This window comes from Pinus tabuliformis, chromosome 7, assembly GCF_031772625.1.
Source record: "Pinus tabuliformis cultivar Carrire ecotype Pingquan chromosome 7, CPIR1, whole genome shotgun sequence".
NCBI lineage: Eukaryota > Viridiplantae > Streptophyta > Pinopsida > Pinales > Pinaceae > Pinus > Pinus tabuliformis.
Window position 1 is genome coordinate 534059664 of NC_142293.1, and position 72089 is coordinate 534131752.

Consider the following 72089-nt stretch of genomic DNA (forward strand, 5'->3'; position numbering starts at 1 on the left):
AAAGTAGCCTTTAGGGGGTTCGAACACGAGAGTTATTTCTAATCAACGCATCACTCTACCAACGTGTTGTTAGTGGGACTTAACCATTATAGTACTCAATTGTTATTTGAAGTTTCGGCATTGATCCATTGGGGAATGGAGTTGGGGCTAAGCCCCTAGCCCCCGGTCACCTCGTACCCAAGGAACTGCAAGCGGAGGAGTCGAGGGCTCGGAGCTTAGTCCCAGCCCGAGGTCATAAAACAGAGCAAATAACCACGATGGAGGCGAATATTAGTGCTGACATCAAGGGGCTTAGGGTAAGGCCGTAGGATGAGGTCCCATGGTATACCACAGTACCACCGCCATCGGAACAGAGTCAGATGCAGAGGGGGGCTTAGGGTTAGCCCTAGCCCAGGTCTTATGTGTAGCATAAGAACCATGGGCAGTGCTAAATCATTAGGTGTGAGATTCAGGGGCCATCCCTAGGTTTTGTGACATCAATGGAACCATGGACCAAGATTCAGGGGCTAAGCCGATGAGGGTAGGCAGTTAGCCCCAACCCCCAAGTGCATGGCCCCGTGTGGCCCATTTTTTCGCCATAGGGATCATTGCGTATTTAAACGGATCACAAATTTGCACCCAAAATGGTGGGAATCTTGTCTGCACTAGGTGAAAATGCTCCTCAGATGTTCCTGGAAAGGAAAAATTCATAGAACAATTAGCAGGGGAGTCCAGTTTGTAGATTAGTTAGCAACAAAACGTCCCTAGAGCATAACTTTCTTAGTTTTTTGTGAAACTGAGCCCAACAAGAGCATATATTGGGGTTTTTGGGTGTTCTCGAGCCATTGTAGACATTTTTTTACATTTTGAGTATTTTAAATCCATTAAATAACATATTAGAGCACTTAATGAAAGAGGCCCAACATTGGAGGTTGGACTAGGAGATGTAGCCAAGGAGGGGTGAAATCCTTTATCATTTTGTTGTCTTGTGTTGCTATGTATGGTATATTTGTCTCTGCTTTTATGCTGCAAACTCAGTTTAAAAACCATTCATTTATGTACTTTTGAAAATGGATCCATTGCCTAAAAGACTTCAAAATTTCCTTGCAAATTTTCTATAAACCTTCAAATTTGTAATTTAGATCAGTTTGGTATCCGAGCTCAAGGTTATTTTGAAGGTTTGATTTTGTTTGTAAGTGTTTTCTAATGCTTACAAGGTTGAAGCTAAAAATAGGAGAATGAGTGTTTGTATAGCCAAATCCTCAACTGGGTTCAAGGAAGACACACATACCTCAAACTTCACTAGTCATGGCACATGAAGAAGGTCATGAGGGAATGTCTGAGGATGAGAGAAATTTTAGAAAAGCTTTCTTTGAAATTTTTGAAATGGTGAAAGTTGTATTTCAAGATAGAAACACAAGGTTGCAAGGAGAGATCTCAAATCCTCCAAAAGGTAATGGAGGAAATGGTGACAAACCTCCACCTCCACCATTTTCTTCACCTCCATCTTCACCCTCATCTTCTTCTACTTCAACCCCTTCATACACTCCTCCAAGAACTCCAAAGGGACATGGTAAAACTTATTTGTTAAACCTTCATGTAAAATTTCAATTTCCTTTTTACAATGGGGAAGTAGATTCTAAGAAATTGGATAATTAGGTTCGTCAACTTGAAGTTTATTGCAGGATTCAACAAATTGATGATGATTCAAATAAAATTAAGCTTTCTTCTCTAAGGTTGGAAAGTGCGGAAATCATTTGATGGGAGGTCAATACTCAAGAGGATCTCAATAAAAGTGGTAAAATTATTTCCTCTTGGAATGATTTTGTAGCCGCATTAAGAGGACAATTTTATCCATTAGCATACATGCATAAAGCAATAATGGAGTTGAAAATATTTAGACAAGAAAAAGGTATGAGTTTTCAATGTTATACAGAAGAGTGTAGAAGAAAAGCGTTCATTTTGGGTGTAGATTTACCCTCTCAAGACACTCTCCTTAAATACATAGGTGGTTTACATAGTTACTTGAGGCATATAATTCTTATGTTTAATCCTACAAAGCTAGATGAAGTTTGTGTACAGGAAACTCATTTAGAAGCAAGAGGGGAAATGTTCCTCAAGAGACTAGCTAGAAGCCATTTAAGTTTGGAGAGAAAGGAAAGGGGAAGGTCAAAGGCAAGGATAAAAAGAATGCTTCAACCAAGAAAGAGGGAGAAAAACTCACATGTAAACAATGTTCAAAGGAAGGCCATGATGAATACCATTGTTGGAAACTTCATCCTAAGTTGAGACCTAAAAAGTTTAACAACAAGGAGAAAGAAGAGACTGCAGCAACAACTCAACAAGATATAGGATCTCATTTCGGAGATACCAAAATCACAACCATGGGATTGAAAGGTAAGGATTCTATTGCAAGTACTAGTTCTTCTAGCAAGCCCATTGAAACTAAAAATCAAAAAGAAAGAATTGAACTTTTCTATATTAGATTCATCTCAAAACATAACAAAGTAGATACTTTGTTTGATAGTGGATCCCAAGCCAACCTTATTTTAAAGCCATCATCAAGAAACTAAACTTGGAAACCATTCCTCATCCTAAACCTTATCCTTTGGGTTGGATATGTGACAATTCCAAATTGCAAGTGACATTAAAATGCATACTTAAGTTCGCCATCACTGCAATTTTTTTTGATGAGGTAGAACTTGATGTAGTACCACTTGACATATGCGGGATTTGTTTTGGAAGCCCATACTTATATGATAGGAAAGACATCTTTCATTGCCATGAGAACAAGTATCATTTGTTTAAATACGGGATTGAGTATATTGTTAGAGCACATCGTAAGAAGTTGAATTTGTCTCTTGTGAATGATGGACAAATGAAGAGGCTTGTAAATGCTAGTCATAATTTTGCATTGTTAATGATCAAACACAAAGATGTTGAGGAATCTGAAGCTTTCCAAGGATGTGATATAAAACTAAAACATGATTTAGTTGTGGTTGTTAACACATGTGATAAGATGTTTTAGGAGTCTTATGTATTGCCTCCTAAAAGAGGAAAATAACATGAAATTCAATTTTAGCCAGATGCGTCACTTTTGAACATTGGTATGAACAAGATGTTAGTGTTAGAGAATGCAGGGATCAAGAAGTAGATGCAAAATCTACTTTACAAAGGGATCATTAGGTCTAGTACATCTCCTTCTGGGTCTCCTAATGTTTTAGCTTTGAAGAAGGATGGTACATGGCGATGGAGATCACGGTGTGTGGATTTTGGAGCTTTGAACAAAATCACGATAAAGAATCATTATCCTCTTCCTCGCATTGATGTTTTGTTAAATCAATTGAAGGATGTTGTTTATTTCACTAGGTTGAACTTGCGAATTGGTTACCATCAAATAATACTTATTGAAGGTGATACATGGAAAACCGCTTTCAAGACAAAGTTAGCTTCATTGCATACTTTGACAAGGGTGAAACAAGTCTCTCAATGGGGAGGAAAGCAATTGAAATCTTTTAATGCATTAAAAGGTAAAATCAATACAACATCAATTTTTGCATCACATATTAATTATCCATTATAGATTCAATTGGTGAATCAGATGGTACAAGAACATTTGGTGAAGATTCAAGCCAAGTACATGGCTAGACATGATAAGCATCGTGTTGACCATAGTTTTCAGATTGGAGATGAAGTAGGGATTTGCATCAGTAAAGAAAAGCTTCAACGTAGAGAGAACTTGAAATTGTATGAGCCTCCTTTGATTTAAGATCAAGGAGAGAATGTTCATATTCCTTCAATAGAAGATTTCTCTCTTGAATATATTGAAGAATTGTAGCAAGATACTGTCCTTGACAGGAGAACAAGAACTTCAAAATGAGGGAACGTGGAGTACATTCGTGTGGGAATCAAAGGTACTAATCCAAGAAAATCCAAATGGACTAGTATTAGAAGGGTGAGGGAACGTTACCCTCATCTATTTATTGACTAAAAAATAGTCTTTTGATGGTCCAAAAGCTTCCCGTGGGGAGGAGTGATCCAAGGGGTCAGTAAAGCGCTAAAAAATGAAATTGCTCTAAATTTCTCGAAACCAGTGCCAAAACGTATATATCGCCACGTTGGATCCAATGCAACTTGAATCACTCAAAATCAATATCGTATGATCCAGATATCACGTTCTGATCGTTTTCCTAAATAGCTAAAAATTTTACATGTTGAAGTATAGGAAATATGACTGGGCAGTTTGTACGATGACTCAACAGGCTGACTGTGTAGGTTAACTATGTACTTTGGGCCAATGGAAGGCTTCCAAATGGTTATATGTGATTGGTTGAGAATTGTTGAAATTTGATTGGGTGTGGTATATTTTGGACCTATGAAAGGGTGCCACATGGCCCAATCATGGGCTGCCACGTGGCACCCTAGGATTGACTAAAATTTTTTTAAAGGTTGAACTAGCCTCCATGAGGTTTGAACATGAGACCTCTTTCCAATCAACGCAACACTCTACCAGTTTTCTACCAGTGGGACTTAGCCACTATAGTCCTCAATTTCTATTTAAAGTTTCGGTGTTGATCCATTGAGGAATGGGGTTGGGGCTAAGCCCCTGGCCCCTGTTCACATCACACCCATGAAACCATAGGTGGAGGAGCTGAGGGCTAGGGGCTTAGTCTTGGACCAAGTTCATAACACCAAGCACATAACCACGACAGAGGTGGATATTAGCACTCACAGCAAGGGGATTTGGGTAAGGCCCCAAGACGAGGTCCCATGGTATACCAAAGGACCACCACCATCGGAACGGAGCCAGATGTAGAGAGGGGCTAGGGTTAGTGATGGGGTGCGAAATTGGGGTACACAAATTTTTCCTCCAATTACAATAATTCGATCCTGGGACCTATGGGTTATGGGCCTACTTCATTATCAGAAGCGTTAAATGATGTGTTTACCTTAAAAACCTGGGACTTCAACACTATTGGAATGCACTGGAAATACATGGAAAACCCACAGTCGAAAGCATGAGGTTAGATCTCAAATATTATACACCCACCACTATAACTCTGTCGGGTCTACTCTTTAATCGCTCCAATCCTTTCCCCCGACCTTTCCGATCTTCGATCTCTGATTATCGGTTATCACTATATCGGAGTTTCGGCATATCGTATAATCACATATCGGCATATCCACTGTCCTTCGCTTGACCTATGCGATTAGCGATCAGCGATTAGATCATGACTGTCGATCCCAATTCTAATTTGATGGTCCTCTTTCAATCGCTAAATCACTATCGCATCATCCCTTCAGCCCGTTCCGATATCGTTCCAATGGGTTCGCCGATGCAATATTTCGGCGATTTCTCATCGCATAGTCTTAAGGCCTAAGATTCCTTCTTATAACAATTTGCCGATGTGATAATAATAGATCTCTGCTCCTCTATGATTCCATCTGGGCCGTTGATCTTACAGATCTAATGGTCCCTGTGCATTCTCCGTTTGTTTCCTCTATTGATGGATCTTTGTATTAAAACACGATCCCTCTGCCATTTCTCTGTTTATGCACGAATACTCATATATAATAATATTTCGTTAGTCCATGGATCGCCATCGATCCTCATAGTGATCGATGGTCGATCAAACCTGCAACACTGGAAACATTTAGACTATCAATGAAATATACATACAGACACACAATTCAACACTGAAACACACTCTTTATATTATACATGACATAGTTACATATCTAAAGCATTTCAGCCTTAGGAACAAATTCCCCTTCAACTACATTTTTCTCACTCGGCTTACAACTTTACTCTATTCTCACTCCATCCCCTTTGAACACGCAGGTTCATATATATAAGAAATATTTCATCGGATCACTGGAAGGATCCGATCAAATCCACTCCTTGGTTTCCTGTCACAAATATCTTAACAAGCCTTAAATCTCTATACAACTCGCTATATGGATACATATGAATACATGGAAGATTACATTAATATTTAATTAAGTCCATCAAATTACTCTATTTTAACAGATTTGTCCCTTGTGTTGCTCCAGTGGTCCACGTCCTCCACTTCTATGCTCAAAATTTGCAATTTTGATTAAGGGGCCAAATGCCCCTGCATCAGACTCTCGAGGCACAAAAATTTATGACCTCCTGGTCATATTCTTCTCCTTATCCCCTATCAATTCTACCCACTTCTTAGTGGAACTGCCTTCATGATCTTCTGTGAGCTACATCCAACCTCTACAGTAACAGTCTTCTCTGCTACATGATACCTCACCAAGCTTTCTCCTAGGAGCTTAGTCTTTCAGCATCCTATTGAGCATTCCTCGCTCTAGGTTTGTTGTAATCTTCTCATCTTCAGCTGTTGTTATCTGCATGACAGTAAGACCATAACTCTGCATATTTATCAACTATACCTATTTTACTTCTTCCTTCTCACAGGAAAGCTTTCTTCCCTTTCCTTGCGCTGATACCAAATGATGGGGTGTGAAATTGGTGTACAAAATTCAATCCTGGGACCTATGGGTTATGGGCCCACTTCATTATCAGAAGCATTAACTGATGTGTTTACCTTAAAAACCCGGGACTTCAACACTATCGGAATGCATTGAAAATACATGGAAAACCCATAGTCGAAATCATGAGGTTGGATCTCAAATATTATACACCCGCCACTATAACTCCATCGATTCCGCTCTTTAATCACTCCAATCCTTTCCCCCGACCTTTCCGATCTCCGATTATCGACTATCGCTATATCAAAGTTTCGGAATATCACATAATCACATATCGACATATCCACTGTCCTTCGCTTGACCTCTGTGATTAGCAATCAATAATTAGATTGTGACCATCGATCCTGATTTCGATCTGACGGTCCTCGTTCAATCGCTAAATCGCTATCGCATCATCGCTTTAGCCCGTTCTGATATCGTTCCAATGGTTTCGCCGATGTGATATTTCGGTGATCACTCATCGCATAGTCTTAAGGCCTAAGGTTCCTTCTTATAACAATCCGTCGCTGAAATAATAATAGATCTCTGCTCCTCTGTGATTCCATCTGGGTTGTTGATCTTACAGATCTAACGGTCCCTGTGCATTCTCCGTTTGTTTTCGCTATTGATGGATCTCTGTATTAAAACACGATCCCTTTGCCATTTCTCTGTTTATGCATGAACACTCATATATAACAATATTTTGTTAGTCCATGGATCGCCATCGATCCTCGTAGTGATCAATGGTCGATCAAACCTGCAACACTAGAAACATTTAGACTATCTATGAAATATACATACAGATGCACAATTCAACACTAAAACACAAACTTTATATTATACATGGCATAGTTACAGATCTAAGGCATTTCAGCCTTAGGAACAAGTTCCCCTTTAACTACATTTTTCTCACTCTGTTTACAAATTTACTTTGTTCTCTCTGTCCCCATTGAACACGTAGGTTCATATATATAAGAAATATTGGATCGGATCACTAGAAGGATCCGATCAAATCCACTCCTTGATTTCCTCTCACAAATATCTCAACAAGCCTTAAATCTCTCTACAGCTCGCTATATGGATACATATGAATACATGGCAGATTACATTAATATTTAATTAAGTCCATCAAATTACTCTGTTTTAACAGATTTTGTCCCTTGTGTTGCTCTGATGGTCCACGTCCTCCTCTTCTCTGCTCAAAATTTGCAATTTCGATTAAGGGGTCGGATGCCCCTGCATCAGTTAGCCCTAGCCCAGGTCTTATCGGTAGCGTCGGAACCATGGGCAGTGCTAAATCTTCGAGCACAGTATTCAAGGGCCAGCACCAGGTTTTGTGATAGAAATGGGGCTATGGACCAGGATTCGGGGGCTATGCTGACGGGGGTGGGCGGTTATCCCCAACCCATGGGTGCATGGCCCCATGTGGCCTAGTTTTTCTGCCATATGGGTCATTGTGCATTTAAACAGATTGACAAAATTCACCTGAAACCACAAGAATATGATCGACACCAGGCGAAAATGTCGCTCGACTGATCCTGGAAAGGTGGAATTCTTAGAACAGTTAGCAAGGGAGTCCAGTTTGTAGAGCAGTTAGGAGCAAAACTTCTCTGGAGCATAAATTTCTTAGCTTTTGGCTAATTGAGCCCAAGTTTGGGTTTCTTGGTGTTTTAGAGCCATTGGAGACATTATTTTTACATCATAAGCGTTGTAAATATATGAAATCATTTTCAGCACTTAATGAAAGAGACACAACATTGGAAGCTAGACTAGGAGATGTAACCCAAGAGGGGTGAACTCCTTTATCATTTTGCTATCTTTTTTTGTTGTGTATGGTATATTTCTCTCTGTTTTTATGCTAAAAAAGGAGTTTAAAAACCATTAACTTTTGTACTTTTGCAAATTGATCCATTGCCTAAAAGACATAAAAAATTACTTGCAAATTTTCTATAAACATTCAAGTTTGTAATTGACATCATCTTAACCTCCCCTTATCTCTACATATAATTACATAATATCTAATCCACTCATAAAGACTTCATAAATGAAAAATATGTTCAATTTATTAGAAATCCCTTCTTACCTAGTGTTGTTCTTCCATATAAAAATAAATTTTAAAGATTAACAAAATCAACCTTTCTCTATTTTCTCTTTGAAAAAAAATTCTTCTACCTAAAAATTAATCACGTAAATCAAAAACTTGTCTAATCTCTTATATACCCATTCCTCCTTAATGTTGTTATTCTTCCACATAAATATAAATCTTATAACCTTTAGATGAACAAAATCAACGTCCTTTATTTTGTATATGAGTAAATTTTCCACCTTATTGGTTTAATAGAAATTATGATTCTATTGTTATCAATTAAAATCTAAAAACTATAAATTAAATTATGAATCATATTTTCTAGAAATTATGAATCATATTTTCCAGAAATTATGACTCATATTTTATATTTTATATATAATTAAATAGATAAATTCTAAATATACAATCTTTTTATCATTTAATAATAAAGTAATTAGAGGGATCAAATTCTAAATATATAGTTTTTTTATTATTTAATTTCATGCAATGAATTAATTTTTTTATATCAATAATTGTTGACACCGAATCATCAGGATTGGGTGAATAAGTGTAACTGATGTAAATAAATAATAGAAAATATGAAGAGTCATCGGGAGATGAAATGAACTGTTTCTCCCTCATGTATATAATAAAGACCAACCTGAATGAATATAACGAATTGTTTTGAGGAGTTACCTCCTAGTCTGACATGGTATCAGAGCCAGCTCCAAAAATTAGCTTTTGTGTAACTCCTGGTGTCAGTTTCCTGCCTATGTTCTACCTATTTTGTAGAACTCACACCTCTGCCATGCTCCTAAGGCCTAAACCCACTATCATATACGTTTTATATTCCCTCTGAACAGTCGGCTCGCTCGGTGGTATCTCATTGAATACTGCTCGGTGGTATTGTTGGAATCGTAGTGGAAGCGTAGTGGAAACTCGTGCATCTGGTGACAGCTGTGGGATATGAACGCACACCTTTTGGACCAGAATCTTAATCTGACGCTTTAGACCAACTCGAGCATCTAGTGTAGTTCCGTTGTAGTGGTATCGACCTCAGTGGTTCCGTTCTGTTGTAGTGGTATCGACCTCAGCCCCTCATCCTCTCCCCTTAACCTCTTTCCTGTACGCAGTCTGGTGGAGATGTAGTGAGCATGGAGTCCTCGCTCCCATATGTGGTATCATAGCAGTAATAAAATCAAATTCTCATGTGTAAATGGATGCATCCAACTACTTTGTAGATGGCCTTTTGTTTTAAATTCTCAAGTGATCGACTCTCACTATTTTTGCAATGTGTTTTTAGTTTTGTGACTATTAATACATATTAGAAAGTTTGTTTGTGTGTAATTCTATGCGGTAAAGAACCAAAAAAAACATTACCGCTCCCATTTACAGCCACTCCGTACTGTGTTACCGCATCCTGTGTGTAACAATTAAAGGTGCCTTTTGCTGGAACGAAAGAAACTAGTGGCGCCAAACATTGAATTGCTAATCTGTGCACCAAATGGAATTCAGTTAATGGTAGAGGGTAATCAAAACGTTGATAGTATGAAGGGTCATATATTTTTTATAGCACATTCTCCTGTCTTTGATCTTGAATTATCTGAAGTGTCGTATTAAATTATGTGCGCTACCCATGGTTGAAAAGGAAGATATGTGTTGACTGCATTTTGATATATGGTGTGAATATTTCAAAGGTTGTGATCCATGTCGTGTTCCCAAAAGGCCTCAGGATAAATGGATTAGTATTTGTTGCAGTGTTGGTCTGCCTAAATGTTGGTTGTGCTCCAAATGGATTGGAACTTGGTTGTCTGATATTACTTATTATTTTCCAAAATAAGCCTTAGAAACTCCTATCTGTGCAGCTTGTTTCTTGGTTTTCATAAGAATTCAGAATATTGCTAGTACAGTGCAATTTTTTACATAAAAACACATTTTTTTTTGCCAGCAGAAGCATTTTTACAGCACTAAGATTTTACAATGCATTCAATCATATCTATTGTGGGAATAGTTATCATTGGCAAGGAGAACTATCCTGAGTGGTCCCGGATGATAAAACACACCCTCATTTTCAATGAGTTGTGGAAAGGAGTGTGTGTTGGAGACGAAGACAAAGAGCCTGAACAACCTACCTTGGACAAAGAGTTTGCCATTTGGAAAAATAATAATAGCAAAGCCTATGGATTAATTGCAACATCTGTAAGTGAAGAGATAAGTCACCATATTTTTCCATTCTCAACTGCTTTCGAAGCCTTACAAAAGCTGAAAGAACTCTATGACTCACACTCTGCACTTGAAGTTGTTCAACTCATGATTAAACTCTTCACTCTTGAATTATAAAATAATGATCCTCTTGCTCTTGCATCTAAAGTAAAATCTATAATGCATGATATCAAAGCCACTAAGGTTGAATTGTATATTCTTTTTATAGCTTTTCTCAAGGCACTTTATCCTACTTACTCCAATTATCATGAGTCATTGCAAGCAAATGGAAATCTCAAAGAGATTACCTTTGACTCTCTTGTGAAAAAATTTGTTGAAAGAGAGAAAGCTTTTGGAAAGAAGACAACCCCTAAATATTCTAAAGAGGTTGTGTGCCTTGCTCATAAAGAAAAGAATCTTGCCCAAGATTCTTCCAGAGGAAGAGGTGGTCGAAGAGGAAGAGGAAGATATTTAAGAGGTAGGGGGGCCAGACACTCTCAAGGAGAAAACTCAGATTTGCACTGCATATGCTACAAAAGAAATGGATCACATGATGCCTCTACATGAAAGCTACCTTGGGACAAAATTAAGCAGCAAAGAAACCAACCCAAAGGTAAAACTAATGACATAGACAAAGGTAAAGCACCTGAATCCACTCATTATGTTGTGGCACAATGTAATATCGGAGTAAATGAAGTTTTATTTAATGCTTCACTTGCTTCTTGTAAAAATGATTGGTTGCTTGATTCAGGAGTAACTTGCCACATGAATCATAGAAAAGATTTTTTGAAGAATTTAACAATGTTAATGGAGCAGTATACTTTGCAGACCAATCAAAACTCAAGCCATCAAGGCTTGGCACAATTAGGCTTAAATTGCCCGGTCTTCCAAACTTCCTTCTGCATCATGTTCTATATCTCCCACAACTAAAGAGAAACTTATTGTCCATGGTCCACATCCGCCAGCAAGGTCACTCCATTCATATGTTTGATGGCAAGCTTGAGGTGAGAAAATCATCTGACCACTCACTTGTCATGAGGGGGATAGAAGAAGAAAGGCTTCTCGAGCTGCAAGGTACCTCTACTCGTGCAGAACATTTCTCGTACAATTCTCACTATGAAGAAGGTACACTTACATCAAGTTTATTATGGCATGCTAGATCTGGACATTTGAACTATGACAACCTCTGCTTGTTGAAGAAAAATGGTGTTACTAGTTTTCTTGTTGAAAAGTGTGCAACAAGAAATGCTTGTTGAGAATGCAACAAGATGATGGAGCTTAGTGGAAAGGAATCGCCTTCACTAAGTGGGCCTGTAGGCAAAATATGGCGCAAAGTCTATTTTTGGATCACAGCAGGAGTGATCACAGCAGGAGTGATCACAGCAGGAGCGATCACAGCAGGAGTGATCACAGCAGGAGTGATCACAGCAGGAGTGATCATAGCAGGAGTGATCAGAGTCTATTTTTAGACTGCTAGTCAAAAATAGAAAAGTCAAATATTATTGTCTCATAATAATATTTAGACTATAAACTTTATCTTATCCTCTTGGAGCACTTCAGTTTGAGCTACAGATGTGGCACATGCGGCTGTCAGAAGGAAATACATTTTCTTATGAGTCAGTTGAGCTATTGCATGCATGACATCAGTTAGAACTCATGTGGTTGAGTTCTATGGAGTTAGATGAGCAGTTAATGGAGTTGTGTTCAGTTTGACTTAGTTGAACTAGTTGTATTTAGTCTAACTGATCAATAGACTAAGTGATGAGTTGTGTGAATTAGTTATTAATTAATTCACTAATTATTAACTCATAATGCAACTGAAGAATACATCAGTTAACTCAGTGCATGTACAGCTCAGTGGAGACAGGTGATAGAGGTTGAGATTGCTATCAGTTGTGCATGAGATTGTGCACATGCATGGGATTAAGTTATGCCAATGATATCTGCGTAGTGTGGGCCAATACGAAGTGAAATATAGCTTGTGCTCACGTGATTTACAGTGCGGGTGATTTTCACAAGGTAAATAGGAGTTTGGATCAGCCATTCTTATTCATTCTCTTACAGGATTGTGCAGTGGAGGCAGGCAAGCAGCAGGGGAGATTTGGAGATCAAATCTGAGATGTATTGTGTGTAACATGTGGAGATAGTACTGAGTACTTGTGAGGAGTATTGTACTATGTAATGTTACATGTTACATGTTACACGTTCTCAATCATTAATATACAGATAGTGTGGGGTTTTCAGCTGTATGCTTTCCCTGGGTTACATACTGTGTTAATGTGTGCATGCTGTTGATGTTTCATTGTTTTTTATGCTGCTAAATTGATGATCAACGTAGAGGAGGTTATGTATTATGCATGTCTTCCACAATAGTGTATAATCGAGATAATCTCTGTTGAATATGTGTTTATTATTCAAAAATTTTACATGGTATCAAAGCGAGCTGATTTGTAGAAGAAGTTCTACATGATATCAGTGTTGTATTGATCATCAGATCTATTATTCAGAAAGTGTTTACATTTTATTTCTTCAGGCAGAGTCTGTAATCGGGCCAAGTAGCCTCTGGATTCATCCTTCTTTTGGAAGGTGAGATATCCGGTGAATGCCCATACAGTGGATCTTTGTACAAGAAATACTTTGTTCTCATGAATTTTAGATCAGAAGCGGTTGAGTTTTTGAGCTGTGGAATGGCGCTCAAGGATAAAACTAGGAAACGTTAAGTGTGAGAATGGAGACAGTATGCCCCAGTATCTCACAAAGTTCACCCAATGCCGGGATGAGCTGGGAAGTGTGGGGGTAACTGTTGATGATGAGGATATGGTGAGTCTAGCACTCCTTGGCCTTCCTAAGAGTTGGCATAGTTACCAGGACTCGGTGAATGGAAGGGAGAAATTGCCAAGATGGGAGAGACTTTCATAGGATCTTATGCAAGAGGAGATTAGACGGTGCACTAGAGACAGTTCTTCATCTATGCATGATGAGGAGAATTGTGCCTTAGCGAGTAAGGTGAAGAAGGGGAAGGGGAAGGTTTCTCTTTCCGAATCCAGTTCTTCCAATGATGGGAATAAGGTTGACAAGTTGAAGGTGCAATGCTTTCATTGTCATGAGTTGGGCCATTATGCTACTAATTTCCCAAATAAGAAGTCCAAGAAGGGATCCGGGGAAGGATCTGAAAGTGAGGCACTTGCTTCACAGTTTGAGTTGGATTTCACACTCTTCGTATGCATGGTTTCATCCATGGTGGGAAGTGGTTGGTTTCTTGACAGTGGAGCTTCTTTCCACATGACCGGTGACAAGAGTTTGTTCAGTACTTTGGAGGAGAAAGATCTCCAGATACTCATAGGGATGGGTAATGATGAGAAGTATAGCGTCTCAGGTGTAGGCATGGTTATTTTTCAGAGGGAGCATGGAGCTCGCCTTACCTTGACCAATGTCAAGTTTGTACCAGGACTGAAGAGAAACTTGGTGTCGATTGCGATGCTGGAAGACAGAGGCTATGATGTAGTATTCAGTAAGGCAAATGTTTTCCTTAGACACATCATCACTAGACAGGTGAAGCAGATTGGTTCACGGGTCAAGAACATGTATGCTCTTAAGGTTCAAGATGCATGCAAAGCCTTGAGCAGCAAGGCAACTGATGGAGACTTGGTGGTTGAGAGGGAGTGTATATTACCTCTTAACATACAGAGCTAGAAGAAGTCTCAAACGATTGTGGAGGAGCCACGATTGGTGCAGCAACTTCAGGAGGTTGTGGAGCAGCCACAACAAGGGAAGCTGAGAGGAGATTGAGTAGAGACATCTACTCATGCAGAGACCTCCAGTAGGGGGAAACTTCGATCTAGGTGGGCTGAGGGACCGCATGCAGCCATACCTCCAGGTAGGAGGTGGGGTGATGTGGATTGATCGTCCCAAGGAGGAGGGGAAGTATCCTTGAGGTACCCAACCTCTTGGATGAGACCCTGCTATGAGAGCCCCGAGAGCATTGGATGAGACCTTGCTTTGGATGAGACCTTGGTGCAAGAAGTCGTAAGTGTATCTTCTTGGGGTATTCAAACACCTCCAAAGCACACCGTCTCTATGATGAAGTCAATAAAAAGTTTGTTGTATCTAGAGATGTAATCTTTCTTGAAACATCCAAAATCGACAATGTTGTTGAGCAGCAACTTGATCGCTTGGATAGATTCGCAAATGCAAAATCATTTCAAGAATTTGATAATCAAATTCCACATCTTGAAGGGGGGATTCCTATACTATATCAACTTGTGGAATCTTCTTCTGAACCACTCTCTCCCCTACATGAAACTCCAACAACGGCTGATACTTTAAGTGATGTGATTGATAGAATTGGGAGACTCAATCTTGATTCAGTCCCAACTCAACCAACGGAGCAGCCTGGACCATCTAAGAAAGGTCCCCCAAAGTGGCTGACAAAGACACTTGAAAGTGTTCATCCTAGTGAGGTTGGAAAGACAGGAACTAGAAATTCAAACCGGAAAAATGGAGGTGATGTATATGACTCTGATTCACCTGTTGATATGGATGTTTCTTATGATTGTGAATTGAATTTGTCTACAGGTTTCGAACCAACTTGCTTAAAATAAGCTACTTCTCATGATGAATGGAAAGAAGCGATGCAAAAGGAGTATTATGCCCCCATAAATAATGGCACTTGGAAGCTGGTTGATCCTCCATTAGGAACCAAAACAATTGGCTGCAAGTGGGTCTACAAGAACAAGTATAAATTTGATGGCTCACTTGACAAGCACAAAGCTAGGCTTGTGGAAAAGGGTTTTGCACAGAAGGAAGGGGTTGATTATGAGGATACTTTTCCCCCCACAGCAAAATGGGCTACCATCCGGACACTCTTTGCCCTAGCAGCTCAGAACGGTTGGAAAGTCCATCAAATGGATGTAAAAACTGCTTTCTTGAATGGAGATCTAAAAGAAAATGTTTTTATGTCCCAACCTGAAGGATTTGTTGTGAAAGGACATGAACATAAAGTATGCAAACTTGTGAAATCCTTGTATGGCCTTAAACAAGAACTGCAAGCCTGGTATGAAAAACTAACTGAGCATCTTCTGAAACTCAATTTCAAAAATTATGATCTTGATGATGCAACTTTATTTGTCAAGAAATTTGGCAAAAGAGTTGTATATCTTGTGGTATATGTAGATGATCTTTTGATGACAGGGAACAATGAAAGCTACATTGCATCCATAAAGACGGAATTGAGGAAAGGTTTTGAAATGACTAATTTGGGTTATGTTCATTACTATCTTGGTATTGAAGTAACTCAACATCCGAAGTCCATATTCCTTTCTCAAAAGAAGTACATTGGAGATCTGTTGAATAGGTTTGGCATGACAGAATGCAATCCTCTTACTACTCCAACGGAACAAAACTTAAAGCTCACATCCATTGAAGGAAAAGAATTTTAGGATGCAACAAAGTATAGACAGCTTGTAGGAAGTCTCACCTACCTAACTACTACCAGACTAAACATTTCGTTTGTTGTTGGAATCCTCTCCAGGTTTATGCAAAAGCCTTGTGAGGGACATTGGTCTGTTGCAAAAAGAGTTCTAAGGTACTTGAAGGGAACTCAAGACTTTGGAATCAAGTATACACAGGTTGACGACTTTAGCTTGATTGGATACATTGATTCAGACTTCGATGGAGACAAAGAAACTGGGGTATATACTTCAGGCTATGCTATGAGTCTTGGATCAGGATCTGTCTCTTGGAGATCATGCAAACAATCAGTTCTAGTAGATTCCACAACAAAGGCAGAATATGTGGCAGCAGCTGAGGCAACAAAATAAATTGTGTGGCTTAGGGAAATTCTTGAAGATTTGCAAGTAAAACAAGTACAATCAACTCCACTCATGATTGAAAATACCTCAACAATAAAGTTGGCCAAGAACCCAAAGTTCCATGATCGAACGAAACAAATCAATACTAAATATCATCCGATTCAACATCATGTTGAGGCCAAAACAATCCATCTCCGCCATTGTTCCACTAATGAGCAAATTGTAGACATCTTCACCAAAGCACTTGGAAGAGAAAAGCTTGAAAGATTCAGAACGATGCTTGGACTCACCAACATCCCTTTAGATTAAGGTGGGGAATGTTGATACCTAATCATCAGGATTGGGTGAATAAGTGTAACTGATGTAAATAAATAATAGAAAATATGAAGAGTCACCGGGAGATGAAATGAACAGTATCTCCCTCATGTATATAATAAAGACCAACCTGAATGAATATAACGAATTGTTTTGAGGAGTTACCTCCTGGTCTGACAATAATGATGATAATTAATGTCAACTAAGACCAATTTGGTTTATCAGACCTTAAGAAAGTAAGAAAATTATTTGTGACTCTTTAATATGTTATTTTTTTGATCAAAAAGAAGAGAAAGAAGTAATACACATTGTGACTACTTTATCTCCCAATGGTTGAGTCAATACTAAGCGTCCTTATGCCAGCCTCGCTTGAGTGAGAGGTGGAAGTTTTGGATGGAGTTAGAAGTAATACACATTAAGAAATTTTGATCCTTCATGTATGCTTAAAATGAATTTATTTCTAGATTTTACCACATATATATATGTACCTGTGTAATTATTATTTTTTATTGTTTAATATAATTTTATGTTATGTTATTATTACACATTACTACTTAACAATATCTCCCCATACTCATATCTAGAGCACATCCCCATGAAATCATTGTTAAGAAATTCAAAATTAAAATAAAACTAACATATATCCATTTTAACTCTAGATGTGAAGAGAATAATCAAATCTGTTGTGCAAACCTCTTCTTTTATCGCAAAATTGATCCTCTCAATGAGGATTAAGATGGATCTAGGCTAGTTTAATTATTAATAATTAATTTTATTTTTTTATTTATTTTTATGTAATTTGAAATATTCAAAATATTTTAATTAATAATTATAATTAATAATTTTTTAATTTGTGCGTAATTTTAAGGAGTCAAAATGTTTAGATAACATAACATGACATTACAACATCTCTTTCATACTAGGCTCAATATCCCAATAAAAAACAAACACACATTTGAAGCTCACATCAATTATTATGTCCACTTTATAGTTTTTGATATTTTAATTCCATAATAAATACCATTCACAAGTTTGAAAGGTGAAATATTCATAATCGAAGTGTCCCAAGCTAGGAGACTGGCTCCTATAACTATGTAGTGCGTAGTTGGCACATTGCACAGTCTTAGTGACCAAGCTAGGAGACTAGATCCTATAACTAGCATTTGCACCAAATGTTGCAAAGGAAACGCCATAAGGCATAAACTGAATTACGCAAATACAACAAAAAAATACTTTGATAAAGAATATAAATATATTGAATGCTCACATCAATGCCCCATTAACTAGAACCACGTAGTAGACATATCTATCAACATTAGGATTACACACAATGATCAAGAAATTTCCCATATACAAACAACACCTTCCACAACAACCTTTCTCACATCCACATTTTAAAGTAGACATATCTATCAACATTAGGATTACACACCATGATCAGGAAATTTCCCATATACAAACAACACCTTCCACCTATCAACATTAAGATTACACACCATGATCAAGAAATTTCCCGTATAAAAACAACACCTTCCACAACAACCTTTTCTCACATCCACATTTTAAAAAATGCCTCGAAACGTGATTGGAATATCCCATATTTCCTTTTTCATTATGTAGATAAATCTTTCGATATTATTATTTTCATCATGAATATTGTTAGTTCATTGTTGTAAAGTGTTAGTGTGTTAAATTCAATACTACAAGTTCAACGAGTGAAAAACGTTCCTTAATTAGCATAATATGCATTTTTCTCTCACCATGTATTTTTCAATCATTCATTACAAAACTTCCATCAAAGAACACATTTCATTCATTCATTACAAAACTTCCATCAAAGAACACAAGTAACAGATTAACATGTATACTACAAGTTCAACAAGTGAAAAACGTTCCTTGATTAGCATAATATGCATTTTTCTCTCACCATGTATTTTTCAATCATTCATTACAAAACTTCCATCAAAGAACACATTTCATTCATTCATTACAAAACTTCCATCAAAGAACACAAGTAACAGATTAACATGTATTTTGTCGTCATTATTTTCATGTATTTTGTCTTCACTATTTTCATCATGGAGCCAAGAAACACTAAATCCTAGAGTGGATGTGCGTTATATCCGAATTGTTGCAATGGATGTGACCTGCCATCAAAAAGAGCATTCCCATCCTCATATGAACCCCATTCTTCTTCAATTGACCACTTGATTTTATTCAATTCCCATCATTTTTGCTCCATTCATTTGCCCCATCTTGTTGTCTATCAAAGCACTTCCCTTGTCCTTTGAAGCATTACCACTAGTAACAAGGAGATCATCAAAAAACACACTTTACAACTTTGAATAGGGCTAAGACATATCACATAAAAGAGTCTTCAAGCTGCAATATTTTGTTCAAATAATGCATGCTAAGATCATTTTTCTTAAATTTCAATTTTTAATAAGTCATTGTAATATTTAAAATAATTATTTTTAAAATATGTCGTAAACTAACAAAAAAAGTATGCAATAATGTGCCAAATTATATAGAGTATGCAATAATGTGCCAAATTATATAGAGTAAGTTATGTGGGTACTATGAAATATTCTCATAACTTTAGAAATTATAATAATTGTTATTTTATTTTTTAATTATTAATAATTATAATACATTTAATATAGATGAAATATTATTAATTAAACAGAAATCTAAATAAACAACTTCTAAAAATACCATTTTGCACTTTCAATTATATTTTAAATTATCCCACATGAATGTCAACGATATGTCATGTACTTGGTCACTATTTTTTTATTGATATCATTAATAAACAACTTTTAAAAACACCATTTAGCACTTTCAATTATATTTTAAATTATCCCACATGGATGTCAACGATATCTCATGTACTTGTTTTGTTTTATTAATGATAATGACTGTAAAAGTACATCGAAGCATATTCAATGCACCTTAGTTGCAACTTGCAAATTGTGATAGTTGTCCAGACTTCAAAGATACAGAATATACAGATATACGAAACCTTAGTTGCAACTTGCAAATTGTGATAGTTTTCTAGACTTCAAAGATACAGAATATACGGATATACGGCAACTTGCAAATTGTGATAGTTGTCCAAACTTCAAAGATACAGAATATACGGATATACGGAATGTATACAGAATATATGGATATACGGCAACTTGCAAATTGTGATAGTTGTCCAGACTTCAAAGATACAGAATATACAGATATACGGAATGTAATGCAGGACATCTTGTCACACCTGGACAATATTTAACCAGTGCTCGCTTTTATTACGTTCATTTTTAACATATTGTCATTTTTAACATACTGTCTGCATACGCAATTGGGAAAACTTGACAAATAAGACGCTAAGATAAGATTATTGCATAGATAGTTCTGGTATTGAAATAAATTGCTTCCATGAATATCATTGCTCTCCGCCAGCATGACCTCTTCCCACAATCGTGATGTACTACAAGACCACGTGTATCTCAAAAGTCATTAAATTATTCCTTACTCCAGCGACGGCCACAGCGAGGGACCGACAGAGGCAGAGGCAGAGCATGTTAAAGATTTCGTGGATGTGTTGCTGCAGATGACCGCTGATAACAATGATATAAAGGGAGACACCAAAGCCAAACGGGAAGCAGTTAAATTGATTATGTTTGTATGTAGATAGGAAATCTTAAATCGAGTTAAACAGCTAAATCGATTCTTTTTTATTGTAAATTTAGGAAATCTATTGGAAGGTCACATAATTGACATCCCTCTTTACCACACTCTGCCCTGTCCTTCAAATTTCAAAATATTCCCAAGAACCCCCTGAATCTACATGCAAATAAATTAACTTCAGCAATTCAATATTACATTGATTTTTAATTGACAACATAAACTGTTTTCCCATTGGTTTGTACAGGACATACTCATCGCTGGAATGGAGACGTCGGCATCCACATTAGAATGGACAATGAGTGAGCTGCTCAGACATCCCCATGTCCTGAAAAAGTTGCAGCAAGAAATAGAATCCTGTGTCGGAAAACGTGGCAAAGTAAACGGATCTGATGTGGGAAGGATGAAGTTCCTTCAATGTGTTGTGAAAGAGACGCTGCGATTACATCCAACGGGGCCGCTAGCGATTCCCCATGAATCTGTAGAGACCGCGAGCGTATGCGGATACAATATTCCTAAAAAAACAATAGTAATCGTGAATGTGTGGACTATTGGAAGGGATCCCAATGTGTGGGGGGTGGATGCTTTGGTTTTCAAGCCGGAGAGATTAATGCATGAATTGGGTGAGCATGACCATGTTATGGATTTAGTGACAGGTCAATCAAGATTCTGGATGCTTCCCTTCTCAACAGGGAGGAGAGGGTGCCCAGGGGCCGCCATGGATGTTTCCATGATTGACCTTGCACTAGCTCAGCTGCTGCACTCTTTTGACTAGAGAGTAGATGGTGATCCATTAGAGCTGGATATGACAGAAGGTGGGTCTTCTATATCAAGCCATTTTCCGCTCTTTGCTTTTCCAAAGATAAGGAAGGAAGGTCTTTGACCTCTTCCAGAATGGAATGAGATTAGCCTTGTTAAGCAAGGTGAGACATTGACAGATAGCTACTAACCAGAAAATAAAAATATTAAAGACTATCCATCATCTTGAACATAAAACAATAATTCAATGCATATAGTGTTTGATCCATTATCTTTATGGAAAACAAGTTTCAGAAATCCCTGCATGTCTAAAGGCGGTGAATGAAGTTGTGCACCTATGAAAGAAGAAGTAACATGGATATCAATCCTGACATCTAAATAAATATAAGATTTATCCAAAAAGTAGATAGCTACCAGCCCTGGCAATATCGGCGCCTGTTGGCATAAAACTTGAAGACATTCTGTCCTTCTTTCAGTAGCAAGGGAGTATCGTTTCCATCTCCCGTACCTAAATTAAAAGTAAATACTGGGTGTTATTTTGTTATAGAGCATGCATATTCCTAGGCATTTAATGCCCTATGGCAGGGTGGTTAGCCCTTGCCTTATGAAGTACCCTGAAACCACCTCTTCCCATGTACAGCTGGGTACACATCGCTTTTTGGTTTGGCTAAGTACGCCCAACGCTTTTGCTGGTAGGACGTCGCGCACCCCTACCTATTTATCCATAGTCCTTATTGTTTAGCGCTACTCCAGGGCCCCCCCTATTTCGTGCAGGTCATTGTTTTGTCGGAAATATCCCTCCCTCCAACCTAGGCAATACTCTTAAAGGTATCAGATGTCTTAAGTATATTCTGACATATTTCACAAAATTTTGAAGACCGTGTCATGTAAAAAGTTGTACAATTGCCAGCAATATAGAGTACAAAAAAGGAGCTATTCCATTTGTCTGAAAATATGGATTTTGTCAGAAAGTGGACTACTTGTTTTCAAGAATGGGCTTCAGATACAACTAGTCTCTTAAGGGTCTAATAATGAGTTTGGCATCTATGACGCTGCCATTAGAAATTGGGAGGGAAAGATTCTCCTTGTGTCTTCCCTGGGCAAGTGTGACTGTGGTAAAGAATGTATCAATTTTCAAAGAGAAGGTTATAAACTTTTGAATTTTATTAATTTTATATTTTTTAGAAAGATACAATTAGTTTTTTTCATCTTCCCGAATGGAATAATATGTTCTAAATGCAATTATAATGAATCTAGAAATATTTAACAAGAAGGTTATAAGCTTTTGAATCCTATTCAATATGAAACCACTCTCTAAACTAAGATTTGGGCAAAGAAACATAGACTCGTTTTGACTTCTTCCAGAATGGAATGGGAACAACCCTTTTAAGGGGGACATTGAAAATTCGTACTTGGAAGATTTGAAGCACGAATATGAAGGAAAAATTTTCCTGACTAAGTTCTACTTGTCACGAAAATACTGTCTAACATTTTTCCATGCTCTCTCTAACATTTTCGTTTCTCCTCTCTGCACTAAGCATTGTAGAGATTCAGAAGCAAATGATAATACAAATTTTCGTTCACTACATCACCGAGGCAGATTGGAAGTGTTCTATTACTTAAAAAAACACACAAATAAATTTTAGTGGTAAATAACTCAAATATAAATTATCTTTCTGCATCTATGATTCGCTGCTTTAAACTCATTACTACAATAAATAAAATATAAAATTGATTAAAAAATTCATGGATAATAACCATAACATTTATAAAGACAACCAAACCTATCAATTATCTTGAGAAATAACAATAATCCATTGTATAGTCTCCATCCATCATCCACTATCCAGGTAGAAAAAGAAAAAAAATACATACAAGTCCTAAGGCTGTGAATGAAGCTGTGCATATATGAAATTAGTAATTCCTTAGGCTAAGGAGCAACATCCATATCCATCTAGACAGCTTTGCTACTCTTGACATAACCAAGAACAATCCCTGATAGAAAATATATTTTCTTAATGCAGACCTTTTAGTATCTGTTTCTTGACATAACCAAGAACAATCCCTAATAGAAAATATATTTTCTTAATGCAGACCTTTTAGTATCTGTTTTTAATATAATCATAAGCATATTTCAGAGTCTTCAATAAAAAGGTTCTAAGTTTTTGAATTCTATTCAAAATGAAATTAGTTCTTTTTTAAACTAAGATTTACAGAGACACAGGTAGGCAGGTAGTTTTTGACCTCTTCCAGAATGGAATGAGATTAGCCTTGTTAAGCAAGGTGAGACATTGACAGATAGCTACCAACCAGAAAATAAAAATATTAAAGACTATCCATCATCTTGAACATAAAACAATAATTCAATGCATATAGTGTTTGATCCATTATCTTTATGGAAAACAAGTTTCATAAATCCCTGCATGTCTAAAGGCGGTGAATGAAGTTGTGCACCTATGAAAGAAGAAGTAACATGGATATCAATCCTGACATCTAAATAAATATAAGATTTATCCAAAAAGCAGATAGCTACCAGCCAGAACTTAAAAATATTAAAGGCTATCCATTATCTTGAACATAAAACAATAATTCACTGCATATAGTGTTCGATCCATTATTATTATTATTATTTTAATGGAAAACAAGTTTTAGAAATACTTGCAAGTCTGAAGGCGGTGAACGAAGTTGTGCACCTATTAAAGCAATAAGGCATAGTGAAAAGCAGCAACCATATCCATCTTGATATCTACCAGTGAGCGTTGCTTCCTCTTTTTTCCGGAAAAAGAGAAGAGAGAGGAATATATATATATATATATATATATATATATATATATATATATATATATATATATATATATATATATATATATATATATATATTCTACAATCCTCTATATATAAAAAAAATCTAACGATTTTCACAAACAAAAAAAAAATTATAAGAAGTTTTTGAATTCTATTTAATTTTAAACTATTACAGAAACACACATGTAGCTTTTGACTTCTTCCAAAGTGGAATGGCTTCAGTCAAGACATTGACAATTCATACACAGAATATTTGCAACAGGATTTCCCAAGACATGCTACTATCGGTTCTTATTGCAGCTGTAAAGGATCCAACAATTTTCAGTAAGGTTATAAGCTCCTGAATTCTATTCAATATGGAACTGTTCTATTTAAACTAAAATTTGGACAAAGACACAGGTAGTTTTGACCTCTTCATAATGGAATTGAATCAGAAAGAAGTGGTGACAAGGCTGGGACCACCATATCGATGTATTCATGTCGGTTGTTTTGAGGGGACAGAGCTATGATCTGCCTTTAAGGCAAATCTGTTGAATACAGTTATAAAGAATTTATCAATTTTCAGCAAGAAAGTTATAAACTTTTGAATTCCTATTCAATTTGAAACTATTTTTATTAACCTAATATTTTTACAAAGATACAGAGTGGAATAAAAGCAGCCATGTAAATCAAGACAAATTTGAAACACGCTTCCCAAGACCTGTTACTATCTGTTCTAAATGCAATTATAATGAACCTAACAATTTTTAACAAAAAGGTTATAAGTTTTTGAATCCTATTCAATATGAAACCACTCTTTTTAAACTATGATTTGGGCAGAGATACACAGGCAGTTTTGACACCTTCCAGAATGAAATAGGAGCATCCCTGTTAAGGGTGGACATTGAAAATTCGTACCTAGAAGTTTTGAAGCATGAATATGAAGAAAAAATGTTATTGACCAAGTTCTAGGGCTCACGAAAATTTCCTGCCTAACAACATTTTTCCATAAGTTCCGGGTCTCGAGGAAATTCTCTGTCTAACATTTCCGTTTCTCCTCTGTGGACTAACCTATTGGATAGATCCAAAAATAAGTAACGATACTACAAATCTTCGTTTACCACATCAATGGGAATTGGGCGGATTTAAACTCCTATATTATTAGGATAAATATACAAATAAATGAGGGGAAAGAAAATAGGATCTGCGACTCGGCAACTGCAACGAGCTCCTCGCTGAGCCACTTCCAATTCGAACGCGGTGTAAGCAAACAATTAACAGGAAAAAGATTCGATGTGAAAATCGATACCTTACCTAACACTAGGAGGATCTGGACACTCGAGAATAGGTGGTATAGCAGCAGAAAAGGGAGTCCTGGGAGACCCGAATTCATCTGCTTTAATCTGGTATTCCGGGCTTGGAGATGTGTCCTCCCTGTCCTCTACCCCTCTCTTCCCTTCAGTTTCTCTCAGCCCACCTTCACCAGGAGACTCTTTGGCTCTCGGTTTCTCCTCCTGTAAAACAAGCAACCGAATATTTAATCAATCTATCCATCATAACAGCGAAGAATTCCAGCAAAAGTTCTATCCATTCATTTGCCCCATCTTGTTGTCTATCAAAGCACTTCCCTTGTCCTTTGAAGCATTACCACTAGTAACAAGGAGATCATCAAAAAACACACTTTACAACTTTGAATAGGGCTAAGACATATCACATAAAAGAGTCTTCAAGCTGCAATATTTTGTTCAAATAATGCATGCTATGATCATTTTTCTTAAATTTCAATTTTTAATAAGTCATTGTAATATTTAAAATAATTATTTTTAAAATATGTAATAAACTAACAAAAAAAGTATGCAATAATGTGCCAAATTATATAGAGTAAGTTATGTATGAGTGGGTACTATGAAATATTCTCATAACTTTAGAAATTATAATAATTGTTATTTTATTTTTTAATTATTAATAATTATAATACATTTAATATAGATGAAATATTATTAATTAAACAGAAATATAAATAAACAACTTCTAAAAATACCATTTTGCACTTTCAATTATATTTTAAATTATCCCACATGAATGTCAACGATATGTCATGTACTTGGTCACTATTTTTTTATTGATATCATTAATAAACAACTTTTAAAAACAACATTTAGCACTTTCAATTATATTTTAAATTATCCCACATGGATGTCAACGATATCTCATGTACTTGTTTTGTTTTATTAATGATAATGACTGTAAAAGTACATTGAAGCATATTCAATGCACCTTAGTTGCAACTTGCAAATTGTGATAGTTGTCCAGACTTCAAAGATACAGAATATACAGATATATGAAACCTTAGTTGCAACTTGCATATTGTGATAGTTGTCCAAACTTCAAAGATACAGAATATACGGATATATGGCAACTTGCAAATTGTGATAGTTGTCCAAACTTCAAAGATACAGAATATACGGATATACGGAATGTATACAAAATATATGGATATATAGCAACTTGCAAATTGTGATAGTTGTCCAGACTTCAAAGATACAGAATATACAGATATACGGAATGTAATGCAGGACATCTTGTCACACTTGGACAATATTTAACCAGTGCTCGCTTTTATTACGTTCATTTTTAACATCTTGTCATTTTTAACATACTGTCTGCATACGCAATTGGGAAAACTTGAAAAATAAGACGCTAAGATAAGATTATTGCATAGATAGTTCTGGTATTGAAATAAATTGCTTCCATGAATATCATTGCTCTCCGCCAGCATGACCTCTTCCCACAATCGTGATGTACTACAAGACCACGTGTATCTCAAAAGTCATTAAATTATTCCTTACTCCAGCGACGGCCACAGCGAGGGACCGGCAGAGGCAGAGGCAGAGCATGTTAAAGATTTCGTGGATGTGTTGCTGCAGATGACAGCTGATAACAATGATATAAAGGGAGACACCAAAGCCAAACGGGAAGCAGTTAAATTGATTATGTTTATATGTAGATAGGAAATCTTAAATCGAGTTAAACAGCTAAATCGATTCTTTTTTATTGTAAATTTAGGAAATCTATTGGAAGGTCACATAATTGACATCCCTCTTTACCACACTCTGCCCTGTCCTTCAAATTTCAAGATATTCCCAAGAACCCCCTGAATCTACATGCAAATAAATTAACTTTAGCAATTCAATATTACATTGATTTTTAATTGACAACATAAATTGTTTTCCCATTGGTTTGTACAGGACACACTCATCGCTGGAATGGAGACGTCGGCATCCACATTAGAATGGGCAATGAGTGAGCTGCTCAGACATCCCCATGTCCTGAAAAAGTTGCAGCAAGAAATAGAATCTTGTGTCGGAAAACGTGGCAAAGTAAACGGATCTGATGTGGGAAGGATGAAGTTCCTTCAATGTGTTGTGAAAGAGACGCTGCGATTACATCCAACGGGGCCACTAGCGATTCCCCATGAATCTGTAGAGACCGCGAGCATATGCGGATACAATATACCTAAAAAAACAATAGTAATCGTGAATGTGTGGACTATTGGAAGGGATCCCAATGTGTGGGGGGTGGATGCTTTGGTTTTCAAGCCGGAGAGATTCATGCATGAATTGGGTGAGCATGACCATGTTATGGATTTAGTGACAGGTCAATCAAATTTCAGGATGCTTCCCTTCTCAGCAGGGAGGAGAGGGTGCCTAGGGGCTGCCATGGATGTTTCCATGATTGACCTTGCACTAGCTCAGCTGCTGCACTCTTTTGACTGGAGAGTAGATGGTGATCCATTAGAGCTGGATATGACAGAAGGTGGGTCTTCTATATCAAGCCATTTTCGGCTCTTTGCTTTTCCAAAGATAAGGAAGGAAGGTCTTTGACCTCTTCCAGAATGGAATGAGATTAGCCTTGTTAAGCAAGGTAAGACATTGACAGATAGCTACCAACCAGAAAATAAAAATATTAAAGACTATCCATCATCTTGAACATAAAACAATAATTCAATGCATATAGTGTTTGATCCATTATCTTTATGGAAAACAAGTTTCAGAAATCCCTGCATGTCTAAAGGCGGTGAATGAAGTTGTGCACCTATGAAAGAAGAAGTAACATGGATATCAATCCTGACATCTAAATAAATATAAGATTTATCCAAAAAGCAGATAGCTACCAGCCCTGGCAATATCGGCGCCTGCTGGCATAAAACTTGAAGACATTTTGTCCTTCTTTCAGTAGCAAGGGAGTATCGTTTCCATCCCCCGTACCTAAATTAAAAGTAAATACTGGGTGTTATTTTGTTATAGAGCATGCATATTCCTAGGCATTTAATGCCCTATGGCAGGCTGGTTAGCCCTTGCCTTATGAAGTACCCTGAAACCACGTCTTCCCATGTACAGCTGGGTACACATCGCTTTTTGGTTTGGCTAAGTATGCCCAACGCTTTTGCTGGTAGGACGTCGCGCACCCCTACCTATTTATCCATAGTCCTTATTGTTTAGCGCTACTCCAGGGCCCCCCTATTTCGTGCAGGTCATTCTTTTGTCGGAAATATCCCTCCCTCCAACCTAGGCGATACTCTTAAAGGTATCGGATGTCTTAAGTATATTCTGACATATTTCACAAAATTTTGAAGACCGTGTCATGTAAAAAGTTGTACAATTGCCAGCAATATAGAGTACAAAAAAGGAGCTATTCCATTTGTCTGAAAATATGGATTTTGTCAGAAAGTGGACTACTTGTTTTCAAGAATGGGCTTCAGATACAACTAGTCTCTTAAAGGTCTAATAATGAGTTTGGCATCTATGACACTGCCATTAGAAATTGGGAGGGAAAGATTCTCCTTGTGTCTTCCCTGGGCAAGTGTGACTGTGGTAAAGAATGTATCAATTTTCAAAGAGAAGGTTATAAACTTTTGAATTTTATTAATTTTATATTTTTTAGAAAGATACAATTAGTTTTTTTCATCTTCCCGAATGGAATAATATGTTCTAAATGCAATTATAATGAATCTAGAAATATTTAACAAGAAGGTTATAAGCTTTTGAATCCTATTCAATATGAAACCACTCTCTAAACTAAGATTTGGGCAAAGAAACATAGACCGTTTTGGCTTCTTCCTGAATGGAATGGGAACAACCCTTTTAAGGGGGACATTGAAAATTCGTACTTGGAAGATTTGAAGCACGAATATGAAGGAAAAATTTTCCTGACTAAGTTCTACTTGTCACGAAAATACTGTCTAACATTTTTCCATGCTCTCTCTAACATTTTCATTTCTCCTCTCTGCACTAAGCATTGTAGAGATTCAGAAGCAAATGATAATACAAATTTTCGTTCACTACATCACTGAGGCGGATTGGAAGTGTTCTATTACTTAAAAGAACACACAAATAAATTTTAGTGGTAAATAACTCAAATATAAATTATCTTTCTGCATCTATGATTCGCTGCTTTAAACTCATTACTACAATAAATAAAATATAAAATTGATTAAAAAATTCATGGAAAATAACCATAACATTTATAAAGACAACCAAACCTATCAATTATCTTGAGAAATAACAATAATCCATTGTATAGTCTCCATCCATCATCCACTATCCTGATAGAAAAAGAAAAAAAATACATACAAGTCCAAAGGCTGTGAATGAAGCTGTGCATATATGAAATTAGTAATTCCTTAGGCTAAGGAGCAACGTCCATATCCATCTAGACAGCTTTGCTGCTCTTGACATAACCAAGAACAATCCCTGATAGAAAATATATTTTCTTAATGCAGACCTTTTAGTATCTGTTTCTTGACATAACCAAGAACAATCCCTGATAGAAAATATATTTTCTTAATGCAGACCTTTTAGTATCTGTTTTTAATATAATCATCAGCATATTTCAGAGTCTTCAATAAAAAGGTTCTAAGTTTTTGAATTCTATTCAAAATGAAATTAGTTCTTTTTTAAACTAAGATTTACAGAGACACAGGTAGGCAGGTAGTTTTTGACCTCTTCCAGAATGGAATGAGATTAGCCTTGTTAAGCAAGGTGAGACATTGACAGATAGCTACCAACCAGAAAATAAAAATATTAAAGACTATCCATCATCTTGAACATAAAACAATAATTCAATGCATATAGTGTTTGATCCATTATCTTTATGGAAAACAAGTTTCATAAATCCCTGCATGTCTAAAGGCGGTGAATGAAGTTGTGCACGTATGAAAGAAGAAGTAACATGGATATCAATCCTGACATCTAAATAAATATAAGATTTATCCAAAAAGCAGATAGCTACCAGCCAGAACTTAAAAATATTAAAGGCTATCCATTATGTTGAACATAAAACAATAATTCACTGCATATAGTGTTCGATCCATTATTATTATTATTATTTTAATGGAAAGCAAGTTTTAGAAATACCTGCAAGTCTGAAGGCGGTGAACGAAGTTGTGCACCTATGAAAGCAATAAGGCACAATGAGAAGCAGCAACCATATCCATCTTGATATCTACCAGTGAGCGTTGCTTCCTCTTTTTTCCGGAAAAAGAGAAGAGAGAGGAATAAATATATATATATATATATATATATATATATATATATATATATATATATATATATATATATATATATATTCTACAATCCTCTATATATAAAAAAAATCTAACGATTTTCACAAACAAAAAAAAAATTATAAGAAGTTTTTGAATTCTATTTAATTTTAAACTATTACAGAAACACACAGGTAGCTTTTGACTTCTTCCAGAGTGGAATGGCTTCAGTCAAGACATTGACAATTCATACACAGAATATTTGCAACAGGATTTCCCAAGACATGCTACTATCGGTTCTTATTGCAGCTGTAAAGGATCCAACAATTTTCAGTAAGGTTATAAGCTCCTGAATTCTATTCAATATGGAACTGTTCTATTTAAACTAAAATTTGGACAAAGACACAGGTAGTTTTGACCTCTTCATAATGGAATTGAATCAGAAAGAAGTGGTGACAAGGCTGGGACCACCATATCGATGTATTCATGTCGGTTGTTTTGAGGGGACAGAGCTATGATCTGCCTTTAAGGCAAATCTGTTGAATACAGTTATAAAGAATTTATCAATTTTCAGCAAGAAAGTTATAAACTTTTGAATTCCTATTCAATTTGAAACTATTTTTATTAACCTAATATTTTTACAAAGATACAGAGTGGAATAAAAGCAGCCATGTAAATCAAGACAAATTTGAAACACGCTTCCCAAGACCTGTTACTATCTGTTCTAAATGCAATTATAATGAACCTAACAATTTTTAACAAAAAGGTTATAAGTTTTTGAATCCTATTCAATATGAAACCATTCTTTTTAAACTATGATTTGGGCAGAGATACACAGGCAGTTTTGACACCTTCCAGAATGAAATAGGAGCATCCCTGTTAAGGGTGGACATTGAAAATTCGTACCTAGAAGTTTTGAAGCACGAATATGAAGAAAAAATGTTATTGACCAAGTTCTAGGGCTCACGAAAATTCCCTGCCTAACAACATTTTTCCATAAGTTCCAGGTCTCGAGGAAATTCTCTGTCTAACATTTCCATTTCTCCTCTGTGGACTAACCTATTGGATAGATCCAAAAATAAGTAACGATACTACAAATCTTCGTTTACCACATCAATGGGAATTGGGCGGATTTAAACTTCTATATTATTAGGATAAATATACAAATAAATGAGGGGAAAGAAAATAGGATCTGCGACTCGGCAACTGCAACGAGCTTCTCGCTGAGCCACTTCCAATTCGAACGCGGTGTAAGCAAACAATTAACAGGAAAAAGATTCAATGTGAAAATCGATACCTTACCTAACACTAGGAGGATCTGGACACTCGAGAATAGGTGGTATAGCAGCAGAAAAGGGAGTCCTGGGAGACCCGAATTCATCCGCTTTAATCTGGTATTCCGGGCTTGGAGATCTGTCCTCCCTGTCCTCTACCCCTCTCTTCCCTTCAGTTTCTCTCAGCCCACCTTCACCAGGAGACTCTTTGGCTCTCGGTTTCTCCTCCTGTAAAACAAACAACCGAATATTTAATCAATCTATCCATCATAACATCGAAGAATTCCAGCAAAAGTTCTATCCATTCATTTGCCCCATCTTGTTGTCTATCAAAGCACTTCCCTTGTCCTTTGAAGCATTACCACTAGTAACAAGGAGATCATCAAAAAACACACTTTACAACTTTGAATAGGGCTAAGACATATCACATAAAAGAGTCTTCAAGCTGCAATATTTTGTTCAAATAATGCATGCTAAGATCATTTTTCTTAAATTTCAATTTTTAATAAGTCATTGTAATATTTAAAATAATTATTTTTAAAATATGTAGTAAACTAACAAAAAAAGTATGCAATAATGTGCCAAATTATATAGAGTAAGTTATGTATGAGTGGGTACTATGAAATATTCTCATAACTTTAGAAATTATAATAATTGTTATTTTATTTTTTAATTATTAATAATTATAATACATTTAATATAGATGAAATATTATTAATTAAACAGAAATATAAATAAACAACTTCTAAAAATACCATTTTGCACTTTCAATTATATTTTAAATTATCCCACATGAATGTCAACGATATGTCATGTACTTGGTCACTATTTTTTTATTGATATCATTTATAAACAACTTTTAAAAACAACATTTAGCACTTTCAATTATATTTTAAATTATCCCACATGGATGTCAACGATATCTCATGTACTTGTTTTGTTTTATTAATGATAATGACTGTAAAAGTACATTGAAGCATATTCAATGCACCTTAGTTGCAACTTGCAAATTGTGATAGTTGTCCAGACTTCAAAGATACAGAATATACAGATATACGAAACCTTAGTTGCAACTTGCATATTGTGATAGTTGTCCAGACTTCAAAGATACAGAATATACAGATATATGGCAACTTGCAAATTGTGATAGTTGTCCAAACTTCAAAGATACAGAATATACGGATATATGGAATGTATACAGAATATATGGATATACGGCAACTTGCAAATTGTGATAGTTGTCCAGACTTCAAAGATACAAAATATACGGATATACGGAATGTAATGCAGGACATCTTGTCACACCTGGACAATATTTAACCAGTGCTCGCTTTTATTACGTTCATTTTTAACATCTTGTCATTTTTAACATACTGTCTGCATACGCAATTGGGAAAACTTGAAAAATAAGACGCTAAGATAAGATTATTGCATAGATAGTTCTGGTATTGAAATAAATTGCTTCCATGAATATCATTGCTCTCCACCAGCATGACCTCTTCCCACAATCGTGATGTACTACAAGACCACGTGTATCTCAAAAGTCATTAAATTATTCCTTACTCCAGCGACGGCCACAGCGAGGGACCGGCAGAGGCAGAGGCAGAGCATGTTAAAGATTTCGTGGATGTGTTACTGCAGATGACAGCTGAGAACAATGATATAAAGGGAGACACCAAAGCCAAACGGGAAGCAGTTAAATTGATTATGTTTGTATGTAGATAGGAAATCTTAAATCGAGTTAAATAGCTAAATCGATTCTTTTTTATTGTAAATTTAGGAAATCTATTGGAAGGTCACATAATTGACATCCCTCTTTACCACACTCTGCCCTGTCCTTCAAATTTCAAGATATTCCCAAGAACCCCCTGAATCTACATGCAAATAAATTAACTTCAGCAATTCAATATTACATTGATTTTTAATTGACAACATAAACTGTTTTCCCATTGGTTTGTACAGGACACACTCATCGCTGGAATGGAGACGTCGGCATCCACATTAGAATGGGCAATGAGTGAGCTGCTCAGACATCCCCATGTCCTGAAAAAGTTGCATCAAGAAATAGAATCCTGTGTCGGAAAACGTGGCAAAGTAAATGGATCTGATGTGGGAAGGATGAAGTTCCTTCAATGTGTTGTGAAAGAGACGCTGCGATTACATCCAACGGGGCCACTAGCGATTCCCCATGAATCTGTAGAGACCGCGAGCGTATGCGGATACAATATACCTAAAAAAACAATAGTAATCGTGAATGTGTGGACTATTGGAAGGGATCCCAATGTGTGGGGGGTGAATGCTTTGGTTTTCAAGCCGGAGAGATTCATGCATGAATTGGGTGAGCATGACCATGTTATGGATTTAGTGACAGGTCAATCAAATTTCAGGATGCTTCCCTTCTCAGCAGGGAGGAGAGGGTGCCCAGGGGCCGCCATGGATGTTTCCATGATTGACCTTGCACTAGCTCAGCTGCTGCACTCTTTTGACTGGAGAGTAGATGGTGATCCATTAGAGCTGGATATGACAGAAGGTGGGTCTTCTATATCAAGCCATTTTCGGCTCTTTGCTTTTCCAAAGATAAGGAAGGAAGGTCTTTGACCTCTTCCAGAATGGAATGAGATTAGCCTTGTTAAGCAAGGTGAGACATTGACAGATAGCTACCAACCAGAAAATAAAAATATTAAAGACTATCCATCATCTTGAACATAAAACAATAATTCAATGCATATAGTGTTTGATCCATTATCTTTATGGAAAACAAGTTTCAAAAATCCCTGCATGTCTAAAGGCGGTGAATGAAGTTGTGCACCTATGAAAGAAGAAGTAACATGGATATCAATCCTGACATCTAAATAAATATAAGATTTATCCAAAAAGCAGATAGCTACCAGCCCTGGCAATATCGGCGCCTGCTGGCATAAAACTTGAAGACATTCTGTCCTTCTTTCAGTAGCAAGGGAGTATGGTTTCCATCCCCCGTACCTAAATTAAAAGTAAATACTGGGTGTTATTTTGTTATAGAGCATGCATATTCCTAGGCATTTAATGCCCTATGGCAGGCTGGTTAGCCCTTGCCTTATGAAGTACCCTGAAACCACCTCTTCCCATGTACAGCTGGGTACACATCGCTTTTTGGTTTGGCTAAGTACGCCCAACGCTTTTGCTGGTAGGACGTCGCGCACCCCTACCTATTTATCCATAGTCCTTATTGTTTAGCGCTACTCCAGGGCCCCCCTATTTCATGTAGGTCATTGTTTTGTCTGAAATATCCCTCCCTCCAACCTAGGCGATACTCTTAAAGGTATCAGATGTCTTAAGTATATTCTGACATATTTCACAAAATTTTGAAGACCGTGTCATGTAAAAAGTTGTACAATTGCTAGCAATATAGAGTACAAAAAAGGAGCTATTCCATTTGTCTGAAAATATGGATTTTGTCAGAAAGTGGACTACTTGTTTTCAAGAATGGGCTTCAGATACAACTAGTCTCTTAAAGGTCTAATAATGAGTTTGGCATCTATGACGCTGCCATTAGAAATTGGGAGGGAAAGATTCTCCTTGTGTCTTCGCTGGGCAAGTGTGACTGTGGTAAAGAATGTATCAATTTTCAAAGAGAAGGTTATAAACTTTTGAATTTTATTAATTTTATATTGTTTAGAAAGATACAATTAGTTTTTTTCATCTTCCCGAATGGAATAATATGTTCTAAATGCAATTATAATGAATCTAGAAATATTTAACAAGAAGGTTATAAGCTTTTGAATCCTATTCAATATGAAACCACTCTCTAAACTAAGATTTGGGCAAAGAAACATAGACCGTTTTGACTTCTTCCAGAATGGAATGGGAACAACCCTTTTAAGGGGGACATTGAAAATTCGTACTTGGAAGATTTGAAGCACGAATATGAAGGAAAAATTTTCCTGACTAAGTTCTACTTGTCGCGAAAATACTGTCTAACATTTTTCCATGCTCTCTCTAACATTTTCGTTTCTCCTCTCTGCACTAAGCATTGTAGAGATTCAGAAGCAAATGATAATACAAATTTTCGTTCACTACATCACTGAGGCGGATTGGAAGTGTTCTATTACTTAAAAAAACACACAAATAAATTTTAGTGGTAAATAACTCAAATATAAATTATCTTTCTGCATCTATGATTCGTTGCTTTAAACTCATTACTACAATAAATAAAATATAAAATTGATTAAAAAATTCATGGATAATAACCATAACATTTATAAAGACAACCAAACCTATCAATTATCTTGAGAAATAACAATAATCCATTGTATAGTCTCCATCCATCATCCACTATCCTGATAGAAAAAGAAAAAAAATACATACAAGTCCAAAGGCTGTGAATGAAGCTGTGCATATATGAAATTAGTAATTCCTTAGGCTAAGGAGCAACGTCCATATCCATCTAGACAGCTTTGCTGCTCTTGACATAACCAAGAACAATCCCTGATAGAAAATATATTTTCTTAATGCAGACCTTTTAGTATCTGTTTCTTGACATAACCAAGAACAATCCCTGATAGAAAATATATTTTCTTAATGCAGACCTTTTAGTATCTGTTTTTAATATAATCATAAGCATATTTCAGAGTCTTCAATAAAAATGTTCTAAGCTTTTGAATTCTATTCAAAATGAAATTAGTTCTTTTTTAAACTAAGATTTACAGAGACACAGGTAGGCAGGTAGTTTTTGACCTCTTCCAGAATGGAATGAGATTAGCCTTGTTAAGCAAGGTGAGACATTGACAGATAGCTACCAACCAGAAAATAAAAATATTAAAGACTATCCATCATCTTGAACATAAAACAATAATTCAATGCATATAGTGTTTGATCCATTATATTATCTTTATGGAAAACAAGTTTCATAAATCCCTGCATGTCTAAAGGCGGTGAATGAAGTTGTGCACCTATGAAAGAAGAAGTAACATGGATATCAATCCTGACATCTAAATAAATATAAGATTTATCCAAAAAGCAGATAGCTACTAGCCAGAACTTAAAAATATTAAAGGCTATCCATTATCTTGAACATAAAACAATAATTCACTGCATATAGTGTTCGATCCATTATTATTTTAATGGAAAACAAGTTTTAGAAATACCTGCAAGTCTGAAGGCGGTGAACGAAGTTGTGCACCTATGAAAGCAATAAGGCACAGTGAGAAGCAGCAACCATATCCATCTTGATATCTACCAGTGAGTGTTGCTTCCTCTTTTTTCCGGAAAAAGAGAAGAGAGAGGAAAATATATATATATATATATATATATATATATATATTCTACAATCCTCTATATATAAAAAAAATCTAACGATTTTCACAAACAAAAAAAAAATTATAAGAAGTTTTTGAATTCTATTTAATTTTAAACTATTACAGAAACACACAGGTAGCTTTTGACTTCTTCCAGAGTGGAATGGCTTCAGTCAAGACATTGACAATTCATACACAGAATATTTGCAACAGGATTTCCCAAGACATGCTACTATCGGTTCTTATTGCAGCTGTAAAGGATCCAACAATTTTCAGTAAGGTTATAAGCTCTTGAATTCTATTCAATATGGAACTGTTCTATTTAAACTAAAATTTGGACAAAGACCCATGTAGTTTTGACCTCTTCAGAATGGAATTGAATCAGAAAGAAGTGGTGACAAGGCTAGGACCACCATATCGATGTATTCATGTCGGTTGTTTTGAGGGGACAGAGCTATGATCTGCCTTTAAGGCAAATCTGTTGAATACAGTTATAAAGAATTTATCAATTTTCGGCAAGAAAGTTATAAACTTTTGAATTCCTATTCAATTTGAAACTATTTTTATTAACCTAATATTTTTACAAAGATACAGAGTGGAATAAAAGCAGCCATGTAAATCAAGACAAATTTGAAACACGCTTCCCAAGACCTGTTACTATCTGTTCTAAATGCAATTATAATGAACCTAACAATCTTTAACAAAAAGGTTATAAGTTTTTGAATCCCATTCAATATGAAACCACTCTTTTTAAACTATGATTTGGGCAGAGATACACAGGTAGTTTTGACACCTTCCAGAATGAAATAGGAGCATCCCTGTTAAGGGTGGACATTGAAAATTCGTACCTAGAAGTTTTGAAGCACGAATATGAAGAAAAAATGTTATTGACCAAGTTCTAGGGCTCACGAAAATTCCCTGCCTAACAACATTTTTCCATAAGTTCCGGGTCTCGAGGAAATTCTCTGTCTAACATTTCCGTTTCTCCTCTGTGGACTAACCTATTGGATAGATCCAAAAATAAGTAACGATACTACAAATCTTCGTTTACCACATCAATGGGAATTGGGCAGATTTAAACTCCTATATTATTAGGATAAATATACAAATAAATGAGGGGAAAGAAAATAGGATCTGCGACTCGGCAACTGCAACGAGCTCCTCGCTGAGCCACTTCCAATTCGAACGCGGTGTAAGCAAACAATTAACAGGAAAAAGATTCGATGTGAAAATCGATACCTTACCTAACACTAGGAGGATCTGGACACTCGAGAATAGGTGGTATAGCAGCAGAGAAGGGAGTCCTTGGAGACCCGAATTCACCCGCTTTTGTTGGGTATTTTTAAATGGGGAAAATACCAAAAACCATTCAAGCAAATACCACAGAGGCAATGCTCTGTTTTAACTGTTCCAGGATCATTTGCAGAGAACCTCTTTCAAAATAAATAACTCAGAACAGAGTATTACACAGCCATAAAATCATTTCAATTCATTAAAACAAAAACACTGATACACATTCATTCTCTTTCACTCAGAGGGATCTACCAAAAACTTGCATTCAGCAAAAACAAAAACTCTGTCTTTTCTCTCCACCTGAGAGTTCACTGTGCTGGGTTTACTGCTGTAAAACCCCTTTTACATTTACTGGTGTAAAAACCTTCTTTTACATGAACACATGCGCTCCACTTCGTTTTTCATTTATGGATAGCACTGCTGTGCATCACCATTCTTTTCGCTCCACTCTGCTCTCTTTCATGCACTGCTGTGCACACTATTCTTTTCGCTCCTCCTCTGATTTTTAATGGGCATCACACATATAAAAAAAAACATGCACAACCATTGTGCGCAGCCACCATACCCATAAAACTTGCTCGCAGGCACAACGCATATTTAAAAACATTATAACCCACGCTCACATCTTACCAAAAAAAATGTCAACACATATATTACTACCCACATATATATTTTGGCTCATTATATTAAAAACCCAATATAATGCATTCAACTACCGTGGGCCTTTAAATTGCATATGGTCAACGCTCATTTAAAAATATGACACATATAGTGTATGTGCCCATACCACCGTGCAAATAAAAGAACATTAAAATTAAATGTTCTACCACCCATTTACGACCTCAATAAATTCAATTTAATTCCTTTTCTGCGGTGGTCAATAGGAAAACCAAACACGCCACGCAAACCATTGAATTGACGCAGGCGGGTAGCAGCTTCCGAGATCGACGGCAGAGGACGAAGAGGACAATCGGACGGCGGAGGATGATATCGGAAGGCATACAACTGCTGAGGTTTACCTTCCGAGAACGTGACGTTGCGTTACGTCAGTGGTAAGCCACGTGTCAGCGCCATATTTTCTCGGAGCTCCTTGCCGGATTATTCCTTTCACCTGAAATCAACCCGAGAGAATTCCGTCCCGTTTTCTGGTCAATCCACGCCGGTGCTGAGGTCTTGGATGCGTAGTCCTGATGCCGCCATAGTCCATGCCGCGTCCACGAGCTTGGCTGCAGTTGGAATTAACATTCCAACACTCCCCTTTAATTTCAACTGCTGGGCGTTCAAACATACCCAAGCACTTCCTCACATAGAGGGATTCACCAACTGCTTCTGATGCAGTTCACAAACAAACAAAGTTGTCTTCCTCTTAATAGAGGGATTAACCTGAAACTGTGCTTAAGAGCACCTTCCTCATGACAGAGGGATTCACCTGTGACTATGCTGAAAAGCATCATCCTCTTGATAGAGGGATTTACCACACTATGCTGAAAAGCATCTTCCTCTTGACTGAGGGATTACAAACAGACACTGCTTTACATGCAGTTTCAAAACAAACAATCATTGCACTGCTGTGTGTGCAAACTCATTACATTGTTCTTTTATGCTGCTGCATATTCTCTGCTGCACTGTTGTGCCATCTTCTTTACTGTGTCTACCCCACACTGCTGTGTCTACACTTGCACTGCTTGTGCACTTTTCAAAGACAAAATACTCTGTCTTTTCTGGAACAATTACACTGTCCCAATTTACAAATTTACACTGCTGTTGCATATATTGCATTTCGATTCAATGAACAACAAATTCATTACATTTACCTTTACTACTGTAAGGAAAATTTCTTTTGCATGTGCTGCTGTTCAAAACTTCTTGCTGCTGCATTTTTCGCATTTGCATTTCTGTGTGCTTCTCCTTCTTGCCATCATGCGGCTGTCCATAACTTCTTGCTGCTGCATTTTTCATATTCACTGCTGTCCATACCCATAACCATAGACTGTCATCCCTGGGTTTTTATTTGCTGTTGCGTTGCCTCTGCAATTTGCACTGTGGCTGCCTTTTGTTTCATCATACTGTTGTGCCCATACTCTTGGCACTTCATTCTCCACACAAAAAAAATAACACAGGCTGCTGCCTTTTCTTTTTACACCCTTGCTTCACACAATCTTCATCTTCATTTTTTTTATAATGCACTGCTGTGCAATTCCTTTCGATTTGCTGCTGCCACACACATTCTTATACATCCAGTGTGCATTAAAAATCTGTTGTCCTTGTTTTTCTTTATGCATTTCTTTGCATGCTGCATTGCATATGAAGAAAAACATTACATTTTTTACTGCTGTGTATTGTACTCACTCTGCTGTGAGTATGTTCTCTCACATTACATAGAAGGGAAACTACATTCCATTGCTATGCATTTCAATGCATGTGCTGCATAACAAAAATTTCCAAACTGCTGTTTTGTGTTCTATCTTCCCACTGCTGTGAGGGTCTCCATGCTTTGCATTTTTCTCTTATCTTGCTGCTGCTCTTTACATTTCAGCGCTGCCATCTTTTCTTCTTTATGCATTTCTGTGCATATTGCATAAAAACAAAGCAAAAACATTGCTGATTTCATCACTGCTGCATATTACCTTTCAGAGGGATTAACAAAGATTTCATTTGCAACTGCTGCGCTGCAATACATCCTCCAACAACAAATGACTCTTAATACAGTTCAGCAAACAAAAAATTACAAGCTCCCCTTTAATGTATGCTTGTCTTCTTTTGGCAGACTCTTTTCAAAACAAACTTAGATCAGCTGCGTTGCTTAAGGGGCTTTCACACTGTATTTCTTTTCTTCTCCATACTTGTGTAACTTTCTTCTTTTGTGTGGGTCTAGTTTGCATAGGAGCCCATCTTAAGTTACAGTCACGTGCCATATGCCCAATGTTATGACACTTGAAACATTCAACTTTATTCATGAATGAGAATTCATGATTTCTTCTTGTGAAATTATTTCTTGGAGATTGTCGGGGACCACAACATCTCTCTCCATGAAATGCTCTACAGTCTTTTGCCATATGACCAAAGTTTGAACAAGCATAACAATAACCATAAAATGAACTTTGGTACCTGGAAGATGGAGGTTTCCTTGATGTACTTCTGAAGCCTTGCTGCCTTGAGATCCTTTGATGATCACCATTGCCTCTTGCCTTCTTGACATCAGCTACATTTCTTCTTGGAGCTGATTTTCTGCTTGGAGCAGGATTTCTTCTATTGCTGCCTTCATTTTTCTCCTTGCCTTTGCTGGAACTAGGAGTATCACCATCTCTTTCTGGCTTCTTCACATCTCCCTTGCTTAAAGCATCCTCATCCTTGTTTGAGGGTTCACCTACATACCCAAGTCCTGATTTATCATATGGAGATCTGTGATAGCTGAGCATGTCATCCAAAGCTTGAGAGCTCTTCATGATCTTGTTCATCCCTTCACCCTTTTTTCTGAGGAGGACAATCTCTTCTTCCAGTCTTTCACATTCATCATTCTTCTTTGCAAGTTGTTCCTCAGTTTCTTCCTTGCTACGAGTAGCTTCAGCTGCTACTACTTTGAGGGAGATAATATCAGACTTCATTTTGGAGATTTCTTCATCTTTTGCTTGACTGCTCTTCATTTTCTTTTCAGCTCCTTGTGCCTGCTTCCCGGCTTCTTGTAGTTCAGACTTAAGGGAGGAGACCTCTTCCTTGTATTGTCCAATCTCTTCTACAAGCTTATTCACTCTCATGTGCCTTTGTTCTAGTTGACTTGTCAAGGCATCTTCCTGCTTCTTTGCTTCATTCAGCTGATTTGTCATAGACATGACTTCTTCATGATGTTTCCTCTTGCATTCATCAAGTTCCTTCTTGAGCTTGGCAAGCTCTTCATCCCTTTCTCTTACTTGAAGCTTGATGAGGTCAAGCTTTTCATTCTCAGCTTCTATGATGGGTTCTTCTTGACTCATTGTCATGGTCAGTGCTCCCTTTGCATGAAGGTCATGCAGTTTGTCCCATATCTCCTTTGCTGATGAATATTTTCCTAGATTCTTCTTCACAGAATCAGGGAGTCCATCCAAGATTAGTTTTGCTGCTTGTGCATCATACTCCATGGATTCTTTATCCATCTTGCTGTCATCAATCACTGACTCCCAGACTTCAATCCCCTCAGACATTAGGAAAGCCCTCATCATTATTTCCCATACATCAAAGTTTCCATCAAACTTTGGAACCTCAAATACAATGCTTTCAAACAGATTGCCTTCTAGTTTAGTAGAGAAGGGAGACACATTTTTAGCAGGCTTGGATGCTTTCTTCTTTGACCTTGCCATTCTTAACTAGTCTTCAAATACTTGACTATGTTTTTTTTAAATCACTGACTGTTCCTTCAACAGTAACACAAAGGAAAGCTTTGAGAAATACCTTAACTCTTTTGGCTGAGTCTTCACACTGCTGGAGAAGTTTGACTGCTGCAACCACACCTTCCTTCAGCTTCTTTGAGTCTTCAAAGAGCTTGGACTCGCTCTGATACCACTATTGGGTATTTTTAAATGGGGAAAATACCAAAAACCATTCAAGCAAATACCACAGAGGCAATGCTCTGTTTTTACTGTTCCAGGATCATTTGCAGAGAACCTCTTTCAAAAAAAATAACTCAGAACAGAGTATTACACAGCCATAAAATCATTTCAATTCATTAAAACAAAAACACTGATACACATTCATCCTCTTTCACTCAGAGGGATCTACCAAAAACTTGCATTCAGCAAAAACAAAAACTCTGTCTTTTCTCTCCACCTGAGAGTTCACTGTGCTGGGTTTACTGCTGTAAAACCCCTTTTACATTTACTGGTGTAAAAACCTTCTTTTACATGAACACATGCGCTCCACTTCGTTTTTCATTTATGGATAGCACTACTGTGCATCACCATTCTTTTCGCTCCACTCTGCTCTCTTTCATGCACTGCTGTGCACACTATTCTTTTCGCTCCTCCTCTGATTTTTAATGGGCATCACACATATAAAAAAAAACACGCACAACCATTGTGCGCAGCCACCATACCCATAAAACTTGCTCGCAGGCACAACGCATATTTAAAAACATTATAACCCACGCTCACATCTTACCAAAAAAAATGTCAACACATATATTACTACCCACATATATATTTTGGCTCATTATATTAAAAACCCAATATAATGCATTCAACTATCGTGGGCCTTTAAATTGCATATGGTCAACGCTCATTTAAAAATATGACACATATAGTGTATGTGCCCATACCACCGTGCAAATAAAAGAACATTAAAATTAAATGTTCTACCACCCATTTACGACCTCAATAAATTCAATTTAATTCCTTTTCTACGGTGGTCAACAGGAAAACCAAACACGCCACGCAAACCATTGAATTGACGCAGGCGGGTAGCAGCTTCCGAGATCGACGGCAGAGGACGAAGAGGACAATCGGACGGCGGAGGATGATATCGGAAGGCATACAACTGCTGAGGTTTACCTTCCGAGAACGTGACGTTGCGTTACGTCAGTGGTAAGCCACGTGTCAGCTCCATATTTTCTCGGAGCTCCTTGCCGGATTATTCCTTTCACCTGAAATCAACCCGAGAGAATTCCGTCCCGTTTTCTGGTCAATCCACGCCGGTGCTGAGGTCTTGGATGCGTAGTCCTGATGCCGCCATAGTCCATGCCGCGTCCACGAGCTTGGCTGCAGTTGGAATTAACATTCCAACAGCTTTAATCTGGTATTCCGGGCTTGGAGATCTGTCCTCCCTGTCCTCTACCCCTCTCTTCCCTTCAGTTTCTCTCAGCCCACCTTCACCAGGAGACTCTTTGGCTCTCGGTTTCTCCTCCTGTAAAACAAACAACCGAATATTTAATCAATCTATCCATCATAACAGCGAAGAATTCCAGCAAAAGTTCTTATTAGGGCCATTTCTCCCGGTCAAGCTTCTTGTAATTTAAAGAATACACTTCGAAACTAAAATAAAGCAAAAGTTGCTGCAAATACTCACAGCAAAGAATTCCAGCAAAAGTGCTTATTTGGGAAATTTTTCCCAATCAAGCTTCTTGTAATCAAAATTTAAAGAATGCACTTCAAGACTAAAATAAAGCAGAAGAAGTTGCCAATACTCACAGCAAAGAATTACAACAAAAGTGCTTATTAGGGAAATTTTTCTCAGGCAAGCTTTTTGTAATCAAACTTTAATACACTTCAAAACTAAAATAAATCAGAAGAAGCTGCCAATAATCGCAGCAAAGAATTCCAACCAAAAATGCTTATTAGGGCAATTTCTCCTAGTCAAGCTTCTTGTAATCAAAATTTAAAGAATACACTTCAAAACTAAAATAAAGCAGAAGTTGCCAATACTCACAGCAAAGAATTCCAACATAAGTGCTTAATGGGGAAATTTTTCCCAGTCAAGCTTCTTGTAATCAAAATTTAAAGAATACACTTCAAAACTAAAATAAAGCAGAAGTTGCCAATGCACACAGCAAAGAATTCTAATAAAAAATGATTATTAGGACAATTTCTCCCCGTCAAGCTTCTTGTAATCAAAATTTAAAGAATACACTTCAAAACTATAACAAGGCAGAAGAAGTTGTCAATACTCACAGCAAAGATTTCCAGCAAAAGTGTTTATTAGGGCCATTTCTCCCAGTGAAGCTGCTTGTAATCAAAGTTTAAAGAAAACACTTCAAAACTAAAGTAAAGCTGAAGAAGTTGCCAATACTCAGAGCAAAGAATTCCAAACAAAGTGCTTATTAGGGCCATTTCTCGCAGTCCAGCTTCTTGCAATCAAAGTTTAAAGAACACACTTTAAAACCAAAATAAAGCAGAAGTAGTTGCCAATACTCACATCTTGACAGGCATTCGCATTGGCTCTGCCCCCAAACAAAGGGGGTTTTCTGTTCGTTCTGACAAAGATGAGCGGCTTCCTAATAAAGAGCATTGAATCTTCATCATCTATGTCCATTTCCTGAGTCTGAGATGAGGCCATGACAATACTGTGTCAATACAGTTCAATTGCTATAAAGCAAGCAATTGCCGATGCAAAAGCCTGTAGCACACTGATGACTGCTACTCCGTTTCTCTTTATCCTCATTCTTTATCCTCTTGTTCTTCCTGAAAACAACTGTCGCGACTGTTGACTATTAATTAGATTGATAGATTCAAGAAAATCCGAAAAATAGTCTCGAAGAAACCAGAAGAAGCCAGAAAATTGAAAGATGACAAACGGGCGGAAAAGCAGAAAAAGCAAACGGATCTCATTTAAGAAGTCGGTGCATATAAAGAAAATAATACCTAGTGGAACCATAAGGAATAAACTAACCAGCGCGCAAGGGCAGAAGGAAGGAATACAAACAGGAAAACTGCTTTTAATCGTTCGGCTTCCCACGATCTTCGGCTTCCCATGATCAACGATCACACTTTGTTATATCGTCTAACATCACAAATCAACGGTTAACAATAGGACACGGTGTCAGCTGGGTCAATTCATTCGAAAGGGAAACGCCTTACGGCGTAATTACATAGTGCATAGTTGGAGCTAGCCCAAGGCAGGATCTGCACAATTCCAGAAGCCAAGGTAGAGGCCTTGAGCTCCCAGATTGCGCAGTGCATTCAATGAAGTGTGAGATCCAGGCAGGGGGGAGCCCAAACCTATCCATGGGGAGTGTACAAACAAGCAAATCTGAAGGATTATGTAAGGATGAGTGAAAATCTAACTAAGTATAGATGTATGCATGTAAAACAAATGCAGAAATGGATCAAACTAAAGGAACACAAAGCATGTGAAGGGAGTCATCGCAACGGTGGTCGTTGGTGCAAAAATGGGAAAACTCATGCGACACTTGAGAAAAGCAATCTATAACTTGACACAACACTTCTACAATCTAAAACAAGTGAAAACACCAGTGATCATTCAACAAAATGAGTGAGACAACACTCTTAGAAGTTAAATAAACAAAAGCGACAAAAGAACCAGCAAAAGGAAATAAAAGCAAAACTCACCCCTAAAAGCGATGATAATGCTTTTAAGGATCCTTGAGCTCTAGAGGCATCCATTACATAGAGTTGAGAAAAATGGAATTCATGACACATATGCTTGATATCAATGACAACAATGACACTTGGGAGAAAATTCTAAAGATGTCAATGTGCCACCTTTGGGAAACTAATAATAGATCCCTACTTCCTAGGGATGATTTTCCTCTTAGCTTCTTTCTTTTTGGGAAAATTTCCATGCACTACCTGGAAAGATTGCACAATTTTGGGAAGGACTGGGAAACTCTCTCATTCATGCACTGAGGAGTTTTTGAGCATAGTAGGTTCTGTGAAATTTCTGGGTTGTGTGGCTATGGGATTCCTCTCAGATTCTACATAATTTCCCAGTTGAAGGTAGGATGTTAGCTGGCTCTGTGCAATTCTAGAGTTGGGTGGCTATTGCTACCTCTCATGCTCTGTGTAGATTCCCAACCAGAGATAGAACCCCATCTTAGTCTGTGAAATTATGGAACCGAATCTCACTGTTGGCTTGAACTGCGCATTTATTGAGAGCAAGGTTGGTTTCCCTCTAGTATTGCGCAAATTGTCAAGGCAATGCTAGAATCGGATGCAACCAAGTTAGAGGTCAGCTTGTGGTTAGACAACAAAGCAAGAAAGAAAAAACAAGTTGTAAAGAAAAAGATAAAATAAAAATGAAAGCATAAGTACCTGGGTAGTGTAAGATAAGTTGCTAGGAATTTAGTAGGGAGGCTCCAAAACGAAGCATAGGAAAAATTTTGGAGGGTGGTTGTAGTTTCTATAACAACACCCAACGAGTTTGCTACAACTAATACGTCCCAAGTTTACATCCATTTTTTGGAAATGAATATTTAATGGATTTGGAACTTATTTAAATTTTAGTATAGCCTACCATCCATAATAAGATGGTCAAACAGAAAGAGTTAATCAAGTTATAGAAGACATGTTAAGGATGTATGTGATGGAAAAATCATCGAAATGGGAAGAATATTTACATCTGGTGGGATTTTCCTATAATAATGTGTACCAAGCATCTTTGATGACAAGCCCATTTCAAACCTTGTTTGGCAGAAAATGCCACATACAAGTGAGTTTGAATAGTCTAGTGGACAGGGCCATTATTGGTCTATATTTGCTCCGAGAAATGGAAGAGAAAGTAATAGAAATTAAACAGATTTGAAGGCTACCCAGAAAAGAAAGAATATTTATGCAGATTGGAATAAGTTGAATAGGGATTTAAAATTCGTGACCATGTCTTCTTAATATTGAAGGCAAGTAAAAATTCCTTGAGGTTGGGAAGTTGTGTGAAGTTGGCAACTAGATATTGTGGACCATTTGAAACCTTGGAGAGGATTGGTCTAGTGGCATATATGATTGCATTGCCAACATCCATGTACATTCATAATTTTTTTCATGTTTCATTGCTTTAAAGTATGTTCCTAATGCTAACCATGCGATTTATTGGAACATGATTCAAGTGGAGCCCAAGGTATAATTTTAGTTCCAGCCAATGTGGATTTTGGATGAGAAAGTCAAGGTGCTCTGAAATCAAGCTGTCACCTTGGTAAAGGTGCAGTGGACCCATTTTAGTTGTAAATATGCTACATGGTAGCATGAGAATGTAATGAGGGAATAATACCCTCTTTTTTGGATAAACTTGTTGTATATGTGTATATATAATGCACTGAGGACAATGCCTAAATAAAGGGGAGGGGAATGTAACACCCCTACTCAACCCCTAGAATGTAGATAGCATGTATATATGAAACTGAAGTTGGAGAAACATGGATTTATTTTGAGGGTCGTTGCGCCCATGTACATGTGTGTTTGCATTTTGGGGCTAGTATGCCAGCGCACATGTTGATAATTTTATATCTGTTTGAGGCTATAGGAACTTGAATGTATTTATGATAATACATGCATGTTAATAAAAAAATATAATGGAAGCAAATCGATAAAATGTATATTTTTTGGGGGATTGAGACTCCATGTATGGGTAAACATAAGAACATATGATTTAATAATCATTAAAAAATTCACATGCATATAACGAAGGTCCATTAAATGGCTTGGTGAATTCCAAGTGGAAAAATAAGGGCATGCATACAAAAGCGATCACGTTGGTACTGTGAGGGGGAGTTATTCCTATTTATCCATTCTAGAAGACATAAACAAAAGTTGGCAGACAAATATGGAATGAGATACTATAAGGGTACCCAGAAGATTCGTGAGGCAATGGAACTCCTAGAAGCTATAGGACTCTAGAAAATTCCCATCTAGCTGAGTAAGTGGTCGGCCCCAGTATTGCAGCAATAATGCTGCAACTCCTGGAACTCCCTTCTTTAATTTTATCAGCCCGGTAGTTCGTAACAAACATGGAAGCGACGGTGTTGTTTGCACAAGTACTAGCTCTTGCCGCAGCTGTCACTTGGTCAGCTAGCACAAGTCCGCTAGGAGCTTAAGCCAACTTCTATGAGCTCTTAGAAGAAGCTTTTTAATTGATGGATGGAAGCTAACTCAAAGGAAGCTAATCTACTTGTGGAAAGAAACTGAAAGCCAAAAAGAAACGCAAACCCTAACAAACCCTAATTCTACCAGCTAGTCCTACTAACGCAAAGGAGAGCATGCAATCTACTGACAGAGATGCCATTACTTCTATGAAGGTAAAATACATGTGTCTAGACTACCTCTATCTGAAGAAAACATCTTTTTGTATTTTTTAATAAGTTGTTAGAGTTATCATGCATGTGCTTTTAACTATTGTTTTTACTGTACAGAGGTGGATCAAGGAGGAGAAATGCTTGGAAAAGGTTGAGAATGTTTAGAGAGGGTCTAAGGAGTCCCTAACACCCTTCCTAAGAGTTTCACAAAGTTTGGCTATCAAGAAACCTCATTTGTGAGCTTCTACAGGAAGTCTGCAGGGGTTCTACAGGATGTTCAGAGATTTCTACAGGATGTTTTGTAATTTTCTACAGGATGTTCTGAAAAGAGGATTTTGGAGAATGGATAGAGGGAAAAAGGTGGAGGAACAAGTATGGAGGTGAAATAGGGGTGTAGGGGAGTTCAAGACTTGGAGGATGGAGTCGAGGAGTGGCGCAGATGGTGAGATTTGTTCAAGGAGGGATGAAACGATGTTGCACAAGAAGATGAGAATCATGGCAAAGTAAGCGAATGAGGAAAATGTAAGGTAAGGGTTCTAAGCGAAGGATGAAACAGGTAGGTTGGATGGAGTATGTGCAGGTAAGGACGGGTAATAGGTACTCTGCAAGTGGTTTTTCAAACTGAACAAACAAACACTTATAAAACCTATGACCTAGTTACTTTACTCTATTCTGACCTAAGTAACAACAAAAGGAAATGAACAACAATTTATTCAAAATGAAATGCATGAACTAACTTATGCCACTAAGAAATCATCAACTGAAGCATTTAAACACTACTAATATCAACATCTACAAAAGAGGATTCCAACACTAAGAATTGCATGGCAAAGCAAAACAATGTTTTTGTTGGCAGCAAAGTCACATTGGTCCCAGCTCATGATTCCACTGAGGGGGAGGTGAGATCCAAGGTGTTTGGTAGCCTTTTTCTGAAGATCTTCCCTATGATTAACCTATCAAGAAAATCTGAACATGAAAAACCTCTTTTAATCATCAAAAGCAACCTAAACAACAACACAATATTCAAATCTAAATAGTAGATTTTATTCTAAGAATGCAACAAAGACACATGAAAGTAAACAAAGGAGGTACTGGGCACTTGAGATGGGCCCAACCCCAAGAGCTATAGCCTCCTAAGAGAGATTTAGAGCTGGTGCAAAGTTGGATTCATTTTTATTGATCAAAAGAAATGTTACATTCCAAAAACTGTCCACAAGGAGAACTTGAAAATGCGCTGAAAGCAAAGCTAATCTACTGCCTAAAAATCGAACTACAAAATGACTACAAAATGAATACAAAAATGACTAACTATTGGCTAACCAAAAATGACTAACCAGTAGCTTACCAAAATGAAGCCCTAAGCCTTCTTATTTATACAAATTGAGGACCCCAACAGTCCTCCTAAACTTTAGGGACTCGGCTGCCCAAAACTTGTAGTTAACAGCAGTCCTAGTTGACTTGCTTGGCTGCCCTTGTGCTAATTGATTTGGTGGCCCTTGAACTCCGAGTTGATGGTGGAGAATTTGAGGTAATGGCCCATAAATGAAGGGAACACCTTCCTAAAAATACTCTCCACGAATTTGGCTGCCAAGTGCTCATTTCAAGCATTGACTTTGTCTCCAAATTGACCAAAAAGGCTACACAAAGCACACATTAGACTTGTTGGCATAATGACTAACCCAATTCACTCTATTAGCATAAATATAATAAAAAACATGCAATAAAATAATGAGAATGGTGGATTAAGTCGAATTAGGAGGTTGAATGAGCCCAAATAATTATCCATTTTTGGGGCTCATCATCACCCCCTACTGAAAGTGTTGCTCATCCTCTAAGCAACCAATCTATCTCCTCGTCTTTGATGGCCCTGGTGGCCTCCCTATCATGCCAAGCTTCTGAAGTGATGTCCTCTTCTCTGTCATGAAACCGTGATTTTCTCTTTGCTTCTTCCCACTGCCTGTGCTTCTTTTCCTAGAGAATTCTCAACTTCCTGTAGAACTATCTCAGCATCCTGTAGAACTGTCTCAGCATCCTGTAGAAATGTTTTTAAGTCCATTATATGAATTCTCTCTCTTCCAGTGAAGGTTTTTGGCTTCCTCATTCATAGGTGATGGACATCCTTGAAGGAGGCTCCTCCTTTTGTTTAGCTTTTGTGTCCTAAATGACAATTTTCTTCTTTGACTGTGGTTTGGGGTCTGCCAGTTCTTATCTACATTCCCTTTCTCGCCTTAAAATATAGTGGAAGCTCCCTCTTTCACTTATCCTTCAGCTTGGGAGAGGTACTTAGGGCGGCCAGCACAGTTGCTGCCTCCCTAACTAGGATTTCGGCCGATTTCTCCTTTTGCTTCCCTTTTTCAGGACTTCCTGTAGAAAGTCCTGTAGCTGATTTCTGTCTTCCTGTAGAAATTGTTCCAACTGTTTTGGTTTGCTTGGCTGGGGGTTCCTTCTCCTTGACCTATGCTGTGGTTGCCTTGGGTGTGTCCCTACTTGTTTGTACTTTTTCAGTCCTCTCTGCCCTGATTTGAAACTGTTTCTCCCTTGGCATTTGTGCCTTTATTCCACCCACAGCTTTGGCCTTGGTAGTTTGGCCTTTGTCTTGTTTCTCTTCTTGCTTTTCTTGTGGTGGCCTGTCCTGGGTCTTCTTACCCTTAATTTCCTTACCCTTAGTTAGCTTCTCTGCCTCAATATGCTCCTTTTCCTCACTACTGGATGAAGTGTAAGTTCACATGACAACCATGGATAATGCTGAATCATGAATCCCCCTGGCATGGTAAGAGTGCTCCCTTTTTCTTATTCTTTTTTCAGAAACAGAAATGTTGTTTATAGTTTCCCCCTAGACTCAAGGAAGAATTCCTTAGCTGTTTGATATCAATGAACAACAATCCCCTCGTTTCAAGACTTTTGCTGCCCAAATACTCGACTGTCAGAAGGGAATTAGGCTCCCACAGACAAAGTGTAGAGCTTAATTTTCATCCCCAACATGCATACAACCACATAAATTTCACATTCTTCATGCACATGTTAGTCCTCACAGTCCTTTAAATTTTGTACAGGAGAAATTTGTTAATAGGACCCATGGAGGGGAATGTGATGCAGAACCAACTGAAAAATTTCGTGTATCACACAGGAAAACTACCATTCTTGACCCACAGGAAGATTTGTTTCATACTTTCTTATTCAAAAACAGTTTTAATTCACCACCTTTCAGATGTATCATGCATGGAAGAGTGTTTTTTTTCAAGCCTACCACTTTCAGGACTCCCAATTTGTCGAAGAAAAATCCAAGCTTTTCTGCTCTAGAAGGCTCTGTTGTACTTTCCTGTAGAATGTCTTCCTGTAGAAACGCCTGTAGAGTGCCCCTACGCCTCTGAGCGAGCCTGATACGCAGCAGAATCTTGAAGACAGGTAGAGAAACTGGTGGAGGATGACTAGTTAATCGTTTTGTGCATACTTCAGTTGAGGATGTGGCAAGTGCAGATGAACAGCAGTTTGTGAGTTTCAGCCGAGCCTTCTTTAATTACTGCCTGATTTGTGGTGAAGGAGTGAGGTGGCCAGGTGTACGTGGCCACATGTAGATGACAGTGCTATGATGAGTTGCATGTCCTCTTCTTTTTAATCAGTTGCACTGGAGTTAAAGCCTCTACCACTGTCTGTTTTTTTTTTTTTTTTAATTTTCACGTGAGTTGTCTAACACGTACGCTGCATGATTCCTGGCTGATTGCTAGAGAATTGGACAAGGAACTATCGGCTTAATCTTGCTATATTCGTGGCTCAATTCCACCATTCCATTCATTAATGCAGTTTTTAAATTAGATTTGTGCAATAGAAGAACGAGTTTCAGTCACGTACGTGAAGTCAAATGGCTGCTGTGAGGTGTTGTGGTTAGTCATTGCTGCATGCATTGGTTTCTTTGGTTGCATGAGGGCTTGGCTGATTATTTTTGTTTTTTTTCCTTGTGTAGGTGTCCTCTGACCAAATCTAAGCTACATGCATTTGTTTCCACATTCAAATCTGCACCTTCAAGCTGTTGTTGCTGAATTTTCACCGGACCAGAACTTGTTTTCACAATTGCTCCCAAACAGTAAATCGGATCGATCTGAAACTTGCTGAGCATGTTCCTATCATCATGGTGCACCTCCCATAGCAAAATCATGATCAATGGGTGCACAGATTTCGAGAAAAATGGAAAATGGCTGAAGATTTCAGAGATCAATTTCTGGGAAACCGTACATCGGAATCAGCTGAAACTGCTTGGGTAGGTTACTATCACCCATATGCATCTCCCCATGAAACAGGTTTTGAAATGGATGCAAGGATATGGAGAAAACACAAAAATGGTTGATGGTGATGAAGGTTGATTTCTTGGAAACTGTGCACCGAAATTGGCTGAAACTGCTCAAGCATGTTGCCATCACCCCTGTATGATTCCCCACAAAATGGATTTTCAAATGGATGCATAGTTTTCAAGTTAGGGCAAAAACAAATTCTGTTCTAGGTATTTATGCTTCAAGACATTCTGCAGTTTTGTTGCATGGTAAGAAAAATGAACTTGGGCGGTGATGCAGGTATGGAGATGATGGAGGAGAAGTTTGAAGATTGCAGGAGGACTTCTGAACCCTTGAGGAAGCTACCATGTTTGCCAAACTGCCTTTTTGAAATTCATTTCTAGCTTCCTACAATTTCTACAAGAACTTCCTGTAGAAGCACAATGAGGTGGAAAAATGATGGAGAAAGGCGAGGGATAGACACAGAGGTGCTTTCAGGCCTAACCAACAGATTCCCACCATCAGATTCCCTTTTAAAATTGAATTTGGTTCGTCCAAAGGTTCTACAGGATGTTTCCTGTAGAAATTCAAAACTTCCTGTAGAAGGCACAAAAATTCCTTTGACCTTGCTTTTAGTGATCCTCCTGAACTGAAACGTCCTTGCTGCAACCTGCAATTATTCAATGCAAATTAGGTTTATTTTTTTTTTTTTTTTTTTTTCTCCTTGTTTTGAAAAACAACTAGGGCGCCTCATGGAGGTTTTCACCCTATTGCTTGTCCTGGGCGCCTCCAAGGGAGGTTTCCACCCAGAGATCTTATTCGCTTTTCTCTTTTTTTCCAACCCATTGACCACCTCATGGAGGTTTTCAATCAATGAGCCAATCTAAGGCGCCTCCGAGGAGGTTTTCACCCTAGATTTTTATTTTTCTCTTATTTTCATTTTTTGTTTTTTCTTTTCTTTTCTTTTTCCTCTACCCTACCCTACTTGAAAAACAAAATCATTTTCAAGTATAAGAATACTTCCAATGGAGCCATGTGCACATTGAGATTAGAGACAAAATGATGTGGCGGCTTGAGATGCATGCTTTGACAGCTATTCGGATTTCAGAGACCAAATGATCTGACTTTGAAGGGATCAAACATAGCTAAGGAAGAGAGTACCGCTGCAACTTAGTGACCATCTAAAACCATATCTCAATATAGCTCTGATATCCTTGGTCCTTTTGTTGATCTATGTCATTCTCCATATCTTCTCCTATCATGACCTTCACATCTTCCTCTTTGTGTTGATTTTTCTCTTGACTACATGGGGGATTTGATGGTACCCATGAACGAGCTTTCTCGATCTCTGATTCTGACCGCTTCTCTTCATCAGGTGCAGCCCATGGTTCTTTGATCTCCTCTTTGGAATCTTCTTTTTCCTTTGGTCCTTCAATGTTGTCAATATAACCTCTGTTTTGCAACACTCTTTTTGAGCTTTGGTGAAGATCATTGAGCTCAAGAGGAGTCATTTGGACATGTTGTGCCTTAGCTTTGAATTTGGGTTGAGCTATTCCAATGTGCGGGTTTGGAAATGGTGGTACGGATAGCTGAGTGGGGGTGTATATTTGAGATGGATGTGGATGGGGTTGTGGTTGGGCAGGCATTTTGGGTTGCCTTGGTGGAGCAGGAGGCGATGGTTGTGGATGAGTAGGTGGTGGAGGAAAAGAAGCGGGAGGAGTGTTGTATTGGGGCCTCCACCCCTGATGAGGTGCATTCCACTGAGGCTGTGGCTGAGCATAAGAGTGAAACGAATGAGCAACTGGTAGGGCATAATATGGATCTGTGAAGGAACAAGGAGGAGGTGTGAACTAGGAAGGATGAGCAGGGGGACCCCAAGAAGGCATGAAAGTGGCTTGATAGGGGTCATAATAGGTCTCGGATGTCCCTTGCAGTTCCTGCTGATAAGATCTAGGTTCATGTGACCTCCTTTGGTTCATATAATAGAGTGATTCAGTGGCTCCTTTGACTCTCTGATATGCAGCTTTGATTCTGGGTAAGGAAGGGCACTGATTTATAGGATGGTATTCTTCACATACAAAACACACTTCTATGGAGTACAATGGAAATTCGTTCCTAGGATGCTTTCTAGTGCACCTAGGACAAAAAATGGCCAAAGCCCTCTTGGCTTCTTCTTGCTTCTTTTGGATCCGCAAGGTATCCAGTTGCATGGCAAGAAACTGCCTCATATCACTCTTGAAATCTTCGATCTGATTTTCAAATTTGTCTTTGGACAAGGTGCTGCTCCCAACATTTCTGCTTGTAGCCATTTGCTCCAGAGGAATGGTTTCTTCTTCTTCTTCCCTTGAGGTTCTTCAAATATGTCTTGTTGTCCACCTAAGGGTTCTTTAATCACAGCCATCGAAGAAGAGAGAATGTTGGCTGTATGAAGCAGTGGGGGTGTTGTGCAATCATTTTTCTAACTTATCTCTACTCCTACAAGGCATGAAATGAAATCTTTTTGGTTGATTTTTGCTTTTTTCTACTTATACCTGCAAAACTGAAATAGATTGAACTGCAACTAACTATCTTGCTAAAATGAAAATGCGAAATTGAAATGAAAGCAGGAAAGAACTAATATATTTTTCTCAAATGAAATTGCAGGAATGAAATGCTAGTCTACGCTTGCGGAATTGAAATGCTAATCTATGAAAGCGGGAAATGCTAATCTACTTTTGCATAATGGAAATGAAATAAACTACTTAGAAAAAGATTGTAGTGGAAAATAGAAGAAAAGCAGCAATCACCAATACTCTGACGCTTCCCCGGAAACGACGCCAAAAAGGATGGTGGGCCCCACTATTGCAGCAATAATGCTGCAACTCCTAGAACTCCCTTCTTTAATTTTATCAACCCGGTAGTTCGTAACAAACTTGGAAGCGACGGTGCTGTATGCACAAGTACTAGCTCTTGCCGTAGCTGTCACTTGGTCAGCTGGCACAAGTCCGCTAGGAGCTTAAGCCAACTTCTATGAGCTCTTAGAAGAATCTTTTTAACTGATGGATGGAAGCTAACTCAAAGGAAGCTAATCTACTTGCGGAAAGAAACTGAAAGCCAAAAAGAAACACAAACCCTAGCAAACCCTAATTCTACCAGCTAGTCCTACTAACGCAAAGGAGAGCATGCAATCTACTGACAGAGATGCCATTATTTCTATGAAGGTAAAATACATGTGTCTAAACTACCTCTATCTGAAGAAAACATCTTTTTGTATTTTTGAATAAGTTGTTAGAGTTATCATGCATGTGCTTTTAACTATTGTTTTTACTGTACAGAGGTGGATCAAGGAGGAGAAATGCTTGGAAAAGGTTGAGAAGGTTCAGAGAGGGTCTAAGGAGTCGCTAACACCCTTTCGAATAGTTTCACAAAGTTTGGCTATCAAGAAACCTCATTTGTGAGCTTCTACAGGAAGTCTGCAGGGGTTCTACAGGATGTTCAGAGATTTCTACAGGATGTTCTGTAATTTTCTACAGGATGTTCTGAAAAGAGGATTTTGGAGAATGGATGGAGGGAAAAAGGTGGAGGAACAAGTATGGAGGTGAAATAGGGGTGTATGGGAGTTCAAGACTCGGAGGATGGAGTCGAGGAGTGGCGCAGATGGTGAGATTTGTTCAAGGAGGGATGAAACGATGTTGTACAAGAAGATGAGAATCATGGCAAAGTAAGCGAATGAGGCAAATGTAAGGTAAGGGTTCTAAGTGAAGGATGAAACAAGTAGGTTGGATGGAGTATGTGCAGGTAAGGACAGGTAATAGGTACTCTGCAAGTGGTTTTTCAAACTGAACAAACAAACACTTATAAAACCTACGACCTAGTTACTTTACTCTATTTTGACCTAAGTAACAACAAAAGGAAATGAACAACAATTTATTCGAAATGAAATGCGTGAAATAACTTATTCCACTAAGAAATCATCAACTGAAGCATTTAAACACTACTAATATCAGCATCTACAAAAGAGGATTCGAACATTAAGAATTGCATGGCAAAGCAAAACAGCATTTTTGTTGGCAGCAAATTCACATTGGTCCCAGCTCATGATTCCACTGAGGGGGAGGTGAGATCCAAGGTGTTTGGTAGCCTTTTTCTGAAGATCTTCCCTATGAGTAACCTATCAAGAAAATATGAACATGAAAAACCTCTTTTAATCATCAAAAGAAACCTAAACAACAACACAATATTCAAATCTAAATAGTAGATTTTATTCTAAGAATGCAGCAAAGACACATGAAAGTAAACAAAGGAGGTACTGGGCACTTGAGATGGGCCCAACCCCAAGAGCTACAGCCTCCTAAGAGAGATTTAGAGCTAGTGCAAAGTTGGATTCATCTTTATTGATCAAAAGAAATGTTACATTCCAAAAACTGTCCACAAGGAGAACTTGAAAATGTGCTGAAAGCAAAGCTAATCTACTGCCTAAAAATCGAACTACAAAATGGCTACAAAATGAATACAAAAATGACTAACTACTGGCTAACCAAAAATGACTAACCACTAGCGAACCAAAATGAGGCCCTAAGCCTTCTTATTTATACAAATTGAGGACCCCAACAGTCCTCCTAAACTTTAGGGACTTGGCTGCTCAAAACTTGTAGTTAACAGCAGTCCTACTTGACTTTCTTGGTTACCCTTGTGCTAATTGATTTGGTGGCCCCTGAACTCCGAGATGATGGTGGAGAATTCGAGGTAAGGGCCCATAAATGAAGGGAACACCTTCGTAAAAATACTCTCCACGAATTTGGCTGCCAAGTGCTCATTTCAACCATTGAATTTGTCTCCAAATTGACCAAAAAGGCTACACAAAGCACACATTAGACTTGTTGGCATAATGACTAACCCAATTCACTCTATTAGCATAAGTATAATAAAAAACATGCAATAAACTAATGAGAATGGTGTATTAAGTCGAATTAGGAGGTTGAATGAGCCCAAATAATTATCCATTTTTGGGGCTCATTAGTAAGGTGCCCATGAAGGTGGTGACATAGACCGAGGGATTGTAGGTGCAATGAAGGGTGTGTACCACTTTGGTGTAATCCAATGGGGAACGTGAGCATGTTGATTGGAGACTATCAGGGTTGGTACCTTAGTTGTGTGAGGGTTTGGAAGGGTACCTGGAAGAATCGTGAGGGCAGTGGCACTCTTAGAATTTATAGGACTCTGGAACATCCCTGACCCATTAGGATAGGGATTGATGGGGGATGTCATCCTATTGGTTAGAGGTTGTTAGGTTTGGTACCTTGGTTAGTTAATTGTACTAAGCATGTACTAGGGTTTGGGCAAGTTAATACCCCATGGAGTCAAAGCCCCATCTTAAGGGTGACCCACTGTGGAAATAAAATGAACAGTGTGGTTTATGGCTAGGTGGAATGTTGAAGGTATCCAACCAATTGGGCATAACTAGAAGATTAGTATTTTCCTTTTATGCTTATTTTTTTGTAATGTTATATATGTTTTAGTGAATTGTATCTATATAATAATCATGTAGAATATGCTTGAGCGTAAGTAGTGCATTCAAGTATGCATTTAGATATTCATATCATTAGGTGGGGAATTTCCCCAAAAAGAGTAATTTTTTCAAATTATAGGTTACCAGAGATATCAGAGACAGAATTGGACCTCAAAGAGTCTAGAATATGTCGGAAATGGGTCAGGGGACATTACAAAAGGCTTCATGTATCTGCATCTACTTTCCCACATTAACCAATTTGCATAGACATTTCCACATTAACATTCATTGCCCATATTCAATTTACTTTCTAAAGATGCAGATTGTGGGTCATTGTATGGAAAACTCTCCCACCAAAATTTACCCCACATGTTTTAGACTTATAATTTCCAAACTAGAGAAGACTTATCACATAGTTTTAAAACATTAATATGAACTGTTTTCATAAATGAAAATTTTATTGAGGAAAGAAGAAAATAAAGGCTTAAATTCCACACAATATTTTACCAAGTAAAAACATGAAAATAACATTTGGACATATTTCTTTCTTTCACTCATTGGACAACTCTTGTCCAACCAAGGTGAATGTATCAATATTTCTTTACACTTAAATTTTACATAATTACCACTTGAAATCTCTCCACTCAGAAACCTCAAATAATAATCATTGTGGGAGTTAGGCTATGTAATCAACAAAAGCCATAATATATATTAACTTCTCCCAATATTCTCATCAGGCCTTAAGACATTTCAAACCATTAAAATTTAATATTATATTTAGGTGAAAGAGAATACAATATAGACCATCCAAAATGTCCAAAGACATTATGCCAATGTTACATGCTTTTCTTGCAGGAAAACAAATTGTAAGAAGTTACCATAAAATAGATACAAATGATAATTTAGAGAGCATGACATCGCAAAGGGTTCTTACACAACCCAAAATTCTCCTTAATATTTAAGACATCAAAAGGCATTTAATCTTCCTAGTTTAAACATGGGCTATCCTCCATTGTTGTCCCAAGTAGGGTATTAATCCTTCTAATGTTGACACACAAGGAATACTTCCAACTCTTATTGACCCAATTTATAAATATATTCCAATTAATTCAATAATATTACTACTATCCCAACAAATCTACTCACAATAAATTAATTTAAAAGGCTTCAAAGGCCCCAATTCAATTTCACAATAGGTTTGCAATCTTAATGAGTTCACTCGTGATTTATTTAATTAGTTAATTCATATGTTCTATGAATACTTTTCCAACTAAGTATTCACTATAAAACATTGACATTCCAAACATTACTCATGTTATTAAAAAAAAGTTGCATTAAAAAATATATATTCAATGCCCTTCCCAAAGAAACATTCAACCATTCACACATGAGTTCAAATTCCATCTCAGCAAGTAATAAAAACATTTTTGAATGGAATTCACGTGACTTATGGTAGATAAAAATTCACAATTTTGAGAGATAAATACACTTTTGTGAGTTGATTTAATATTTCCTAGCGAATGAAGAATGGTGAGCCACTCTCCACTAAACCATAGGCTTGAATATGCTACAAATATCTTGCAAGTGTCTACCCCTACACTAGATCAAAAATCCTTAAGAGGAAGTTCACTCAAGGTTCAACAAATTCAATTTGGAGTAGAGAACATGAAGGACACTCTCCTTCACATATAGGAAATCAACGTTCAATATTTCAAGTATTGAGCCTAGGCATATTAACATTCATAGTATGGCTGCTATGGGGCTACACAATACAAAGAGAGTCCTTCACTCATCTAGCGGTCCCTCATTCCTTCCCTTTTATCAGTTACTTATGTGCTAAATTAAGACCAACTATTCAGGAAATTATTATGTCCTCTAGCTCAAAATGAAGAATTTTAAATTATTTTCCTTTTCCAATTAATAAGTTCACAAAATCCACATATGTCTAATGTGAAAAAATCCACACTGGCCATTCCAACATTATTATTCTTAATTACAAATTACAAAACATGGGGTTTAAAAAAGGGTGTTACATCACATCAATTTCTTGCACATCCTTACTTCACATGAATCCTAAAGTGTAGCATCATTGTTTTCACTTGTTCTTATAATTGAAAATCCATAATATATTTATATTCAAATAAGATTTTCTAGCCAACCATATACCCCAAGTAACTATGTTTGAAATGGATTATAATTATTTGAAATCTTTTTTCTTAAACCATTTCCTCAAATATTCTTCTATAACATCACTAAACCACTCATTTGAAACATCTGAAATTGTCTCTACCTCCTTCCAAATATAATAGAATATGGATAATGGATTAGAAAATGACATATGGGTTCTACCTATACACAATGCACACATCACCATCTCCTATCTACTCCTCTACAATACTTCCCATGTTGATTCCTTATTCTTTAAACTATCTAGAGAAATATTATAATATTTTTGTGGGATTTGATTTTCCAGATCTACCTATACTTCCAAATTAATGATAGAGTTTCCATTTCCCCTCTCAACCTAATATGATCCTTCTTTAGATTCTCAAGACAATCACTTCATAAAGTTGCGTTCCCCCTTCCAAATAATTAACTATGTTAACCTATAATCTTGCTACCAAATATCTCTGATGATTGAATCTCCCACGTTATTGAGGATACACAATCCTCCCTTTTGTATAATGTTAATCAAATCTTTCATCGATCTTATCCTTTCACTAAAACCAAGTGTAAACACATCACCAATCAGTAAATGTCCATGGACTCAATACTTCCATCTTATAATGTTCCTCCCAAATACTTCCTAAGTAAATAATTTCCCAAAAAACATCTACCCATGGGTTACCAAAATGATTAATATTCTTCAATCCCCACCCATAATTCTCCTTTGACCTAGCTATAATCTTCAATTTTACTAAAGTAATTCCATCATTATGTTTTTTCTTACACAAAAAGAATTTAAAACATGTCTTCTAATATTTGCAAGGCCTCTTTTATGTGTATATAAAAAGGAATTAAAAAAAAAAACATGCATAGCCTCCAACATAGATTTTACCAATGTCATCCTCCCATCCAATTACAACCATTTATTATAACAACTATTAATTTTGAACTTGATTTTTTCAATGAGACAATCAAAATCATTTTTTCTATATCCATTTATTTTAGATATAAAACTTAAATGTTTGAAGCCATATTGAAACTATAAGAGTTTACGAGAAAAAAGGCTCAGCAACATATATGCTTATTATCTTGATCCATGCCATTAAAGAAGATTGTATATTTTTGTAAATATAGCTCTATAATTATAGCTACTTCATAAGTATCAAATATTCCTATTTTGTCCTTAATTCCCTTACACTTCCATTAGAAAACAACAAAGAATTATCAACAAATAATAACTAATTCAATGATAAATCCCTTCCAATTTTGACCCATGTGATAATCCCTAGTCTTTTTGCTTCCACAATATCCCTACTGTAGCCTTCAATCACAATTAAGAAAACCAAAGGAGATAAAGGATATCCTTACCTCAACACCCTAAACAATAAAAATAAATAAAAGAAATAGAAAATATACAACCCACTATCCATTTAACCAAACTAAATCCCACATGAAAAAGCATGATTCTAAAATATAACCCACTAATTTTGTTATACGCCTTGGATACATCTAATTTCATAAACATTGTTGGTAAATTATTAATTGTTATTGAGTGATGACCTATTTTAACCCTAATAACTTCGTGTATTTATGTTCTAGCTAGAAACCCATATTTTTCTTGAGAGATAACTTATCAAAATATTTGTCTTTTAACTCTAACTACCAAAATTTTTGCTATGATTTTGTACACATAATTACAAAAGTATATGGGCACGAAATTATGAAAAGTATTAGGGTCAGTGTTTTATTGAATCAATTTTAGAATCATAGCACTAAAAGCTTCTAGGATCTTCCAAAACTCCCAACTTCTTCAATTACCCTAATTAAGTAATCTTCCACTAAATCATATTAAATATTAAAAAAACACACTAGCAATCATGTAGACCTCTGATTTTATCCTTTCTAAAAGAAGCTAATAGATATTTTAATCCTTTTTTGATATATTTTAAAAAGAGGTCATCCTCAAAATTGTGTATATATTTGTGTTGTACAACTCTCTATAAATAAACTAAAAATATGAAACTCTTAAATCTACTATATCTGAGGGAGTTTCCTTTATAATTTTTCATTTCCAAAATGATATTGGTTCTCTTCCTATGAAAGCAAAATTATGAAATAGCTCTATATTTCCATATTTCATTTCAAATTTATCCACATTGTTTTTTTCTATTTGGAATCCAAACAATCCTAATACCCTTTACCTCTTTGAAGGATGTTGTAAGCTAAAATGTGTTGATTCATTAACCATAACTTACCTATAATTTATTGATAGTTTATTCCTTAATCATAACTTAACTATTACTTATTGTGGAAAATAACTTAGTATTTCTTGATCAATTCTTGAAATTCTTGCACTTCCATCCATTTGGTTTTATGATCCAGGGGATCAATAAAGTGCTAAAAAATGAAAGTGTTTAAAAGTGCTTGAAACTAGTGCCAAAACGTAGATCCCATTGCCATGAATCCAACACAACTTGAATCGCTCAAAACTGATATCATATGCTCCAAATATTGTGTTCTGATCGTTTTCCTAACCAACTAAAATTATTGCAGGTTGAAGTACAAGACCATTGACTAGGCAATCCGTACGATGACTCAGCAGGTTGACTATGTACTTTGGGCCAATTGCAAGCTGCCAAGTGGTTATACGTGATTGGTTGAGAATTGCTGAAATTTGATTGGTTATGGTATACTTTATGTGGACCTATGAAAGGATGCCACGTGGCCCAGTCACAGGCTGCCATGTGGCACCCCAGGATTGACTAAAATTTTATTAACGGCCAAACTAGCCTCCACGGGGTTCGAACATGAGACCTCTTGCTAATCAACGCAGTGCTCTACCAACATGTTGCCAGTGGTACTTAACCATTTTAGTCCTCAATTGTTATTTGAAGTTTCAGCATTAATCCATTGGGGAATGGGGTCGGGGCTAAGCCCCTGGTCCTTGGTCAACTCACACCCACAGAACCATAGGGGGAGGAGTCGACGACTTGGGACTTAGTCCCGACCCAAGGTCATAATAAAGGGCACATAACCACGACAGAGGTAGAGATTAGCGCTCACATCAAGGGGCTTAGGGTAAGGCCCTCCGATGAGATCCAATGGTATACCACAAGACCACTGCCATTGGAATGGAGTGAGATGCAGAGGGGGGCTAAGGTTTAGCCCTAGCCTAGGACTTATGGGTAGCATCGGAACCATGGGCAGTGCTAAATCATTAGGTGCGGGATTCAGGGGCCAGCCCCAGGCTTTGTTATAGCAAAAAAACCATGGCCCGAGATTCGACGGCTATGCCGATGGGGGTGAGCAGTTAGCCCCAACCCCCAAGCGCATGGCCCCATGTGGCCCAGTTTTTCGCCATAGGGGTCATTGCGCATTTAAACAAATCAACAATTTTCACTCAAAACGGTGGGAATCTCATCAACACTGGGTGAAAATGCCCCTGGGATGCATTTTCTAGTTTAAATGCGCATTTTCTAGTTTGTAGAGTAGTTAACAACAAAACTTCTCTAGAGCATAACTTTCTTAGTTTTTGGCCAAATTGAGCCCAACATGAGCCCATATTGGGGTTTTTGGGTGTTCTAGAGCCATTGGAGACATTATTTTTACATTTTGAGCATTGTAAGTCCATGAAATAACATATTAGAGCACTTAATAAAAGAGGCGCAACATTGGAAGTTGGACCAGGAGATGTAGCCTAGGAGGGGAGAACTCCTTTATCATTTTGTTATCTTGTGTTGCTATGTATGGTATATTTGTCTTTGTTTTTATGCTGCAAACTGAGTTTAAAAAACATTCATTTATGTACTTCTTAAAATTGATCCATTGCCTAAAAGACATAAAAAACTACTTGCAAATTTTCTATAAACCTTCAAGTTTGTAATTTAGATCAGTTTAGTATCATAGCTCAAGGTTATTTCGAAGGTTTGATTTTGTTTACAAGTGTTTTCTGATGCTTACAAGGTTGAAGCTGAAAATAGGAGAAGGATTGGTTGTAGAGACAAATCCTCAAGTGGGTTCAAGGAAGCCACACATACCTCAAGCTTCACCAATCATGGCACATGAAGAAGGTCATAAGGGGATGTCTGAGAATGAGAGAACTTTCAGAAAATATTTCTTTGAAAATTCTAAAATGGTGAAAGTTCTATTTGAAGATAGAAACACAAGTTTGCAAGGAGAGAGCTCAAATCCTCCAAAATGTAATGGAGGATATAGTGAAAAACCTCCACCTCCACCTTTTTCTTCACCTCCATCTTCACCCTCATCTTCTTCTACATCAACCCCTTCACATACTTCTCCAAGAACTCCAAAGGGACATGGTAAAACTCCTTTATTAAAGCTTGATGCAAAATTTGAATTGCCTATCATGTACAATGGCGAAGTAGATGCTAAGAAATTGGATAATTGCGTTCGTCAAGTGGAAGTCTATTGTAGTATTCAACAAATTGATGATGATTCCACTAAAATTCATCTTTCTCCTCTCAGGTTGGAAATTGTAGCACTCATTTGGTGGGAGGCCAATACTCAAGAGGATCTCAAGAAAAGTGGTGAAATTATTTCCTCTTGGAATGATTTTGTAGCTGAATTAAGAAGACAATTTTATCCATTAGCATACATGCATAAAGCAATAGTGGACTGGAAAAAATTTAGACAAGAAAAGGGTATGAGTGTTCAAAGTTGTATCCAAGAGTGTAGAAGAAGAGTGTTCATTTTGGGTGTAGATTTATCCTCTCAAGACACTCTCCTTAAATACATAGGTGGTTTACATAGTTAATTGAGGCATACAATTCTTATGTTTAATCCTACAAAGTTAGATGAAGTTTGTGTATAGGAAATTCATTTAAAAGCAAGAGGGAAAACTGGCCCTCAAGAGACTAGCTAGAATCCATTTAAGTCTGGAGACAAAGGAAAGGGGAAGTTCAAAGGCAAGGATAAAAATAATGTTTCAATCAAGAAAGAGGGAGAAAAACTCACATGTAGACATTTTTCAAAGGAAGTCCATGATGAAGACCATTGTTGCAAAATTCATCCTAAGTTGAGACCCAAAAAATTTAACAAAAAGGTGAAAGAAAAGATTGTAGCAACAAGTCAACAAGATCTAGGATCTCATTCTGGAGATGAGACGAAAATCACAACCATGGGATTGAAAGGTAAGGATTCTATTGCAAGTACTATTTCTTCTAGAAAGACCATTGAAACTCAAAATTAAAAAGAAAGAATTCAACCTTTCCATATTAGAGTCGTCTCAAAACCTAGAAAGGTAGATACTTTGTTTGATAATGGATCCCAATCCAACCTTATTTCAAAGCCATTGTCAAGAAACAAAACTTGTAAACCATTTCTCATCATAAACCTTATCCTTTAGGTTGGATATGTGATAATGCCAAATTGCAAGTGACAATAAAATGCATACTTAAGTTCGCCATCACTGCAAATTTTTTTGATGAGGTAAAACTTGTTGTAGTACTGCTTGACATATGTGAGATTGTTTTGGGAAGCCCATACTTATATGATAGGAAAGACATCTTTCATCACCATGAGAACAAGTGTCATTTGTTTAAATATGGGATTGATTATATTGTTAGAGCACATCGCAAGAAGTTGAATTTGTCTCTTGTGAATGCTGGACAAATGAAGAGGTTTGTAAATGCTAGTTATAATTTTGCATTGTTAATGATCAAACACAAAGATGTTGAGGAATCTGAAGCTTTCCAAGGATGTGATATAAAACTCAAACATGATTTAGTTGAGGTTGTTAACACATGTGATAAGATGTTTGAGGAGTATGACATGTTTCCTCCTAAAAGAGGAAAATATCATGAAGTTCAATTGTAGCGAGATGCATCGCTTTTAAACATTGGTATGAACAAGATGCCAGTGTTAGAGAATGCAGAGATCAAGAAGTAGATGAAAAATCTACTTGACAAAGGGATCATTAGGTCTAGTACATCTCCTTGTGGGTCTCCTAATGTTTTAGCTTTGAAGAAAGATGGTACATGGCAATGGCGATCACGGTGTGTGGATTTTTGAGCTTTTAACAAAATCACGATAAAGAATCATTATCCTCTTCCTCGCATTGATGTTTTGTTTTAAATCAATTGAAGTATGTTGTTTATTTCACTAAGTTGAACTTGTGAATTGGTTACCATCAAATAAGACTTGTTGAAGATGATACATGGAAAACCGCTTTCAAGACAAAGTTAGCTTAATTGCATGCTTTGACAAGGGTGAAACATGTCTCTCAATGGGGAGGAAAGCAGCAAAAAGTCTTCAATGCATTGAAAGGTAAAATCAATACAACATCAATTTTTGTGTCAGATATAAATTAGCCAATACAAATTCAGTTGGTGAACCAGATGGTACAAGAACATTTGGTGAAGAGTTAAGGCAAGTACAAGGCTAGACATGATAATCATCGTGTTGACCATAGTTTTCAGGTTGGAGATGAAGTAAGTCTTTGCATCAACAAAGAAAAGCTGCAAGGTGAAGAGAAATTGAAATTGTATGAGCCTGCTTTGATTGAAGATCAAGGAGAGAACGTTTAGATTCCTTAAATAGAATATTTATCTCATGAATATCTTGAAGAATTGTGACAAGATACTATCCTTGACAAGAGAACAAAAACTTCAAATCAAGGGAACATGGAGTACCTTCCTGTGGGACTCAAAGGTACAAATCCAAGAAAAACCAAATGGATTGAGATTGGAAGGGTGAGGGAACTTTAACCTCATCTATCTGTTGACTGAAAATAGTCTTTTGTTGTTCCAAAAGGTTCCAATGGGGTGGAGTGATCCAAGAGGTCAGTAAAGTGCTAAAAAATGAAAGTGTTCTAAATTGCTCGAAACCAATGCCAAAATGTATATCTCGCCACCCTGAATCCGAGGCAACTTGAATTTTTCAAAATTGATATCATATGCTCCAGATATCGCGTTCTGATCATTTTCCTAAATAACTAAATTGTTTACAGGTTGAAGTGTCGGACTGATGACTCGGCAGTCTATACAATGACTTAACAGGCTGACTATGTACTTTGGGCCAATGGCAGGCTTCCAAGTGGTTATACATGATTGGTTGAGAATTGTTGAAATTTGATTGGCTGTGGTATATTTTGGACCTATGAAAGGATGCCATGTGGCACAATCATGGGCTACCACATGGCACCCCAGGATTGACTAAAATTTTGTTAAAGGTTGAACTAGCTTCCACGGGGTTTGAACGCGAGACCTCTTTCCAATCAACGTAGCACTCTACCAACGCGCTGCTAGTGGGACTTAACCGCTATAGTCCTCAATTGTTATTTGAAGTTTAAATGTTGATCCATTAGGGAATGGGGCTGGGGTTAAGCCCCTAGCCCCTGGTCACTTCACACCCACAGAAACATAGGTGGAGGATTTGAGGACTCGAGGCTTAGTCCTGGAGCAAGGTCATGACACGGAGCACATAACCACGGTGGAGGTGGAGATTAGCGCTCACACTAAGTGGCTTGGGGTATGGCCCCAAGATGAGATCCCATGGTAAACCACAGGACCACCCTCATCGGAACAGAGCTGGATGTCGAGGGGGGCTAAGGGTTAGCCCTAGTCTAGGTCTTATAGGTAGCGTTGGAACCATGGGCGGTGCTAAATTGTCAGGTGTGGTATTCAGGGGCCATCCCCAGGTTTTCTAACAACAATGGAACTATGGATCGGGATTCAAGGGCTATGCCGACAAGGGTGGGTGGTCATCCCCAACCCCTAGGCGCATGGCCCCATGTGGCCCAGTTTTTCTGCCATATGGGTCTTTGTGCATTTAAACAGATTGACAATTTGCACCCGAAACGACAGGAATCTCATCGGCACCGGGCGAAAATGCCGCTCGACAGTTCTTGGAAAGGCAGAATTATTAGAACAGTTAGCAAGGGAGTCTAGTTTGTAGATCAGTTAACAACACAACTTCTCTAAAGCATAACTTTCTTAGTTTTTTGCCAAATTGAGCCCAACAAGAACCCAACTTCAGTTTTTTTGGTGTTTTAAAGCCATTGGAGACATTATTTTTACATCCTGAGCATTGTAAATCCATGAAATCACTTATTTGAGGACTTAATGAAAGAGGTACAACATTGGAAGCTGGACTAGGAGATGCAGCCCAAGAGGGGTGAACTCTTTTATCATTTTGCTATATTTTGTTGTTGTGTATGATATATTTGTCTCTACTTTTATGCTGCAAAATAAGTTTAAAAACCATTAATTTTTTTACTTTTGCAAATTGATCCATTGCCTAAAAAACATAAAAATTTACTTGCAAATTTTCTATAAACATTCAAGTTTGCAATTCACATCATTTTAACCTCCCCTTATCTCTAATTATAATTACATAATATCTAATCCACTCATAAAGGCTTCATAAATGAAAAATATGTTCAATTGGTTAGAAATCCCTTCTTGCCTAGTGTTGTTCTTCCATGCAAAGATAAATTTTAAATATTAACAAAATCAACCTTTCTTTATTTTGTCTTTGAAGAAATTTTCTTCTACTTAAAAGTTAATCATGTAAATCAAAAACTTGTCTAATCTCTTAGAAACCCATTCCTCCTTAATGTTGTTATTCTTCCACATAAATATAAATTTTATAACCTTTAGATCAACAAAATCAACGTCCTTTATTTTGTATATGACTAATTTTTCCACCTTATTGGTTTAAAAGAAATTATGATTTCTAATGTTATAAATTAAAATCTAAAAACTATAAATTAAATTAAATTATGAATCATATTTCTAAAAATAATGAATCATATTTTATATTTTAAATATAATCAAATAGATAAATCCTAAATATATAGTCTTTTTATCATTTAATAATAAAGTAATTAGAGGGATCAAATTCTAAATATACAATTTTTTTATTATTTAATTTCATTTAATGTATTATTTGTTTATATTAATAATGATGATGATGATTAATGTCAACTAAGATAAATGTGGTCTATCGGACCTTAAAAAAGTAAGAAAAATAATTGTGACTCTTTAATATGTTATTTCTATGATAAAAAAGAAGAGAAAGAAGTGTTCCTAGATCACTATAGTTTTGTTGACTTAACAAGTCAAGAAGGTTGGAAGTGGGGAAAATGTGTTGTAAATGAGAACGGATGTGAATAAAATTTGAGCAATCCAAGAGAAAGTGTTTTTCATCTTCAACGATAGTTTTGTTGACTTAACAAGTGAAGAAGGTTGGAAGTGGGGCAAATGTTTTGGAAATGAGAACGGATGTGAGTAAAAGTCGGGAAATCCAAGAGAAAGTGTTTTTCATATTCAACCCTCTTAGTATCTTAAAGGTGACAGATTATTTTGTCCCAAGTTGATTGAGGAATAGACCAACGTCAAGTTTCACATCAAATCTCATGAGAATTAGTTCTTATCTTCGCAACTTTCATTTTATTCTTAACACTAGTCAAGATAGAAAGAGTGGGTTTAATCACCTCCTAATACCTTATGTTTCTTTTTCCCTCTAACTTCTTTTAATCCCATAAATTATCCTTAAATTTAGAAGTAATAGTATTTTTAATATTATCCTTATTCTCCAAAATGATCTCCTTCTTTATCCCCCAATGGTTGAGCCAAGATTGAGCGTCCTTATGCGAGCCTCGCTTGAGCTAGATCTAGGGGTTTTGGATGGACTTAGAAGTAATAAACATTAAGAAACTTTGATCCTTCATGTATGTTTAAAATGAATTTATTTATTTTTTAATATAATTTTATGTTATATTATTATTACACGCTACTACTTAACAATATCTCTCCATACTCAGATCTAGAGCACATCCCCATGAAGTCATTGATAACAAATTCAAAATTTAAATAAAACTAACCTAGATCCATTTTAACTCTACACCAGAAGAGAATGATCAAATCTTTCAAAGTGTAAACCTCCTTTTTATTGCAAAATTGATCCTCTCAATGAGGGTTAAGATGGACCTAAGCTAGTTTAATTATTAATAATTAATTAATTTTTTTTATGTAATTTTGAAATATTCAAAATATTTTAATTAATAATTTTAATTATTAATTTATTTTTTTGTAATTTTAAGGAGTCAAAATTTTTAGATAACATAACATGACATTACAAGATCTCTTTCATACTAGGCTCAATAGCCCAACAACAAAAAACACACATTTGAAGCTCACATCAATTATTATGTCCACTTTATAGTTTTTGATATTTTAATTCCATAATGAATACCACCCACAAGTTTGACACGTGAACTCTTCATAATCTAAGTGCCCCAAGATTTTTTGAGGGTGTTCAATCCATATATGTAATAAAAAAACTATTTTAAAAAACACAAATCAAAATTTGGCCACAAATTTTTTCTTCACATTCAGACCTTAAATTCACGAACTCCGAAAAATTGCATTTAAAAACTACTTCTAATGAATATCCATGGATTTAATGATAATCTAAATGTCATATCCACTCTCAAGAAATATTAAATGTTGCATAGTATCATGGGTGAAGGTAAATATTCACCTTATAATTGTTATTATTAATAACCTCCAAAAATAGTGAATGTTGCATAGTATCATGGATGAAGTTAAATATGCACCTTATATTTATAATTATTATTATTTATTAAAAGGTCCTTATCCACAACATTCAATATTGTGTAGTAGTACATACCCACCTTCATTCACTCAAACTTTAATATACCCCATAAAATTGTTATTATTATTAATCCAACTGTAAATTTATACCCTCACATTAAAAAAATGTATACTGGCTCTTAGAAATAGTCAATTATGATGCATAACAAGGTGGTAAAAATGAATATGCAATGTAAAATTATTACCATTAATAATAATTAAATAATGTATACTTAGGGTTGTACAATATTTGATATTTTACATTTAATTTATTCGAATTGTTTTTAGTGAGACTTTTTCAAAGTTTTTTCTGGTTTTTCCGGCTTTAAATTCTCTAAAATCCTTCAGGAATTTATTGAAATCACAAGCTTG

General features: G+C 36.9%; 3 pseudogenes; all 3 read left to right on the forward strand.

The window, feature by feature from the left end:
* Positions 1–20023: 20023 nt before the first annotated feature.
* Positions 20024–21322, forward strand: LOC149248416 (cytochrome P450 750A1 pseudogene; annotated as a pseudogene).
* A 6034-nt stretch (positions 21323–27356) lies between these two features.
* LOC149248417 (cytochrome P450 750A1 pseudogene) lies at positions 27357–27974 on the forward strand (annotated as a pseudogene).
* A 5120-nt stretch (positions 27975–33094) lies between these two features.
* On the forward strand, positions 33095–34506 carry LOC149248418 (cytochrome P450 750A1 pseudogene; annotated as a pseudogene).
* The last annotated feature ends 37583 nt before the right edge of the window (positions 34507–72089 follow it).